Source organism: Lycium barbarum, chromosome 8 (genome assembly GCF_019175385.1).
Source record: "Lycium barbarum isolate Lr01 chromosome 8, ASM1917538v2, whole genome shotgun sequence".
NCBI classification, from domain to species: domain Eukaryota; kingdom Viridiplantae; phylum Streptophyta; class Magnoliopsida; order Solanales; family Solanaceae; genus Lycium; species Lycium barbarum.
This window is the reverse complement of record NC_083344.1, coordinates 117,749,622-117,821,710: the sequence shown is the minus strand read 5'-3', so window position 1 is coordinate 117,821,710 and position 72,089 is coordinate 117,749,622. Positions and strand designations below refer to the sequence as shown.

At 38.4% G+C, this 72,089-nt stretch overlaps 1 pseudogene; it reads right to left on the bottom strand.

Annotated features, from left to right (window-relative positions):
* Positions 1 to 43,771: 43,771 nt before the first annotated feature.
* LOC132608203 (transcription factor MYB75-like) lies at positions 43,772 to 63,719 on the bottom strand (annotated as a pseudogene).
* Between the last annotated feature and the right edge of the window lie 8,370 nt (positions 63,720 to 72,089).

Here is a 72,089-nt window from a genome sequence, read left to right as displayed (position 1 = left end):
TATATAGGGGAAATCTGTCTCAAATAGCGTGAATTCGAATCTGATAATTAAAAAAATACTAAAACTTGACTAGTAAACTCTTAAAATGAAACTTTAAACTAGAGAAGCATGTAAAATAATGTCAAACCTCTTCCCTAATAAAATAAGGAAAAAATATACCAAATAACAATACTGTGTTATAAAATAAAAACTATAAAGTAAATACACAGAAGAAATATGTAGAGAGATATCAGATTATATTCACATTCCTTCAATTCTACATGTGACCACTATTTATAGAGGAAAATATATGCTTAACGGCTAAGTAACTTAATGGCTAAGTAACTTAATGGCTAAATAGCTTAATGGACAAACATATTCATAACACTCCCCCTTGGATGTCCATTAATTAGATGATGTGCCTCGTTAAAACCTTATTAGGAAAAACCCTATGGAAAAAAGCCTCAATGAAGGAAAAATAGTACACATATCTAGTAATACGCTTTGAGAGCTGCCTCATTAAAAACCTTACCAAGAAAACCCAATGGGACAAAACTTGGTTAAGGAAAAAAGAGTACAACGCGTATTTCACTCCCCCTGACGAAGACCAAGATTCAGATGTCGGAGTCTTCGCATTCCAATCTTTGAATATCATCTTCTCAAGAGTTGAAGTTGGCAAAGATTTGGTGAACAAATCTGCAGGATTGTCACTTGAACGGATTTGTTGCACATCAATATCACCATTCTTCTGGAGATCATGTGTGAAAAATAACTTTGGTGAAATGTGCTTCGTTCTATCCCCTTTTATGAAACCTCCTTTTAATTGAGCTATGCATGCAGCATTATCTTCATATAATACTGTGGGTATTTTTGTATCACACTTCAAGCCACATCTTTCTTTGATGAAATGTATCATTGATCTCAACCACACACATTCTCTACTTGCTTCATGAATAGCGATTATCTCAGCATGATTTGAAGAAGTAGCAACAATGGACTGCTTTGTTGATCGCCATGATATTGCAGTACCTCCGCATGTAAACATATAGCCTATTTGAGATCGAGCTTTATGTGGATCAGATAAATAACCTGCATCTGCATAACCAACAAGATTCCGTTCCAATGTCTTCGTGTAGGAGAAGAGCTATATCTTGCTAGCGAATTAACATAGAACGCTAAGTCAGGTCTTGTAGCGTTAGCAAGATACATAAGTGCACCAATTGCACTAAGATATGGTACTTCAGGACCAAGAAGCTCTTCATTTTCTTTTTTAGGTCGGAACGGATCTTTACTCACTTCAAGTGAGCGAACAACCATTGGAGTACTTAAAGGATGCACATTGTTCATGTAAAATCATTTTAAAACTTTCTCAGTATAGGCAGATTGATGGATAAAGATCCCTTTTGCGAAATGTTCAATTTTCAGACCAAGATAGGGTTTTGTCTTTCCGAGATCTTTCATCTCAAATTCTTCCTTCAAATATTCAATCGCCTCTTGGAGCTCTTCTGGAGTTCCAATGAGATTTATGTCATCAACATAAACAACAAGTATAATGAACCCTGATTTTGTTTTCTTAATAAAAACACATGGAAAAATTGCATCATTTATATATCCTTCATTTATCAAGTACTCACTTAGGCGATTATACCACATGCGCCCTGATTGTTTTAAACCATATAATGATCTTTGTAATCTGATTGAATACATTTCCCGAGACTTTAAACCAAATGCTTCAGGCATTTTATATCCTTCAGGAATTTTCATATAAATTTCATCAAGTAAGCCACATAGGTTGTGACAGCATCCATCAGTATAAATAATGTGACATTTTCTGATGTTTGGACTGCTGGTCCAATAAACATTACGTTTACCAAGATGCATCATTTTACTTGGTAATTATTTCTACATCAACATGCTTTAAGAGACGTAGTACTCAGATCCTCACAATCTTATACAATATTGCGCGCCATATTGTATGAAAGATATTGTCGACAAGATATCATTTTGTATCGGTTCGCAATTCGACATAACTTACTGAGATCTCATCACTTCATCATTTTCAGGTACCTGAACCTTTCATAAGGTTTATGAAGTGTTATGTCGTCACAATCTTATACAATATTGCGCGCCATATTGTATCAAAGATATCGTCGACAAGATATCATTTTGTATCGGTTCGCAATTCGACATAACTTACTGAGATCTCATCACTTCATCATTTTCAGGTACCTGAACCTCTCATAAGGTTTATGAAGTGTTATGTCGTAGCTCTTCAAGAGCACATTGCCTCTTTATTATGATCATTTGCTCCTCTCTTTTTCAAATATTATTATATTTGGAACCGATTCGTCTACCGTGCTTCATGCATCTGTAGACTTGTCCTTCCGGGACATTAGGAACATTTTGCAGATGAAATATGAAATAGTTGGGTCAGCAAATGCTTCCAGTATTTGACTTGAATTATCTGAGGATCATACTAATGATAATTCACAACATATTTCTTAGCTGCTTATTCTCTCCCCCTTATTTTAGTGACATATGTCCCCATTTTCTTTGGGAAAATCCATCTGTGTGCATCATGGTATATCCATTGATCATGTACCGCACATCAAATGCTAAAAGATGGAAATATCTAGTTCCTGACCCTGAACCAAATATGAGGGGAGAATTTATCAAAATTTATTGATCTGAAGCATACAAGTGCTGTTGTATGCAATATATCATATCTCAGACCAACATCTGAAACTCTGTTCTCATAAGCAATGGTTTAGCTGTATTATGGAGGCATCTAATGCCAAACCAACTTAGATATAAACCAGCATTATCAAGATGATTGTCTTGATTACATATTCTGAAAATTGTGCTTCCAACTCAATCATTTTGAGCGAGCAACTTTGTAAATGTCAAACTGCCAGTTGACAATAAACATACATTTGACCGTCTCATAGATGCATCTATTTAAGACATCACATTACAGGTGAAGGGGCCCACATTCACCTTATATATTTTTCAGAATTTTGGGGATTCAGTCCCAACATTAGCTGGTTTAATCAACTTATTATGAGAACAAGCAACACAAATAAATTCTTGAAGAATCTTCTAGTTCTTCAATATGTTTTTAATACTCAATTAGCACATCAGATTTAAATCAGGACGATCAAAATGGTCTTGTCAACTGATAAAATTATCTGTACCCGTAAACTTCAAGTTTACTATCACGAGTGCTATTTCTTTTAATAAACTTCTGGTTTACTATTGCATGAAATTATATATCAATAAACTTCTGGTTTATCGTGGTATATGATTTCATCATGCTCGGGTAACATTTCACATGAGTATTTCTTACCCGTAGTAACTTGAAGATATTTAATATTCCGATCATTTGCAGTCTCAATATGATAACCATTTTTATTGTTAGTAAACTTCAGGTCTACTACAGTGTTCTGATCGTACCAATTACGATCTACGATGAATGGTATTATCATATATAACATCTTCAAGAGACTTCAATTTATTTATCATAATCAGATATTATTTGGACATTGCTAGTGTCATGATACTTGTAAATAAATAATTAGCTCTTCTGGAGCCTTTGATCATTAATTTATATTACCAAATATTTCTCAAATACTTCTGGTACCATGAAAGCAAATTTCGACACTACTGGTGTCACGAAATAAACATTGAATTCTAAACTTCAATATTTTAAACATCTCTTTCAGGGAGATTCATCATTAACATCTGAACATTTTGTATCAAAGAGGCAACCACATAGTTATTAATTCCTTCAGGGGAAAATACATTAATTGTTATTTCCTTCGAGGAAATACAATAACAATTAACCATAATGTATTAATGTGGTTATAGCAGAACCATTCTACTCTGCTCCCTTTTCCTTAGAATGATACTTTGATAAAATTATTTAATATGTTTCTGCGTACGACAGGTACGTGTTGCTATGTCTTAATTTCATACCACCAAAATAACATGTATGTTCCTTGTATTTTATCTCTCCAGGAGACAGGTTGTGGTATTTCTTCATTCACTTCGGGGAATGAAACCTGATTATTTAAATGTGCTTGAAATACGACGCTCATAAATAGCTCGTTATTTTGCTCAAACACAAGAAGACATTGCTTCAGAGAATTTCTCAGATATTTTGGTAATTCTTTCTGCTTCAGGAGTAAAGTTTCAGAGTTTTACTGCTTCGGGAGTAAAGTTTCAAGTTTTACCACTTCGGGAGTAAAGCATATAATATTCAGAATATTTCTTCTCAATTATTCTACCTCTTCTGGAGATGGATCATGATATTTTCACAATCAAATGCACGTTTATATTTATAGACTTTACTACATATTGTCACATTCACTTCAGGGAATGAATCTATATTTATAGCTTATATCAAAAGTTCTCATTCTTCAAAAATGGAACACAATCATCTTAACGTGCAGGCCTTAAGCATATCAAATTGTGATAGCTTAGAATTTCTTTTAAGATATTGCTACTTCAGGAGCAAATCGAGGCATACATACAATTTATAGAATCTTTCTCTAACATATCTTTATGTAAACATTGAAGTAGATATAGTTATGCAAATAAAGTATTACACACACTTTATTACATATATTACTATGAAAATATTATCATTTCTAGTGATTAATGAAGACATGATATTACCACTTCTGATGGTTGTACACATGATAACATCACTTCTGATTGTGATGTTAATAGCATAATATTTCTTGATGTCTTATCACGTATTGCTCTTCAGGAGCAATTAATGCTTTTGAAATTTTAATAGCGTGAAAGAGATTAAGACAACATACAAATCAAAATTCATAAATTGTTAAAGAATCATACCTGCAGGTAGCAGATTGCCAACGAATCTTATATGCATATGCATATGTTAATATCTTTTTCTTTAAATGGTAGGAGCATAGAAAATTATGACTTGTGATATCTTCTGGCATTACTTTTGTTCTCCGTAGCATTGTAACACTTTGATCTTTTCGAAATAAGTGCTCAAGATAGAATCTCGTGTTGATAACGTGTTATAAAATAAAAACTATAAAGTAAATACACAGAAGAAATATGTAGAGAGAATATGTAGAGAGATATCAGATTATATTCGCATTCCTTCAATTCTACATATGGCCACTATTTATAGAGGAAAATATATGCTTAACGGCTAAGTAACTTAATGGCTAAGTAGCTTAATAGCTAAGTAACTTAATGGACAAACATATTCATAACATACTGCTGATATTCAGCACTTTTTGAGGTGAGCTTCCAGCCCTTTTTGGGGCTAGCAGTCAACTCATTTGGGCTGAAATTCCAACCCTTTGTTGGGCTAGATTCTCAGGGGTAATGGAGCACTTCTTAGGCTCATCTTGGCCCCTCCATGTTGGCTTCATGTGGCTCCTCGGCTTTCATATGGCCCCAATCTTTCTTCTTTCAGATTTGAACAATAAAATATCGAATAGGAAAATGACCTAATAATACTAGTTAAGACTCTATATTACAAAATATAGAGATACTTTTCCTTATTTACAAGATATAACAATAAAATTACAAAATATATCATATTTGAAAAATTAAAAGGGCATCCCTTCCCTTCCCTTCCCCATTCTCCTTCACCCATATTTCTTCATCTCCCGACATCGACTCTTCTTCCCCACCCATTACCTCACTGCTAAAAGTGCAACTCCGACTGAGGCACCCACCACGGCCAGCGACACCACCACATTGAAGGCCTTCTTCTCTCTTTTTGGTCTTGCAATCGCTGCCACATTATTCTTCTAATTGATTGTTTAATTACTATTAGTTAACTCATATATGGTGGTTTAATGGACTAAAATAGGGACGAGATTCAGTTGTTTGGATCTCAGTTGTTGGCTATCCCATAGTGATTTTTGGTTGAAGAGTGGTGGAGGGCTGGTTTTCCAGAGAAATCAATGGTGGAACCTTAAGCTTCACCTTTCTCCACCAACCCTGCCGATGAAACAATTCCGTAGATCTGGATGTTGTATTAGGATATTGGGTAATGAATTGTATGAATAATAATAGAATACCTTCTAATACTGTTCCAAGTCCCACTTTTCAGGTTCCACTACCTTCTAATTTGCTTCTGCACGAAACAACTTTCCATGTTGAATCAATTGTCCATTCAAGCAAATGTTACGTTTTCAGATGTAATATGGAATCAGACGCCCTTTCCTCTTAGAATATATGGCGAATTTGGATTAATTTGATCAATGTTGATTCCGAATTGGTTGAATCATCGACACATTAATCACTTAGACTAGGATAAGTATTAATTGAAGCAAAAATTTATATTAATGATTGGAATTGTAAGTCCCAAGCGAGATTAGAAGCAGATTCAAAATTATTAATTTGTATGAATATTGTATGAAAGTTGTATACAATGTTGTTGTAGTTGTATTAAATTTCCGAAAACCTATCATACTATTTATACAATTTTTTTTACAGTTATATACATATTTCGTACCATTTTTATATAGTTTTCAAACACGAAAAATGTTAGAATTCTAAGCCTCAAGTGAGATATGCATATTTCAAACCCAAAATTTTGAGCAAAATATTTAAGCCTTGAGCGAGATTCATATAGTTTTCATACACAAAATATTGAGCAAACTTTTTCAGCCTGAGCGAAATATACACATTTCATATGGTTTTCATACACAAAATTTTGAGTGAAGTTTTTAAGCCTTGAGCTAAATATTTTGTATATGTTTTGTAAGAAATCTATTGCTATGTTTTGTAAACTGAAAAGTACTGTCATATTTTGTAAATATGCCCTATTCTTATGTATATATACGTCATTCTCCCTATAGGATAATTAACTTAATTAGCAGCTCACTATAGCATTAAATTCAAAATAGCCATACTTTGTTAAAGGAATCCGCGACTTTTGTAGCACAAAAAAAAAATTGAACCAAATTAGCACAAAAAAAAAAAACATTAGTAGGTTTAGGACCAAACTGAAAAAATGCAAGTTGGGCCTTTCACACACGAATTTCGTGCGTGAAGGAGGCAACAAAAAGTCGCCCCCTCCTTCCCCACCACAAACCCGACCATTTCACCCATCCACCAACCCGCCATTAACGCCGTTTTCAGTGGTTCCCAACCCCCCCCCCCCCCCCCCCCCAAAAAAAAAAAAAACACTATTTTCGTGTTGTTTTTCAATCCAAAACTCAATATTCTTGGTATATTGAAGTGTAGGAACAAGTTTCTAAGGTTAGATTTTGGAATACAGCGACGCAGAACTCATTTTGAAAACTCAAAAACACCTTCATTCTAGGTATTTTAGTATGAACTTTTTATTACATTGCTAAATATATTATTACCTTAGAGGAATTTGTGGTGGATTGTGCATTTGTTTGTGCGTTTTTGGGCAGTCCGCACCCACCACTGCGACTGCCCCCTTTAATTGTTTTTATTTGTTTATCTATTGTTAATTAGTTAATTATTTATTGTTTTTTTATTTAGTATTTGTTAATTGTTCGATTAGCGACTTAAGTATTTATTAATTGTTAGACTAGCTATTTCAATTGTTAGACTGGCTAATTATTTATTTAGTTTTTGTTAAGCCAATTGTTTATTTGTTAATAATTTCTTAATTGTTTCATTAGTTAATTAATTGTTTATTTGTTAAATATACGATAATAATTTATTAATTTTTTGATTAGTTACTTAATTGTTTATTTATTAAATATATGATAATTAATAACTTGTTAATTATTTGATTAGTTAGTTAATTGTTTATTTATTAATTATTTATACTAATTGTATGCTAACTAATTGTTAATTATTTGACTTATTAATTTTTAATCTTTATATTTTAGGATTTGAAAACCCTTAGTTTAGGATTCATAACCCGTAGCTTAGGATTGAAAACCCTTAATATAATTTTCGATAAAAGATTACATAACTAATATTACTTGTTAATGATTTATTTAAAATACGTAAAACATATGGGTCACCACAATCCTTAATAAAATTTTCGATAAAAGATTACATAACTAATATTACTTGTTAATGATTGATTTAAAATACGTAAAACAGATGGGTCACCACCATCCTTAATAAATTTTTTGATAAAAGATTACATAACTAATACTACTTGTTAATGATTGATTTAAAATGCGTAAAACAGATGGATCACCACCCTCTTGATCCGGGGCCCTTCGACCGAGAGTTACTGTATCTTCAGCCCGAGCATAGGTCGCAACATATATGGCCATCCGACCTGCAGCCTGAGTCTCAGGTCCGTACCCGGTTAGGGGACTCAGCATGGGAGATCTTAGCTGCTCACCCCCCCACATCCTCGTGTCCTGGATATACTACGTCGGGGCGGTATCTACCAGTGCGTCGAAGTTGGTCGGGTACAGCACGATAGGTCGCTAGTGACGGCATTGATTGAGAGGGTGGGTTAGGACGGGTTATTACAACGGTAAGGGTGGAAAATGTAAGCATCACCAAATGACCGAGTATGACCCAATTCAACATGTGTATGAAGTTAGGACGGGTTATTACAACAGTAAGGGTGGAAACGTGCATACCGTTTATGAGGCAACAAGAACATGCACTTGTGGTAAGTGGCAATGGTACCACATGCCGTGTTCTCATGTTGTCAAGTGCTTCGAGAGAATGAGAAAAACGGTAACAAGTTATGTGGCGGGGGAATACAAGGTCCACAGTTACCTTAGAGCATATTCCGGCCAATTCCAGCCACTTGGTAATGAAGCTTATTGGCCAAACGAGCCGTTTTCGATGGTTGCTAATAAGGATTACATCAGGAAATTGGGCATTAACTCACGGAGTCGTAGACCCAATCAAATAGATGTTAGTGAAAGAACTTACTCTCGCAAGTGCTCTATATGTAAGCAATATGGCCATGACAAGCCTTCGTGTGAGCAATAAGGCCGTGGTAGTACAAGCACATCTCGAAGTAATAGAGCCTCTACAACTTGAAGATTGTTGTTACACCTCGGAAATTTCTCCGTACTTGTATAAAGAGTGGAACGATGAAAAGTTGAGTAAATGATGTTTTATTAAGTCGGGAATGGCTAATTAAGAAAATTTTGGAAATAAGAAGGTCGCGGAAAATTTTCACCCAGTGGTCGTATATGGCACTATACGGCCCGTAAAGTGATTTACGGACCGTATAGTGCAATCGTCTTTCATTGCGTCAAAAATCTCAAGTTTCTGTTAAGTGTTGAAATGGTTAAAGATGACCCAGAATAGGGCCCGTAAACTGGTTTACGGACCGTAAACTAGGTCGTAAACCACCAGGTCCCTCAGCCAAGACTTTCTGTAAATGTTGAATATGGATAAATACGACCCAGTTTACGGCCCGTAAACCAGGTCGTAAACTTCCATGTCCACCAGCCAAACTCTCTGTTTTTGAAATGCTTAAATACGACCACAATGGACGACCCGTAAACCAAAATACGGTCTGTAAACTGCAGTTTACGACCACTGTTCACCCGACGAGAATTCATTAAAGATCAGATTTTGGGATTATTAAAAGAGACTTAGACATCATATTCTTCCATTATTCATCAACACTACTCAAGAGACCTCTAGAACTTTCCAAATATTTTCTCCACAAGAATTCAAGAGAATCACAAGGAACATCAAGATCAACACCACCAAACTTATGAAATCAAGTGTAAGAACACCATAAAAGATCATCCAGGTCAAGAAATCCCATAAGGGGTGGAACTAGGGTTTTGGCTAAGTGAAGAATCTCAACTTAAGGATTGTTCAACCTTCATCCAAGGTAAGTTTTATGATTATTCCATATTGTTTGAAGTATTGGAAAGCTTAGACACTTGAAATGTAGAAGGACATAGAAATGGGTCATTATTGAGTGAATAGTGTCATAAATGAATGATAGTGGAATTGAATTACGAATGTTGAAGTGTTGTGAGTACAAATACATTACGGATGATGTTTACATCATGAAACAAGCGTTAAACGCATGAAAACGCAAAGACGAGTCATAAGGCTAAAAATGGGGGAAATTGGAGGAAAATGGTGGATTTTGCTAAATGTACGTAAATGACGATGGTCGATTGTGATATTATGAGTAATGTTAGGAATGTTAAGAGTTGAGATAAAGCACGAGAAAAGTAGTATAAACGAAGGAAGCGTTGTTCGACTTCCCTACAATTAGCGATACGTTCTTGTAGTTAGTTACTAATGCTGATCCAAATTCTCTTATGAAGGTAACGACGTGATATTGAAGAAGAGCAAGTGAGTGATAGTATAGCTAAACGACCAGGTATGTGAGGCTAGTCCTTCTTTCTAATGGCATGAATCCCTTAACTTGAATCCCTATTGATAACGTCCAAATCCACCCTATTAATTAGAATGGGCACGATCATATGCAAATATAATTTACCCAACTATGAGTCGGGGTCGAATCCCACAGAGAACAATATGTAGGCGATTAGGAAAAGTAGGAATTTTCACCAATGATAGCTGAAGCCAAACGATGGATAATATTTTGGTTTTGTTTGAGAGAAAATTATAACTAATGCAAAAATGTAAACTAACCTAGAAAGCAAGTAAAATGATCAATGGCCACAAGCATGGATACAAGGGAAACTACGCTCAAGTAACGATCCAATGTACTTCATGATTTACAAATAATGGTGAGTTTATATTACTTAGCCTCGGATAATGACTCTAAATTAGCTTCTTCCGAAGACTAACTAGACTACCTAATTGAATATCCCTAAAGCAATTAGGAGCATTAAGAACACCCGAATATGGCTACAAGTGGTGTCGCCTATCCCTAGGTCGATTTCCATTAGATGAGGGTTAACGCCCCAAATTCTTGTTAATTAATCTTTCTCAATCCCGAGTTTGCCTCTTCCAAATTTAAATCGAAATAAATGGGCAAGTCTTAGGGTTAGCTACTCCCTTAAGAATCAATCAAAATGAGATTAATTAAAGAAACAATAACCCACTTCATTAGGAATAAAACCATTCAACACACAAGCAAAACAAGAGATTCAATCCAAACTTAAACAATGTATACTTCCATAAACAAGGTTCAAGTATTGAAATGAAATACTACACACATAAATATTCAATACAAAACAAGAGTAGAAGAAATGGGTAAAGAATTTCTCATTGGGTGCCTCCAAATCTTGTCTTCCAATGTGTTGATGATGAACCCTAGCCTCCAAGAACTTGTGTGTTGTGCCAAAGATATCTGATGTTTTGCCCTAATTTTCTATTTATATGAACTGGAATGGAAGAAATCGTCAAATCTCAAGTTCTGGTCGAAAATTGCCGAAAATCCTTCAACGCGATCGCGCAATGTGTCTGCGCGATCGCGTGGATGACGTCATCTCTACTCGCTTCCTTCAGCGCGATCGCGTGAACTTTCAGCGCGAACGCGTGGACTTAATATCGCGCGTGTGCGCGATCGCGTGGGATACCTGCGCGAACGCGTATAATTAATATCGCGCGTAGGCGCGATCGCGTGGGATACCTGCGCGAACGCGCAGAGTATTTTTCCACGAATTTTTCCAGAACCTCCAGTTATTTCCAGTGATCAACGTTTTGTGCTCTGTTTTGCTTGTTTTCCACACTTAGGCTCTAGGGACCTCGTATTACCTGAAACATGATAAAAACTACGTAAAATGACATAGACTTGCTTAAAAACAAGTAAAACTTATAGTTAAAAAGCATCGATTGTGGCATAAAATCACGCCACATCAACACCCCCAACTTAAAGTATTTGCTTGTCCTCAAGTAAGCCATACAAAACCATGACTCAATCTAACACCTAGATATTATAGAATAACAATGTCTACATTGGTTTTGACTCTGAACTACCGGCATGCATGTTTTTGCTTTAAACGACCACCCCAACTTTCTACTTTAAAGCAATATGAACACCTCAAGAACACTACGACTAACAATGAAGCTTCAATGAATGACATTACATTATCGAACATATTATGGTGCACACAAACGCTACTTTAGGCGGTCACTTTATTTTGTTCAATTCTCATCCTTATGCCCTCACATAGACCAAAGAATGTCCCAACACACATATATACGACAAGAATGGGACGAAGACGAAAGAGAAGAGAAAAACACTCACACTCACAAAGAAATTCATATCTACACATGCAAATACCATAGACTTGCCCTTATTTTCTATGTTTTCATCCTAGGCTCGTTCGGTTGTGATCACATTAGGACTTGTTTCGGCTTGTAATGTAGGTTTAGGGACAGGTCGGATACTTTTTGGATATTAGTGACTCACCCTCCTTGAACACTACAATCATCTTGTCACCTTAATTCGCCTTTTTCTTTTCACCCTTTTATTTTCTTTCAGTTTTCGACCTCGATGTGGTTTTACTCCTAACCAACTTACAAATCTTTTTGCGTTACAATTTTCTGATTATTCTTTTTTTTCCCCTTTTTTTATTATATATATATATATATATATATATACGCAACTACCACATCGAATCTCCACTAGCAAACTCCACCACCCCCAACTTATGTTTTTAACATGTACTCCACATTTAATTCACCCCCAACTTAGGCATTTTGCCTCATCTAACTAGTAGCATCAAGGAGGGAACGGGTGCGAAGATGGATTAATTTCACAAAGGGTAAGGTTTCATAATTGGCTAGCCAAGAAAAAGGTCAAAAAGGCTCAAAAGGGAAACTAAGGGTATTTAACACTTTTGGTAAGGCTTATTTAGGAAAAGTGACTATTTCAACAAAGAAAGCCTAAGATCATCTCACAACCAAACTAACTTTCGGATTTCATACAAGACCAACCGGGCAAGTTCTAGATTATACATGCATAAACAGAATCAAACTAACAACTCACACACACATCGGCATAAGGACAATAATTTTTACACTTGTGACCTCCTAAGTAGTAATTCATCACACACAACACCCCAATAATCATAATGTCATATAAAGAATCAATCATGTCAGACACTCACTGTTCTAAGTATGCATTTTTCAAATTTTCTGAGGGGTCCAAAATTTTCAACAACCCACAACACATGCCATAAGTTACAAAGTAACACCAAATAAGTCAAGATTATTCTACTCAACCTAAGCAACATCCTAAACATGCCAGTTTCAACAAAACTAAAACCCCCCTCAGGAAAAGAATTCTAGCAAAGAAAAGCCGAGGAGGTTCCTACCCCTAACTAAAAAAACTTGCAGTGTCCTCACTGCAGTACATCAACACAGAAAATCTTTTTTTTTTTTTTTAAACATACCTCCTAGCACTGCGTGCTATGGTCATCTCTGCTCACCCTCGGAACTGGAGCTGCTGGGCTCTGGCAGGACAAAATCGTCCTCATTTTCCTTCTCTTCATGTTGTGCTCCGCATACACTCCTCAGAATGCTCATCATTTTGTTCAGAAATTTGCTTTGCTTCTTGGCGTGCTCTCTTGCCTTTTTCTGCCTCCTCTCTATCTTTCCCTGCTTTTCTTTGATATGCTTCATGTCCTCCACCACACCAGCTAATGTCGGACCAATAGGAACAGAGGGAGCTGTAGATGTGCCTTCTCCATGTGGGCCCGCAGGGCGACTAGCCACTAGCTGCTGAATCCGATTGTCCACCCCATGGACCTGGGTGGAGATATATTGGAAAGGCCTGGCGGCTTCTTGCAGTGGTGGAAAGATTGGTATAGCCATGGGAGGATCAGATGCCCCACCAATAGAATCTGATGCAGTAGATGTGAACTGCTCAAATGATGAGGCTGCTATATCAATCTTCCTTTTCTTTTGTACATTACCGGGCCCTCTCTTTTTCAACGGATAAATCGGTCCACCAGGCCCTTTTTCTTTGTCGCCTGGTCTTGTGGGCACTCCATCAGTGGAGCACAAGTAAGTGATCAATGATGGGAAGAATAAGCTCTTAGTCCGTTCAAGCACCACCTCCCGGATTTCCTGCATAATAAGCCTCCCCACGTCAACAGGCAACCCTTCCATCACAGCACAAATTACTTTAGCCCTCTCAAGGGGCACCTCTGAATCGTGTTTTGAAGGCAGCACCCTGGATGTGACAATATCAAGCCAAGTTTTGGCTTCAGCAGTGAACTCTGCAGAGTCAATCCTTTTCTGCATTGTGTTTAGCCACTTTGGTTGCTCCCCACCGTGAAGGTGGGTCACAAACCATTGTTGCCGCAGTTGTTCGTACATCTGTGCCATCTCGCTGTTGTCACCATCCTGCAGATTGTAATAGGCATTGATTCTAGAGGCATTGCACAGGACATCCACACCTCTGACTTTGACAATTGCCCTATGTGTAATGTCTGCCTCTGCAGCATTTGCGTAGAATTCCCGCACAAGGGTATGATTTGCCCTGATTGGTTCAACTGCAAAGCGTATCCAGCCGCTTGTTACCAACCTTCCATAGAACTCGGGCATCTTTTCTTCCAAATTTTCTGTTACAAAGCCCCTCTCTTCAATGAAGCTCTTTCCCACCAGTCTATCATATAGCTTCGAACATTTTGCTGACTGGAAGGTGGTGGTGTCATAGTATTCAATCAAGGGCACTTGGGCAGCATTGGATGATGAAGCCATTTTTTAAGTTTAAGTACCTACAAAACAAAAGCAGCACATATGAATACCTAAAATGATGTATAATGAGGTAACTAGGCCAGATAAATTGGTTGCCAAAGTTTTGGGCAGCTATGTACTAGCTTTCTGTTTGTGAACTGTCGGATTTCCTTTAGCGCGATCGCGCATCAACCTGTCGCGTTCGCGCTATTTTACTGATTTCCTTAACCGCGATCGCGCTGAGTCATTTCAGATTCTCAGAAACATTTTCACAAATAGGTTATGGGCATCATTTTTGGGGCTTTAATTCAATGATTCTTAGCACGTATTTTTCCCCATTTTTTCTTTTCATATCAACACCCAACTCTCAACTCACATCACTCACAACAAACAACAATTTTCTTGACAAGAAATTCAACAATTTCATCACGTTTTCATGCTTAAACAAGTGGAAGAAAATTTTTCTTTCACAATTTCTAACATGGAAAAATGATAAAAACAACCCTAGGAACAAGACAATGAAAGAATCACATACCTTGTAGTTGCAAGTTGAAGAATGTTTCTTAAAATTTGAAGTTGAATTTGAGAGAAAAGTGAGAAAAGTTTTGAGAAAAAGTGAAGGAAATGGGAGTTTTGCAGTTTTGCCCTCTTTTACTCTGTTTTGATAACTGGAAACGCGCATCTGCGCGTTCGCGCAGTGTTATTTTTTTATTTTTTTTTTGAACGCGATCGCGTCGGTTCGTTGCGCGATCGCGCAGAGTTAAATCAGCCCCTATTTTTCCAGATTCAGAAAATAAGCACAGAAACCAGCAGCTACTGATTTGTGGCTGTTCTGCAAACCCAACCTGCTCAAAACAATTCCAAAAATTTTGAATTTTTGCAGATTAGTCACAAATCATAAACTAAACAATTCTAAAAAAAAAAAAAATCAAATTTCAAAAATGATTTAAAATTTTAAAAACGATGGGTTGCCTCCCACCAAGCGCTTAAGTTAACGTCGCGGCACGACGGTTACCAACTTTACCGCTTTTCTCTCCATTTGGAGCTTATGAATTGGGCACCTAACTTGGAATCAAGTTTGTGACCACGAGCAGCGGGGGGTGGTAAATATCTAATCATGCCAAGTAAAATATTGTTCATTGTACACTTCTTGGCTTTCAAGTGAGGAATGTCATTTTGCCTTGTTGAATTTTCAAATTGCAGACTATAAGGCTCTTGAACTTTTTGAACTATGACATCCTCTTTTACCCCCGGATTGGGGTCAACACCAACCATATTGTTCAGAACAATGGTTGACTCCCATTCATTTGTTTCTTTGGCATTCCCAATAAACTCATCTTCATGATTTACCCTTTTATCTTGAGCATTGGGTAGTTCATAATGATTTGCCCGTGGAGGATTTTCTTCTTCTTTCATCAAACCAAGTTGGAGACTAGTTTCCAAGTACTCTTCAAAGGCTTTTTGATTTTCATTACCCTCACCTAGTAGACACTCCATCATGAGTTTGAACTCACCAATTTGGCCATGCTCACAATAAAAGTCATTACTAAACAAGTTTTCATGGAAAAATGCCATTTTTTAAAAAATAAAAATAAAACACAGAAAACAACTACACAAATATTTACGGGTTCGGTTCAAAGCAAGTTAGCTTATTTCCTAGATTAGCCAAAATACACCAATTGTTCCCCGGCAACAGTGCCATTTTTGATAACGTCCAAATCCACCCTATTAATTAGAATGGGCACGATCGTATGCAAATATAATTTACCCAACTATGAGTCGGGGTCGAATCCCACAGAGAACAATATGTAGGCGATTAGGAAAAGTAGGAATTTTCACCAATGATAGCTAAAGCCAAACGATGGATAATATTTTGGTTTTGTTTGAGAGAAAATTATAACTAATGCAAAAATGTAAACTAACCTAGAAAGCAAGTAAAATGATCAATGGCCACAAACATGGATACAAGGGAAACTACGCTCAAGTAACGATCCAATGTACTTCATGATTTACAAATAATGGTGAGTTTATATTACTTAGCCGCGGATAATGACTCTAAATTAGCTTCTTCCGAAGACTAACTAGACTACCTAATTGAATATCCCTATAGCAATTAGGAGCATTAAGAACACCCGAATATGGCTACAAGTGGTGTCGCCTATCCCTAGGTCGATTTCCATTAGATGAGGGTTAACGCCCTAAATTCTTGTTAATTAATCTTTCCCAATCCCGAGTTTGCCTCTTCCAAGTTTAAATCGAAATAAATGGGCAATTCTTAGGGTTAGCTACTCCCTTAAGAATCAATCAAAATGAGATTAATTAAAGAAACAATAACCCACTTCATTAGAAATAAAACCATTCAACACACAAGCAAAACAAGAGATTCAATCAAAACTTAAACAATGTATACTTCCATAAACAAGGTTCAAGTATTGAAATTAAATACTACACACATAAATATTCAATACAAAACAAGAGTAGAAGAAATGGGTAAAGAATTTCTCATTGGGTGCCTCAAAATCTTCTCTTCCAATGTGTTGATGATGAACCCTAGCCTCCAAGAACTTGTGTGTTGTGCCAAAGATATCTGATGTTTTGCCCTAATTTTCTATTTATATGAACTGGAATGGAAGAAATCGTCAAATCTCAAGTTCTGGTCGAAAATTGCCGAAAATCCTTCAACGCGATCGCGCAATGTGTCTGCGCGATCGCGTGGATGACGTCATCTCTACTAGCTTCCTTCAGCGCGACCGCGTGAACTTTCAGCGCGAACGCGTGGACTTAATATCGCGCGTGTGCGCGATTGCGTGGGATACCTGCGCGAACGCGTATAATTAATATCGCGCGTAGGCGCGACCGCGTGGGATACCTGCGCGAACGCGCAGAGTGTTTTTCCACGAATTTTTCCAGAACCTCCAGTTATTTCCAGTGATCAACGTTTTGTGCTCTGTTTTGCTTGTTTTCCACACTTAGGCTCTAGGGACCTCGTATTACCTGAAACATGATAAAAACTACGTAAAATGACATAGACTTGCTTAAAAACAAGTAAAACCTATAGTTAAAAAGCATCGATTGTGGCGTAAAATCACGCCACATCACCTATTCCTTTCATGAGTTCTTGCATTCTAAGAAGTTAAAAGCTTGTACTTATGAATGGCTATATGAGAAGAGTTATACGATATGATGACACTAGAATGATGATGATGTTATTCCTTGCCTACACTCACCTTATGTACTAGTCCTTCCAAGGTGAGGCAGAATGTCCATGACGGTTCCATAATGTAATCGGGGGATCACGACCTTACGTCACTCCGATAGGGTAAAGTTGATCATGAGTCTTATATACGCATTATGATAAGATAAGTATTTTATGACAAGAATACTAATATGAGCATTTACACTGAGCATATCATGAGCATTGCATACCGTGCCTAGTTGGCTGAGCAGACACCGCTTCGGCGGGCGGCGATACGGATACACCACGACCTACGGGCGTGGGCAGACACCACTAGTGGGCGGCATGAGATGGTACCCCGGACGCGGGAGGCCTGGACGCGGGCTAATATTATTGATTATCACACCGTTCCGACACGGACGGGCAGCTTGCATCTGATGCATACATGTTATGATGATGAGTATGAGTAAGACAGCATGCATTACTTCATTTATGACTATCACCCAGATTCAGATGTCTCATGGATGTGTCCTCATATTATTGACGTTTCCTTTCATTATGTATGCCTCTCATACTCGGTACAATATTAGTACTGACGTCCTTTCTTCGGACGCTGTGTTCATGCCCACAGGTAGACAGGGAGGAGCGCTTGGTCCAGATCCTCAGTAGCTGTCAGCTGGTAGATAGCACTCCATTGTTCGAAGGTGCTTATGACTATTCTTTTGGTGTACATTCATATATGCATATTTTGGGCATGGCGGAGTCTTGTTCCGTCTATGTATTCATCATGTTAGTAGAGGCTCGTAGATACGCAGTGTGGGTTAGATGGTCTCACAAGACGTTTTTATATGCGTGTATATTATTTTGATGGCTGGAAGGCAATTGTATATAAAGTATTTATGTTTTGACTAAATATGATTTTTCTACAACTGGTATGTAAATTGATAAAAGAATATTAAATGAGCAAGATAAGTAGTAGAGTGAGCGGTGCTCGGTAACTAGCTCCGGGTATCCGTCGCGGCCCCTAGTTGGGTCGTGACAGAAGTGGTATCAGAGCAGTTCGCCCTAGGAAGTGTCTACGAGCCGTGTCTAGTAGAGTCTTGTTTATGGTGTGTTGCGCGCCACGCTAATAAACAAGAAGCTACAGGGCATTTAGGAAAATGATCATCCTTCTTCTCATGAATCGTGCGATAGAGCCATGTCTAGGATTATATCATTCCTAAAAGTGCGTTGTGGTTTCAGAAAATGCCGCCAAAAGGAAAAGCTACAGCTGCCCAGAAGGGCAAAGCTACGACAAAGAGGCAGGCGGAAAGAGAGCCTCCGGCAAATGTAGAGGAAGGTGAATCGCAAAGTGAGGTTGTGCCCAATATAGAAGAGCAAGGAGGAGCCTCAGCTCCGATTCCTCCACCGGGTGCTTCGGGTCAACAAGTGTCCGAGGCTATACATTTATTGACACAGTTGGTTGCCGCTCAGGCACAACGACAGAATGCGGGCCCAAGTGATCGTTCAGCTAGTACAAGAGCCCGTGACTTCCTTACCCTAAACCCTCCAGAAATTTTCGGGTCGAAGCCGGATGAGGACCCACAAGGCTTTATCGATGAAATGCTGAGGACGTTAACACTTATACATGCTTCTGAGACTAAATCTGTAGAGTTGGCCTCGTATAGACTTCGCGACGTGGCGGTACTATGGTATAAGAATTGGGTGATAGCAAGAGGGGAGAATGCACCACCTCCCGTGTGGCAAGAGTTTGTAGATTCCTTTATTCGTTACTACTTTCCACCTGAAGTCCGCCGAGCTAGAGCGGACAAGTTCCTGAACTTAAAGCAAAGGGGTATGAGCGCCCGAGAGTATAGTATGCAATTCAACTCATTGGCCCGATATGCTCCGACTATGGTGGCCGACATAGGAGACAGAATCTATAGATTTGTGAGTGGTCTGGGGCCACATTTGTACAGAGATTGTTTGACAGCCTCCTTGCAAGACAGGATGGATATTTCTCGGATACAGGCTCACGCCCAGAATCTTGAGGAGCGACAACAGCAGCAGAGAAGTGAGCGTGATGGTGACAGAAGTAGAAGACAGGGTAAGAGGGCTAGATCTATGGGAGAGAGCAGTGAGTATAGAGAGGGACCGAGACAGACACATCCCAGGCACTCAGGTCAGTCCGCGACTAGTGCGCCTACTAGATTCTCAGACAGGAGGTTCGATCGCTCTTTTCAGTCAGGGTAGGGTTAGAGTTCGAGGGCCTCAGATTCGCAGTCTAGGGGAGACTTTAGCCAGAGGAGACCTCCAGTACCGCGGTGCAGCCAGTGCGGTAAATTGCATTCCGGACAGTGTCGTCAGGGTTCGGATGCTTGTTATGCTTACGGGCAAGTCGGTCACATGATGAGAGATTGCCCCTCAGCAAGAGATAGAACTGGCACTCAGCCTATAGGTTCAGCAGCGGGTTCTTCTTCAGCACGCCCGACAGCACAGACCCCTCAGACTACGGCAGACAGAGGCAGAGGTAGAGGGGGAGCATCTACTTCAGGTGTTGTTCAGCCCCGTGTGTATGCTTTAGCAGGGCGACAGGATCTTGAGTCTGCCCCAGACGTTGTCACAGGTACCTTGACTCTATTTTTCCGTGATGTATATGCTCTGATTGATCCGGGTTCTACCTTCTCATATATTACTCCGTATATCGCTGATTGTGTTGGGGTGAGACTTGAGCAAATTAAACCCTTCGAGGTATTCACTCCGGTTGGTGATCCCGTAATAGCGAGACAAGTATATAAGGACTGTGTAGTGGTTATATGTGATCGTCTAACGAGAGCTAATTTGATTGAACTTGAGATGATAGATTTCGATATAATAATGGGTATGGATTGGTTGGCATCGTGCTATGCTAATGTTTGTTGCCAGACAAAAGTAGTTCGATTCCAATTTCTGGGAGAGCCCGTACTTGAGTGGAAGGGTAATACAGCTTCCCCAAAGGGTAGGTTTATTTCCTACCTTAAGGCAAGGAAGATGATAGCCAAAGGTTATATTTGTCATCTAGTTCGGGTTCATGATACGGAAGCGGAATTGCCAACTTTCCAGTCGGTTCCGATAGTGAATGAATTTCCAGATGTGTTTCCCGACGAGTTACCAGGTCTTCCTCCAGAAAGGGAAATTGATTTTGCCATCGATGTATTGCCAGACGCCAAGCCTATCTCTATTCCTCCCTATCGGATGGATCCAGCAGAGTTGAAGGAGCTAAACGCACAGTTGAAAGACTTGCTCGAAAAGGGTTTCATTAGGCCCAGCTCATCACCATGGGGAGCACCGGTCTTGTTCGTGCGAAAGAAGGATGGGTCGCTACGAATGTGTATCGATTATAGACAGTTGAACAAGGTGACTGTGAAGAACAAATATCCCCTCCCCAGAATTGACGACTTGTTTGATCAATTACAAGGTGCTAAGTGGTTTTCTAAGATAGACCTGAGATCGGGTTACCATCAAGTGAGGATCAGAGAAGAAGACATTCCCAAGACAGCTTTCAGAACGAGGTACGACCATTACGAGTTCCGAGTAATGTCGTTTGGGTTGACAAATTCCCCGGCGGTGTTCATGAATCTAATGAATAATGTGTTCAGGCCGTTCTTGGATCTTTTTGTGATAGTGTTTATCGATGACATCATGGTATATTCTCGCACAGAGTCAGAACATGCAGATCATCTAAGAATTTTTCTTGGTGTTCTTCAAGACCGAGAATTGTATGCAAAGTTTTCGAAGTGCGAGTTTTGGCTAAACTCAGTGGCATTTCTAGGTCACGTTATTTCAGATGATGGTATCCGAGTCGACACTCAGAAAATAGAAGCTGTGAAGACTTGGCCAAGGCCTACGACGCCCATAGAAGTTCGTAGTTTCCTTGGGTTAGCAGGATATTATAGAAGATTTGTAGAGGGCTTCTCACCTATTTCAGCCCCGTTGACAAGGTTAACCCAGAAATCGGCTAAATTCTAGTGGAGTGATGCCTGTGAGCGTAGCTTTCAAGAGTTGAAGAACAGGTTGACCTCAGCGCCAGTGCTAACACTTCCAGAAGGATCAGATGGCTATGTAGTATATTGTGATGCCTCCGGTGTGGGATTAGGATGTGTATTGATGCAGCATGGGAAAGTCATTGCATATGCCTCAAGACAGTTGCGAAAGCATGAACAGATTTATCCCACTCATGATCTTGAATTAGCCGCGGTCATTCATGCATTGAAAATATGGAGACACTACTTATATGGTGTGCACGTGGACATCTATACGGATCACAAAAGCCTTCAATATATTTTCAAACAGAAGGAGTTGAACCTGCGGCAAAGGCGATGGTTAGAATTACTGAAGGATTACGATGTGAACATTCTGTATCACCCAGGAAAGGCGAATGTAGTGGCAGATGCACTTAGCCGCCGATCGATGGGTAGTTTATGTGGAGTTCCTTCGGAAAAGCGAGAAATGGTTCGTGAGGTCCATCGGTTATCAAGTCTCGGCGTATGGCCAATTGATTCAGGAGATGCAGGTATTAGCGTTAATAACCCCACAGTTTCATCATTGAATCTAGAAGTGAAGGAACGACAATATGAAGATCCTCAGTTAAGCCATTATCGAGATCTAGCTCATGAAAAGGAAAAGTCTCCATTCGAAGTTTCCATAGAAGGGGTCATTAGATATCAGGACAGGTTATGTGTACCGGATGTGGCAAACTTGCGCCAACGTATTTTAGAGGAAGCACATTATTCCCGGTATTCTATTCATCCAGGTGCAACCAAGATGTACCATGATCTTAAATCGATATATTGGTGGGATGGCATGAAGCGAGATATAGCAGAATTTGTAGCCCAATGTCCGAATTGCCAGCAAGTAAAAGCCGAGCATCAAAAGCCAGGAGGTTTATTGCAAGCAATGGAAATTCCTACGTGGAAATGGGAAGAAATTAATATGGATTTTGTGGTAGGATTACCCCGTACGCGAGGGAAGTATGATTCTATATGGGCGATCGTGGACAGGCTCATAAAAGCAACTCATTTTCTCCCCGTTAGAACTACATATTCAGCGGAAGATTATGCTAAATTGTATCTCAAGGAGATAGTACGACTTCACGGTATTCCTTTGGCCATTATCACAGACAGAGGGGCACAGTTCACAGCCAAGTTCTGGAAGTCCTTTCAAGAAGGTCTAGGTACCCAAGTCAAGCTCAGCACGACGTTCCACCCACAGACTGACGGACAAGCCGAGCGCACTATTCAGACCTTAGAGGATATACTACGGGCATGTGTATTGGACTTTGGCGGTAGTTGGGATGAGCATTTGCCTCTTATTGAATTTGCCTATAATAACAGCTATCATTCCAGTATTCAAATGGCCCCGTATGAAGCCTTATATGGAAGAAAATGCAGATCTCCAATTGGATGGTTTGAAACTGGAGAAGTACAATTGATAGGCCCCGACTTGGTCCAACAAGCAGTTGAAAAGGTTAAAGTGATTCGAGACCGACTGTTAACAGCTCAAAGTCGCCAAAAGTCTTATGCGGACAACCGCCGACGGGATTTAGAATTTCAAGCTAATGATTGGGTATTCCTGAAAGTTTCACCAATGAAGGGAGTAATGAGGTTCGGCAAAAAGGGGAAATTGAGTCCAAGATACATTGGACCTTATCGAATCATCCACAAGGTGGGAAGAGTAGCCTATGAGTTGAACTTGCCTTCAGAGCTCGAATCTGTACACCCAGTATTCCATGTTTCGATGCTCCGCAAGTGTATTGGAGACCCCACGAGGATTGTTCCGATTGATGATGTACAAGTGACAGAGAAGTTGACATACGAGGAAAGGCCCATTGCCATTTTGGATAGACAAGTACGAAGGCTTCGGAACAAAGAGGTTGCTTCCGTCAAAGTTCTATGGCGGAATAACAATCGGGAAGAAATGACTTGGGAAGCGGAAGAGAAGATGAAAATCAAATATCCGCATTTATTCCACTCCCTGGAAGAAACTCAAGAAGAAACGTCGACGATATAAGGTATGTATACTTTAGTTTTAATGTTTTTGGTCGTGTGTGGCCGTGTATGTGTTGATATTGTGATATAGCCCTGTGAGGCGATGATATTATGGGTCGTTGTGGTAAATTGGTAGTGCCAAATTACAAAGGAAACTCTGGCAAAAATTTTTCTAGAATTCCCGAGTGTCGAACATTCGAGGACGAATGTTCCAAAAGGGGGGAAGAATGTTACACCTCGGAAATTTCTCCGTACTTGTATGAAGAGTGGAACGATGAAAAGTTGAGTAAATGATGTTTTATTAAGTCGGGAATGGCTAATTAAGAAAATTTTGGAAATAAGAAGGTCGTCGAAAATTTTCACCCAGTGGTCGTATATGGCACTATACGGCCCGTAAAGTGATTTACGGACCGTATAGTGCAATCGTCTTTCATTGCGTCAAAAATCTCAAGTTTCTGTTAAGTGTTGAAATGGTTAAATACGACCCCGAATACAGCCCGTAAACTGGTTTACGGACCGTAAACTAGGTCGTAAACCACCAGGTCCCTCAGCCAAGACTTTCTGTAAATGTTGAATATGGATAAATACGACCCAGTTTACGGCCCGTAAACTGGTTTACGGACCGTAAACCAGGTCGTAAACTTCCATGTCCACCAGCCAAGCTCTTTGTTTTTGAAATGCTTAAATACGACCACAATGGACGACCCGTAAACCAAAATACGGTCCGTAAACTGCAGTTTACGACCACTGTTCACCCGACGAGAATTCATTAAAGATCAGATTTTGGGATTATTAAAAGAGACTTAGACATCATATTCTTCCATTATTCATCAACACAACTCAAGAGACCTCTAGAACTTTCCAAATATTTTCTCCACAATAATTCAAGAGAATCACAAGGAACATCAAGATCAACACCACCAAACTTATGAAATCAAGTGTAAGAACACCATAAAAGATCATCCAGGTCAAGAAATCCCACAAGGGGTGGAACTAGGGTTTTGGCTAAGTGAAGAATCTCAACTTAAGGATTGTTCAACCTTCATCCAAGGTAAGTTTTATGATTATTCCATATTGTTTGAAGTATTGGAAAGCTTAGACACTTGAAATGAAGAAGGACATAGAAATGGGTCATTATTGAGTGAATAGTGTCATAAATGAATGATAGTGGAATTGAATTACGAATGTTGAAGTGTTGTGAGTACAAATACATTACGGATGATGTTTACATCATGAAACAAGCGTTAAACGCATGAAAACGCAAAGACGAGTCATAAGGATAAAAATGGGGGAAATTGGAGGAAAATGGTGGATTTTGCTAAATGTACGTAAATGACGATGGTCGATTGTGATATTATGAGTAATGTTAGGAATGTTAAGAGTTGAGATAAAGCACGAGAAAAGTAGTATAAACGAAGGAAGCGTTGTCCGACTTTCCTACAATTAGCGATACGTTCTTGTAGTTAGTTACTAATGCTGATCCAAATTCTCTTATGAAGGTAACGACGTGATATTGAAGAAGAGCAAGTGAGCGATAGTATAGCTAAACGACCAGGTATGTGAGGCTAGTCCTTCTTTCTAATGGCATGAATCCCTTAACTTGAATCCCTATTCCTTTAATGAGTTCTTGCATTCTAAGAAGTTAAAAGCTTGTACTTATGAATGGCTATATGAGAAGAGTTATACGATATGATGACACTAGAATGATGATGATGTTATTCCTTGCCCACACTCACCTTATGTACTAGTCCTTCCAAGGTGAGGCAGAATGTCCATGACGGTTCCATAATGTAATCGGGGGATCACGACCTTACGTCACTCCGATAGGGTAAAGTTGATCATGAGTCTTATATACACATTATGATAAGATAAGTATTTTATGACAAGCATACTACTATGAGCATTTACACTGAGCATATCAAGAGCATTGCATACCGTGCCTAGTTGGCCGGGCAGACACCGCTTCGGCGGGCGGCGATACGGATACACCACGACCTACGGGCGTGGGCAGACACCACTAGTGGGCGGCATGAGATGGTACCCCGGACGCGGGAGGCCTGGACGCGGGCTAATATTATTGATTATCACACTGTTCCGACACGGACGGGCAGCTTGCATCTGATGCATACATGTTATGATGATGAGTATGAGTAAGACAGCATGCATTACTTCATTTATGACTATCACCCAGATTCAGATGTCTCATGGATGTGTCGTCATATTATTGACGTTTCCTTTCATTATGTATGCCTCTCATACTCGGTACAATATTCGTACTGACGTCCTTTCTTCGGACGCTGTGTTCATGCCCACAAGTAGACAGGGAGGAGCGCTTGGTCCAGATCCCCAGTAGCTGTCAGCTGGTAGATAGCACTCCATTGTTCGGAGGTGCTTATGACTATTCTTTTGGTGTACATTCATATATGCATATTTTGGGCATGGCGGAGTCTTGTTCCGTCTATGTATTCATCATGTTAGTAGAGGCTCGTAGATACGCAGTGTGGGTTAGATGGTCTCACAAGACGTTTTCATATGCGTGTATATTATTTTGATGGCCGGAAGGCAATTGTATATAAAGTATTTATGTTTTGACTAAATATGATTTTTCTACAACTGGTATGTAAATTGATAAAAGAATATTAAATGAGCAAGATAAGTAGTAGAGTGAGCGGTGCTCGGTAACTAGCTCCGAGTATCCGTCGCGGCCCCTAGTTGGGTCGTGACAATTGTATTGTTATTGTAATTTATTCTTGTATTGCTTTGAATTAGTATTGTAATTAAATGGAATGAATTATTTTTTAATTAGTATAAACCTCTCGTATTGGATGAATTATTATTTAATCAAATATTTATATTTGTACATTCAAATATAATAAAACACTTAAATCAAAACCCTATAAATATGACAAGTTTCAAAACTTACTTTGGGGCACTTTTGAACCCTTAAAACGATGATCCAAACGTTTAGGTGGACTTGATGTAATGAGACATTATTGTACGCAAAAAAAGATATTAAGTTTTATATAAAATATTAATATTTTGGGGTTTTGAAACATGAATAATCTTGCCCAAAGTATGGAAAAAAAATGTGATTTGAAAGGTAACACAAAAAAAAAAAAAAAAAAAAAAACAAAAGGCCTCTTTCACTCACGAAATTCGTCCGTGAAAGGCCCAACTTGCATTTTTGCAGTTTGGTCCTTTCACGCACTAATTTACTGCGTGAAACCTACTAATGTTTTTTTTTTGTGCTAGTTTGGTTCAACTTTTTTTTTTTTTGTGCTACAAAAGTCGCGGATTCTTGTTAAAGCTTACCCAATTTAAACTTTCTAACCAAATAAACAAGAAATTTTAGCCAACCCTAAATGGCTTTCCCCACTGGACGCTTCCTTCATTCTCTCTTCTCTTCTACAACATTCTTTCTTCCTAACACCGCTATTTGCAAAAGAAACTAGGGGTGTCAAATGGGCGGGTTAGGCTAAAATTGATTAAAATGGGCTGAGGTGATAAATGAGTTGGGCTAATATTGACCCAAAAATTACTTGGGCTAAAATGGGTTGGGTTGAAATGGGTTAAAAATGGGTTGGGTCATGACCCGCCCAACTTGATCCAGTTTTTTTGATGGGTCTATTTCCTAGAAAACATTTTCGTGGAAAATATTTTCTTTTTCTAGAAATACATTTTTCGCGAAAAATATTATCGTCGATTTTTCGAAAATATTTTTGAGAAAAACTTTTTCCGTGGTAAATATGTTCGAGCAAAACTTTTTTCGTGAAAAATATTTCCCTTCATATCAAACACACTACAAACTTATAAGATACATGATACAAGAAAAGTGTATGCATAAAAAAAAAAACTAAAGTAAACTCAAGCAATAAACCAAATTTAAGTAAATCTTAAAAAGGGGCTAGAATTGGGCTAATATTGACTAAGTTGGAGATCACTTTAAAATGAGTTATGTTGGGTTGGGCTAAAATCAGCCCAATGTGAAACTATCTTGAACCCAACTCATAAAACTTTGTGCGAATTAGGCGGATAATCACTTTTTGGGTTAAATTTGACACCCCTAGCAGAAACCATGAACTGGACCATTATTCTATCTTCTTCCTTTAAGATTCGCCTTTCTTGACAAATCCGCCGTCAATGAGGTTCCAGATTAATGTAATGTATAATCACTTGATACTCAATGTATAATTAGTTTATCCGCTAATTATACACTAATTATATGTCGATTATACAAAGTATACATTAAATATTTTGTATAATCATTTTTTGTCGATGGGGTTCCGGATTAATGTAATGTATAATCATTGGATACTCAATGTATAATTAGTTTATACGCTAATTATATGCCAATTATACAAAGTATACATTAACTTTTTTATTTTTTTTTATTTTTTATTCTCTATGTATAATGTTTATGCATTGATTATATATTGTTTATACATCAATTACACCTGTTTTGATTTTCAAAAAAAAAAAAAATTAGTATAAAAGAAAAATAATTTTCCAGGCAGTTATTTTATTTTTCATTTGAATGTATCATAATCATGATTAAGTATTAATTTCATTTTGATAAATCAATCTGGATTACATTGAGAAATTGAAAGAACGATGCTTTTATGTGGCTAGAAAAGTTTATGGTTAGTGAAGAGTGTAGGGTTAGGCGTAGTCAGTGACGGATCCAGAAATTTAAAGTCGTCGGTGCTCATTTTTTTTTTTGGCATAGAGTTGCTATACCCACAAAATATAAATGTATAACTATTTGAAACTTGATTGTGAAGATTTTTGACAAGTACAATAAATATCATTGGAAAAAAAATTCATTATATTCATGTTTGTCCTCGGTGTCGTCATACTTTGTTAATGATGAACTACATAAGTTTATAATTCCAAGATCAAAATGTAGTGCAAGACTTGTCCTAGGTTGAAAATAAATTGACACTTTATTTTATTGCACAATAAAGAACATCAGATTTACAACAAAAGAATTTAAATTATGTTTATATTTTGGCATTCAATCTCAGAAGTCTTACATAAAAAATTAACAGGGCAAAGAGGAATTATGCCAGCAAAAAATGTCAAAACGACTGAAACCAACATGAGGGAGAAGAAGATGGTTTAAGATTGGAGAAATTATGACCAAATAAAAGGTATATGTTATGTTGCAGGAAAGGTAGAGTTTTGATTATTTTGGGAATATATGGAGTTTGGGGGAAAGAAACTATAAAGAAAAAGAGAAATCCAAAGAAGCAAATAGAGAAAAAATAAAGAAATATAAATAAACTTCTATGTTTATAGAAAGAGGGTCTAGAAAATGGAAAGAGAAAATGAAAAAGAAAAAGAATCAATTTAACGGTAAAAGAAAGAGAAGAAAAGCATAATTGAATTACAAAAGATGAAGAAAGTAAACAAAAAAAACACACACAAGTGGAGCAAAAATAGCTTTGTCGTTAGACCTGGGGATTCGATTACGCGCATTCATGGTCATCTTCACTGAGCTTCACCGCCCGACTTGTAGCCACAGAATCAACAAGTATTTTGTTCCTCTAGGTGCTCATTATTTTATTTTGACCAATACCAACTTTTTTTTTCTATCTAAATATATAGAGTCCGGATCGAAAGCAGTGGGTGCTGGAGCCCCCACATAGACATACGTGGGTCCGCCCTGTAGTAAAAAACAGTAATTGGTTGTGTTATATTCCCTAAAATATATGTAGAATTTAGTCCACTCGTTGTCATAATTCTTGAGTCGTTATTGAGAGTTTCTTCCACAATAAATATCTTCTTGATTTTCCATTAAAGTCCGTCAACCTTTAACTAAGGTATGCACCATGCTATCATAAACTTTATAGAAATGAAACTCGTTTTAAATAAAATGCTAGACACAAAATTTTGCATACTGTTAAAAAAGCTATTGAGAACGTTAAAACTCCAATAACATAATAAATTGCAAGCAAGCTATATAAAATGTCAAACACTCTGCATATTCGACTAGTTAAACAAAAATATGCATCAACACTGCAACTCTGCTTGACCATGCACATCTGTTTACGTAGCTAAGAACTATCTTCAGGATCTATATATCATGAATTATATACCGTCTAAGAGGAGAAAATATTTTGAACATCTTCTTGTTAATCGAAGAGGATGCATCAACCCAAAGTTCTCATTATGGGCACAGTAGAGGATATACTACAGCTCCAAAGAGCAAGCTGCTGAAACTATCAGAGTTCCTTCACAGGCATTCTGGATTATCAGAAAAATTCTGGAATCAAGACAGGTCTTAGCGCAGGTGCAATTGAATTCTTCAACTGGAAGCCTCACAAAGCAGATTTACTCCCAGCTCTTGTCTGAATATCCTAAGATAACGTGAAAATGTTTGATGTATAAAAATGCTGCCAGACCTAAAGCAAAATTTTCTACTATGTGGTTGCAACTTCAGGGAAAGCTACTCACCATTGATAGGCTAGCAAATGAGGAATTACTATGGATCCAACTTGTGTTTTATGTCAAATTCACTCAAAGTCTAGAAATCACCTATTTGTATGTTGTACTTTTTCCAGAAAATTATGGAACATGCTCTTATTATATACATGCTATATCTTAGGACCAACATTTGGAATGGGTGATACAAAATGCTAAAGGGACAACACAGAAAGCTCAGATCTTCAAAAGTGTTTATGCTGAATGTGTCTATGCCATCTGGTTCGAGAGGAATCAAAGAATCTTTGAGCAAAAATCAAGGGATTGGGAAGGTATTTCCAGGGAGGTAGGCAGGTAGCAATGGCGTGCAATATCACGGCAACCTATGGAATGCAAAATTTACTGCACAACTTATTGTTCTAGCTAGAAGTTTTGTTGTCTTAATTAAGAGTTGAATTTGTCCAGTTAGTTTGATGAAGTTTTTTGTTATGAGATAGCTAATGAGTTTTAACTAGCTATGGTTTTGTAAGGTTAGCTCTTGGTGATTAATACAATGTTAGTTGGGGGAGTTGGCCAAAAGACCCCTTTGAAAACTTATTTTGCCAAAAGGTCACAAGTCTCAAAAAAATTGGAGGAACAATCATCATTTATTATGTCATTATGTCAGACGCGTTTTGTGTCAAACTCTAGTCCCAAAATTTTAAAAACTACACTTTGGTCCCCACAACCACAACATTTTAATTACCAGAAATAGAAATAAAAAAAAAATACATATTTCCCTCCAAAAGTTCTAAAAGCTCTCGATTTCTCCACTTTTCAGATCCCGTTTCCAGCGAAAATTCCAGCTTTTCATAGAAAAATCAGGCCCCAGCTACTTAGTATGGCGTCGGTTGCAGTCATAAACCATAGCCATAGTCTATTATAGATTTATTCTGGCGTCAATTTCAGAATATATTATAGTAGGTGGTGACAGTGTCGTACGTAAGATTTTTTGTTAGCAGTGTCGATATTTAAAGAAGTGAAATTCAAATAACTTATTATAGTGACGTCATATTAAAAAAAAAAACAAATTCAAGTTGAATTATAAATTAAATTATAAAATCCACCAAAAGAAAACGATGAATGTTTTCAAGAAATTCCAACTTGAAAGACAAAAATGAAAAAATAAATAAATAAAAAGAGCTTACATTTGAAAGAGTAACACAAAACACCAACAATTACCTTTAGAGTTGTAGGCTCTAGCTCGGTTTAGATATTACTCTCTCCGGTTAAAACAGAGTATTCATTTACCAAATTAAGAAAGAATTAACCTTATTTTTTAAGATTTGTCCTTATTAAGTATTAATTGACCAAATCCTATACCTATTTAATTAGGAGTAATTAAGTCAAATCATTTCTTTTTACATTGAAATTAATATTTTCTTAAAGTGCAAATAGCTAAATGGACACTCTTTTTTAATAGGAGGGAGTACTGCTTAGGTAAAACATTGAAGTTAATAGATAAATGTCATATTGCCAATAAATGATATTTGCCTATACATATATAAATTAAAAAAAATTTCAATCAAGCCGTGTCGGGTGACACCCCTCGGATACACGTGGGTCCGCCCCTAGGTGGTGATTACATGGGTGAATGAGAGGAGGCCTCAAAATGTTGGAATTGAATTGCTATGAGCAAGGTGACAGGATGATCCTGATAGCGATGACGAAGAGTGTAGCAGACAAAAAGAAAAAAAAAAAAAGAAAAAAAACCACAAACCCCAAATTGCACAAATCTAAGGGATCATGGATAGGTATATCATAAACCGACCATCGCCAATAGCTAACAATTTTCATTTAAACTCGACTTCACGCATGGTCAGTAATTTTCCACATGTTATATATAGACCAAGGACAATATTTATCTAAAAAGTCATAAATAAAATAAAATAAATAAAAGGACATGCCACTATTTAAACGTTATAATAGTACTTTAATACAACATATGAGAGTCCCCATCCATTTAACACATGATCAAAAGAGTTTTAGGACAAGTAATGGTACTTAAAAGGCCAATATTTGTCTAAAAAATCACACACACACACACACACACACACACACACACACATATATATATATAAAAGGGCATACCCCTATTTAAACATTATAATAAAATTTTAATACATCATATGAGAGTCCTCATCCATTAAACACATGATCAAAAGAGTTTTAGGACAAGTAATGGTACTTAAAAAGCCAATGTTTGTCAAAAAAGAGCCATAAATAAATAAAATAAAATAAAAAGGACATACCACTATTTAAACATCATAATAACACTTTAATAAATTATATGAGAGTCCCCATATATTTAACACACGATCAAAAGAGTTTTAGGACAAGTAATGATACTTAAAAGACCAATATTTATCTAAAAAAAGCCATAAATAGATAAAATAAAATAAATAAAAGAACATGCCACTATTTAAACATTATGGTAACACTTTAATACATCATATGAGTGTCCTCATCCATTTAACACATGATCAAAATGCAGAATTTCGAATCTCAAAAAAATCAAGAGATTTTTTTTCCCCAAGGACAAAGGAACTTACGGGCGGGGCCTCTTATACATGCTGTTGTCACCTTTCAAACCAAGCTCTTGGTACCCGCTTTAGCTTGCCGGAGGCCGTAACCAAGTTAGGATTCCTTCCATAAATTGAGATTTGACTGTAGAAGGATCGTTTATGATGAAGAGGATGCGCTTCAAGAGAATGATTCGGGGTTCTTGCAGAGTGGACTTCTGAGTTCTTAGCCAAAATTGACAAAATAAAATGAAAAGGATTAAAAGAGTTTTAGGACAAATAATGGTACTTAAAAGGCCAATATTTGTCTAAAAAGTCATAAATAAATAAAAAGACTTGATACTATTTAAACATTATAATAACACTTTAATACATCATTTGAGAGTCCCCGTCCATAGAACATATGATCAAAAGAGTTTTAGGACAAGTAATGGTAATCGTAATACTACGATCCAATTACTCCGACAATAAGTTATTATTCTCAAAGCACAACCTTGTTCTAAGGATAACTATTACTTGTGCTTAAACTCTTTTGATCATGTGTCTAATGGATGAGGACTCTCATATGATTTATTAAAGTTTTATTATAATATTTAAATAGTATCAAGTCTTTTATTTATTTATTTATTTATTTATGACTTTTTAAACAAATATTGACATTTTAAGTACCATTACTTATCCTTAAAACTCTTTTGATCATGTGTTCAATGGATGGGAACTCTCATATGATGTATTAAAGGGTTATTATAATGTTTAATGTCCTTTATTTATTTTTATTTATTTATGACTTTTTTAGACAAATATTGGCCTTTAAGTACCATTACTTGTCCTAAAACTCTTCTGATCATGTGTTCAATGGATGGGGACTCTCATATGATGTATTAAAGTTTTATTATAATGTTTAAATAGTGGCATTTCCTTTTTTTATTATTTATTTATGGATTTTTAGACAAATATTGTCCTTGGTCTATATATAACATGTAGATAATTATTGACCATGCGTGAAGTCGAGCCTAAATGATAAATGTTAGCCACAGTCCCTTATATTTGTGCATTCCCATTAGACTAGTGCAAATTCAGCATGCTTTTCATTCCAACAATCGCCTTTATTTCTCTGGTTTATCTTTGACCAAAATGGTCTAAAATTGTCCTAAGCTATGAGTTATTATAAAGTAAGATGGTTTATTTCCAGTTTGGCTTATAATTGACCCAGCATACCTGGCTTTATTTCGACTGACGGATCATAGATTTTTTTATAGCAGTAATAAAATAAAAAATTCCTAAATTTACAACCGTAACAATACATCCTTCTCTATATAAAACCGACCCAAAGTTCAAACCCCTCCATTGTCTTTTTTCATGAACAATGTCCTCCATTGTTTCTTTTCTTGATCAAACTCCTCCATTATCTTTCTTGATCAAACTCCTTCATTCTCTTTTTGTAAATAGAAGTCTTACAAAAAAATTACATAAAAATAATAGTTTATTAGGGGGTAGGAAGATGGTGGTCAGATCATCAGGCTTTTCCCTGAGCCTTTCAAGGATTACAAGCAGAGAATGAGCATTTTCATCTGCTGTATGTCATCTACAAGTCCAATGAAGAGACACTTCATATCATTTCTCAAGAGGAGTACATCGCAAGAAAGGCATTGATGGTGGTGGAACTGATTGTGTCGTGGTCGAGCCTGAATCCCTCTCGTCACTTTTTTCTGTTGAGTGGCATGGTTGGTCATTATCGTTAAAGACTTTCCTCCTCTCCTTCTTACCATTTTTTATGATCTACATGCAAATAATAGAGTGGTGTTGATCAACCACTATATAAAAATAATAATAATCGACGATAAGCCTAGTAATTGACCCTGATAAATTTGAAGAAATATAAAAAGCAGTACAAAAACAAGCAAAATAAGTGGAAATAACATATATTTCAATCAACAAAAAGGCTAAAGTTTCAAGTCTAGTAATAGGCCAAGATGAATTTGCAAAAACCAAAACAGAAAAAAGCACGATCGAAACAAGCAAATTAAGTAGAAATAACACATATTTCAACAAAAAAAGGCTAAAGTTCCAAAAATTTGAAAAACCCCAGAACTTTATGAACACTAGGGTTTATCAAATTTGGAAAAAAAAAAAACAAGAACTTTTAAATAGGCAATATGGATCTTAAAATGCTTCGCCACTGATGCAAAATTAATTAACATACCTGAGGACAACGATTGGAGAGCTTCTGAACTCTAGAGAGAAGAAAAATCAATTGGAGAGATTGAGGTCTTTATAGAGAAGAGAGTGAGAATATGTGCAGTCACCCAAGAGAGAGAGGGGGACTTATGCATATTTTAGGAGAAAGAAAGAGGGTTTTTTGTATATTTTAATACAAGTGTAAGAGACTTAAGCGTATAAGTTGAAACACCCAAAATTTTAAAAATTATGAAATGTACCCCTGCACCCTCTTCTAAACCCTAATCCCGAAAAATAAATGAAAAAGAAAATTAGTGGTCTTATTTCCAATTAAGACTTGAAAGCGGCCTTCTTCACAAATCTTCTCATGTTAGTTATGAAAAAAATACAACTGCAAAGGCTTGACTTTGAAGTACACGACCAAATCGTTGAATAGCGGATCCACCAATCAAAGAAACAAACCTTCTATTCTATCTCGGGTAATTTGCAGGATTGCCCTTCGCTGGGGGTGGTCTTTAATTTTTACCCCTCAAAAAGGTGGTCTTTAAATTTTTCCCTTCAGGCAGAATTTTCATGGCACAGGTAGAATTTCTGCCCATGCAAATTCTGCCTTAAATTCTTTAAGGCAGAATTTGCATGGGCAGGAATTTTTTGCTGGGCAGATTTGCAAAATTCTGACTTGCAATTTTTTTTAAAACTGAGCTGGGGTTCGAACCCACAACCTCGGGGTGTTAAGCGAGAGGTAAAACTTAAAGACCACCAATTTGAAGGGCAAAATTAAAGACCACCCCAAATAAAGGGCAATCCGCACAAAATTATTGTTACACCCCGAAAATTTTCCGTTAACATACAGTAAATAGATTAACAAAGGGCATGATGTATACGATGTTTTAATAAGCAAGAAATAACATTTGATGATTCTAAATGAGATTTCAAAGACATTTGAGGTAGGAGACGAAAATTGTTAAGGAAAGCAAGGTATATGTTGTGTGTCGGGCAGAAATTATGAGTATCAAATTAATGATGGCTTAATGATATTTTGGAGAAGAGTTAGAACGTCCCTTAGATGGTTAACGAGGTGTTAAACAAGTATCAAGAAGATTCCATAAGGATTTGAGATCAAGCGAAGTGACAGGAACAAAATCGGAGAAGAGACAGATTATACAACCAATTATACGGTCCGTATAATATTATACAGTCCATATAATGGTCCGCAGAATTGTCACAGTGAAGGTCCCTCACTGATGGGATTATACGGTCATTTATACGGACCGTATAAAATTATACGGACCGTTTAATGTGCCGTATAATGGTCACAAAATGAGTTGTTACTGGGGATGATTTCATGGTCACTTATACGAACCGTATAAATTTGTACGGACCGTATAAGTGTTCATATAATAATGTCGGGACAGTTTTTTATTTTATAAAAAGAGCACCCCAAGTTCATTTATTTCATTCTCATTTCCTCTCCATGACCCAAGACTTCTCTAGAAACTTCCACACTCTTCATATACAAGAACCCAAGAGAGATTGGTGATCAACTTCATCAAACCAACAAAATTAAGTGTAAGAAACACATTAAAGTTCATCCAAGCCAAGGAATTCCAGTGGAAGTGAACTAGGATTTTGGTGCAAGAGAAATATTTCCACTCAAGGCTTATTCCAACACTATCTAAGGTAAGTTTTATGATCTTTTCATGTTGTCTAAGGCGTTGAAAATTTGAACCACTTGGGTTGTAGGAGGATATAGGAAATGGGTCATGAATGTGGAAATAGTGTCATTTTTTAGTAGTAGTTTGGAGTGAATCATGAATATTGATATGTTGTGATTGTAATTACGTTATGAATGATGTTAAGAGCATGATAGAAACATTAGATGAGAATGAATGTAATGTTGTATTATGATCATGATTATGGATGACCTTGAGAGGAAATTGTGGGGATCGGATAATGATGAATTTGACAAAAGTTATTGATGATGATATTATGAATGTTAATATTGACGTTTGGGAGTTGATATATGATATGGAGAAAGTAGTAGAAACAAAGGAGATGCTACTCAATTTTCTCTAGCTTTAGTTCAAACACGCTTATGTTATCGATTATCTAATATGAGTATGAACTCTCTTAAAGGTAGAAACGTAAGAGTTGAAGAAGAACAATCAAGCGATAGAATTGTTAAACGAAAGAGGTATGTAAGGCTAATCCTTTCCTTCTAAGGCATGAATCTTATGACATGATTTTCCTTCCTTCTCCATGAATTTCCTACATTCCGGAAAACTAAGAGTCTATGTTTATGAATAGCCGTATGAGTTAAGAATAAGAGATATTAAGAACATGATGATCATCAACTAAAGTCCAAAGATTCTAGAGTTCACAAATATGATGTTAACTACGATCCATTGATGTTGTTCATTGTATACACTCACCTTATATGCTAATTCCTTCAAGGTGAGGCAGAATGCTTATAAATGCTCCATAACGGAATCGAGAGTTCACGACCTTATGTCACCCCGATAAAGTATAGTTGTGTTTGAGTTCCCAGGCATGCATTATGATAATAGTATGATAAGTCTATGAGATGTACATGATGATATCACACCGCGCCAATATGGCCGGCCAGACACCGCTAAAGCGGGCAGCGTATAAACAATGTCTAGATGGCATGGGCAGACACCACTAGTGGGCGGCATGCGATGGTACCCCGGACGCGGGAGGCCTGGGCTCGGGCTAATGGTTATCACACCGTATCTATATGGTCGGGCAACTTATACATATATGCGTACATGATATGATGATGATTATGGAGTAAGCCAACATGCATTATTTATTTCATAATTAATAGTCAGTTACAAGTTGCTCCTCATTTGATGCTTCCTTATTTCATTGATGTATTATTATTGTTGATGCCTTACATACTCAGTACAGTGTTCGTACTGACGTCCGATTTCTTTGGACGCTATGTTCATGCCCACATGTAGACAGGGAGACGGTGCAGATCCACAGAAGCTATCAACAGATTTACAGGAGCACTCCATTATTCCGAAGGTGCTATATGATTTATTATTTTGTGTACATATTTGGGCACGGCGGGGTCCTGTCCCGTCCATATGTCTAGTACTCTAGTAGAGGCTCATAGATACGTATGTGTGGGTAATATGGTCTCATGTTTTCCTATTGTATATATATTATTTTGATAGCCGAAGGGCTTATGTATATAAAGGTAAGCATGTTTCAAATGAAAATGGTTTTCCTTACGACTAGAAATGTGGAGTTATAGGTAAATGCTGAATAAGTATGATAACTAGCAGTATGAGTGGTGCTTGGTAGTCAGCTCCGGCTACCCGTCATGGCCCCCTAGTCGGGTCGTGATAAAAGTGGTATCAGAGCAGTTCAGTCCTAGGAAGTGTCTACGAGCCGTGTCTAGTGGAGTCTTGTTTATGGTGTGTTGCGTGCCACACTAATAAAAATGAGGCTACATGACATTTAGGAAAAATGACCATCTTTCATCTTAAGAGATCGTGCGATAGAGCCGTGTTATAAGATTTTATCCTCCTTAATAGTGTGCTATGATTTCAGAAATGCCGCCAAAGGGAAAAGCTACAGCTGCCTAGAAGGGCAAGACTACGATGAAAAGACGGGTAGAAAGAGAGCCGCCAATGAATGTAGGAGAGGGAGAATCACATAATGAGGCTCCATCTAATACTTCTTCCACTCTGCCTATTATAAAAGAACAAGAAGGGGCATCAGCTCCAACTCCTATGCCTCCAGTTCCTCCACCGGCTGCTTCGGGTCAACAAGTGACCGAAGCTATTCATCTATTAACGCAGTTAGTTACTTCCCAGGCACAACGGCAGAATGCGGGTCCAAGTGATCGGGCAGCTAGTACCAGAGCCCGTGATTTCTGAGTTTGAATCCTCCGGAGTTTTTTCGGGTCAAAGCCGAATGAAGACCCGCAAAGTTTTATTGATGAAATGCTGAGAACATTAAAGATTATTCATGCCTCCGAAACTGAATCTGTGGAGTTGGCATCTTATAGACTCCGAGATGTGGAGGTATTATGGTACAATAATTGGCTATCGTCAAGAAAAGAGAATGCGCCTCCTCCCGTTTGGCAAGAATTTGTAGATGCCTTCATCTGCCACTATTTGCCACCCGAGGTCCGCCGAGCTAGAGCGGATAGGTTCTTAAATCTTAAACAAGGAAATATGAGTGCCCGGGAGTATAGCCTTCAGTTTAATTCTTTGGCTAGATATGCCCCGACTATGGTGGCCGATATGGGAGATAGAGTGCACCGATTTGTGAGTGGCTTAGGGCCACATTTGTTCAAGGACTGCTTGACGGCTTCGTTGCAAGATGGGATGGTTTTCTGCATTCAAGCCCATGCCTAGAATTTAGAAGGACAACAACATCCGCAAAGGGGTGATCGTGATATTGATAGAGGGTAAAGTAAGAGGGCCAGATCTATGGGGGCAGGTAGTGATCATAGAGGGGGATCAAGGCAGGTATATTCTAGACATTCGGGCCAGTCTGCGACTAGTGAAACTTCACGATTTGCAGGTAGGATATTTGATTGCTCATTTCGTTCAGGACAGGGTCAGAGTTCGAGGGCCTCAGATTCTCAGTTTGGGGGAGACTATAGCTAGAGGAGACCCCCAGTACCGCGATGCAGCCAATGCGGTAGATTGCATTCCGAACAGTGTCGCCAAGGTTCAGATGCTTGCTATGCCTGTGGCCAGATTGGGCACATGTGCGAGATTGCCCGTCGATGAGTGGTAGAGGTGGGGTCCATCCCACAGGATCAGCGACTGGTTCCTCTTCAGTGGGCCCGGTAGGGCAGACTCCCCAGATTTCAGCAGGTCGAGGTAGAGGCAGAGGGGGAACATCTATTTCAGGTACTACTCAGCCCCGTATGTATGCTTTAGCTAGACGACAGGATCTTGAGTCCTCCCCGGATGTTGTTACTGGTATATTATCTGTATTTTCCCATGATGTGTATGCATTGATAGATCCGGGTTTTAACCCTATCTTATATTACTTCGTATGTTGCTGGTCGTATTGGGGTGAATCCTGAGCTAATTAAACCTTTTGAGGTATCTACTCCGGTTGGTGATCCCGTGATAGCTAGACAAGTGTACAAAAATTGTGTAATTTTGATATGAAACCGCCAGACTAAAGTTGATTTAGTTGAGCTGGAGATGTTAGATTTTGATGTGATTATGGGTATGGATTGGTTGGCCTCATGTTATGCTAATGTTGACTGCCGAATGAAAGTAGTTCGATTTCAATTTCCGGGAGTGCCCGTGTTTGAATGGAAGGGCAATACAACATCTCCAAGAGGTAGGTTTATTTCCTACCTTAAGGCAAGAAAGATGATAGCTAAGGGCTATATTTATCGCCTAGTCCGAGTTCATGATACCGAAGCAAAGTAGCCAACTCTCCAATCCGTTCCGGTAGTGAATGAATTTACGGATGTATTTCGAGATGAACTTCCATGCCTTCCCCCAGAAAGAGAGATTGATTTTGTTATTGATGTGTTACCGGACACCAAGCCTATTTCTATTCCTCCTTACCGAATGGCTCTGGCAAAATTGAAAGAATTAAAGTTAGAGTTGAAAGATTTGCTTGAGAAAGGGTTTATTAGACTCAGTTGATCACCGTGGGAGCACCTGTCTTATTCGTGAGAAAGAAAGATGGTTCCCTACGAATGTGCATTGATTATAGGCGGTTGAATAAGGTGACGATAAAGAACAAATACCCTCTTCCAAGAATTGATGATTTATTTGATCAACTACAGGGTGCCAAGTGGTTTTCCAAAATAGACTTGAGGTCGGGTTATCATCAAGTGAGAGTTAGAGAAGAAGATATTCCCAAAACAGCTTTCAGAACGAGATATGTTCATTATGAATTCCAGGTGCTGTAGTTTGGGTTAACCAATGCTCCGGCAGTGTTCATGAATTTGATGAATAATGTATTCGGGACTCTCTTGGATTTATTCGTAATAGTATTCATTGACGATATTCTGGTATACCCTCGCACAGAATTAAAACATGCAGATCATTTATGTATTGTTCTTGGAATTCTTCGAACCCGAGATTGTATACAAAATTTTCAAAGTGCGAGTTTTGGCTGAATTGACATTTCGGGGTCATGTTATTTCAGATGATGGCATTCGAGTTGATACTCAAAAAATTGAAGCTGTGAAAACTTGGCCAAGGCCTACGATGCCTACAGAAGTCCGTTGTTTTCTGGGATTGGCAGGGTACTATAGAAGGTTCGTAGAAGGATTTTCCTCTATTTCAGTCCCATTGACGAAGCTAACCCAAAAGTCAGCTAAATTTCAGTGAAATGATGCTTGTGAACGCAGCTTCCAAGAGCTGGAGGATAGATTAACCTCTGCCCCAGTCTTGACACTCCCAGAAGGGCCAGATAGTTATGTTGTATATTGTGATGCTTTCGGTGTTGGGTTAGGATGTGCGTTAATGCAGCACGGTAAGGTCATTGCTTATGCCTCGAGACAGCTGCGGAAACATGAAAAGAACTACCCACCTCATGATCTTGAATTGGCTGCAGTTATTCATGCATTAAAGATGTGGAGACATTACTTTTATGGTGTGCATGTTGATATCTATACAGATCACAAGAGTCTTCAATATATTTTAAAACAGAAGGAGTTGAATCTGCGGCAGAGGCGGTGGTTAGAATTATTGAAAGATTATGATGTGAGTATTTTATACCACCCCGGAAAGGCAAATGTAGTAGCTGATGCGCTTAGCCACCGATCGATGGGCAGCCTATGTGAAGCTCCTCCGAAAAAGAAAGAATTAATTCATGAGCTCCACCAACTAGCTAATCTTGGAGTACGTTTAATTGATTCAGGTAGTGCAGGGATTGGTATTAATGATCCCACAGTTTCGTCCCTGAATATGGAAGTAAAATAACGTCAATATGAAGATCCTCAGTTGAGCCACTATAGAGACACGTTTCATGAAAAAGAGAAGTCCCCATTTGAAACTTTTATGGATAGAATTCTTAGATACCGAGGCAGGCTATGTGTTCCGAATGTTGCAGAATTACGTCGCCGAATTCTAGAAGAAGCTCACTATTCTCGGTATTCTATTCACCCAGGTGCAATGAAAATGTATCATGATCTCAAGTTGATATATTGGTGGGATGGCATGAAGAGAGACATAGCAGAATTTGTAGCTCAATGTCCAAATTGCCTGCAAGTGAAAATCGAACATCAAAAGCCAGGAGGATTATTGCAGGCAATAGAAATCCCTACTTGGAAATGGGAAGTGATCAATATGGATTTTATTGTAGGATTACCTCATTCCCGAAGCAAGTATGATTCTATATGGGTGATTGTGGATAGATTGACGAAAGCAGCTCATTTTCTTCCAGTCAGAACCACATACTCAGCAGAAGATTATGCAAGGTTGTATCTCAAGGAGATTGTGCGACTCCATGGTATCCCGATATCCATTATCACAAATAGAGTAGCGCAATTTACAGCCAAGTTCTGGAAGTATTTCCAAGAAGGTCTAGGCACTCAAGTAAAGCTCAGCACGGCATTCCATCCGCAAACTGATGGGCAAGCCGAACGTACCATTCAGACCTTGGAGGATATGCTAAGAGAATGTGTACTAGATTTTGGTGGTGGTTGGGATGACCACTTACCCCTAATCGAGTTTGCATACAACAATAACTACCATTCCAATATCCAAATGGCTCCGTATGAAGCTTTATATGGAAGGAAGTGTAGATCCCTAATTAGATGGTTTAAAATAGGAGAAGCACAGCTAATAGGCCCTGAGTTGATTCAACAAGCAGTAGAAAAAGTCAAGGTGATCCGAGATCGATTATTGACAGCCCAAAGTCGCCAAAAATCTTATGTGGACAATCGCCGGCGAGACTTAGAATTTCAAGTTAATGATTGGGTATTCTTAAAGGTGTCACCAATGAAAGGTGTGATGATATTTGGCAAGAAAGGAAAGTTAAGTCCTCGATATATTGGACCCTATAAGATTATCCGTAAGGTGGGTCAAGTAGCTTATGTATTGGACTTGCCTCCAGAACTTGAATCAGTCCATCCAGTTTTCCATGTCTCAATGCTCCGCAAGTGTGTTGGAGATCCTACAAGGATTGTTCCAATAGATGATGCCCAAGTGACAGAAAAGCTAGTCTATGAAGAAGTGCCAATTTCCATATTAGACACGCAAGTACGGAGACTTCGGAATAAGGAAATGGCCCCAGTTAAAGTCTTATGGCGAAATAACAACCGAGAAGAAATGACTTGAGAAGCAGAAGAGAGTATGAAATCTAAATACCCGCACTTATTTCAGCCCCCAAAAGAGATCCTCGATGAAATACCAAGATTATGAGGTATGTATGTTTTCTTTTTATGCATATGGGTCGCGTGTGGCCAACTTATATTGCTATTGTATTGTGGTCCTGTGAGGCAATGTTATTATGGGCTGTTGTGATAGGATGGTAGTGCCATATTATAGGGGAAACTCTGGCGAAATTTTCGTAGAATTCCCGAGTGCTTAACATTCGAGGACGAATGTTCCAAAAAGAGGGGAAGAATGTTACACCCCGAAAATTTTTCGTTAACGTACAGTAAATAGATTAACAAAGGGCACGATGTATACAATGTTTTAATAAGCAAGAAATAACATTTGATGATTCTAAATGAGATTTCAAAGACATTTGAGGTAGGAGACGAAAGTTGTTAAGGAAAGCAAGGTATATGTTGTGTGTCGCGCAGACATTATAGGTATCGAATTAATGATGGCTTAATGATATTTTAGAGAAGAGTTATAATGTCCCTTAGATGGTTAACGAGGTGTTAAACAAGTATCAAGAAGGTTCCATAAGTATTTGAGATCAAGCGAAGTGACGAGAACAAAATCGGAGAAGAGACAGATTATACGACCAATTATATGGTCCGTATAATATTATACAATTAGTATAATGGTCCGCAGAATTGTCACAGTGAAGGTCCCTCACTGATGGGATTATACGGTCACTTATACGGACCGTATGATGTGCTGTATAATGGTCACAGAATGAGTTGTTGCTGGGGATGATTTCACGGTCACTTATACGGACCGTATAAATTTGTACGGACCGTATAAGTGTCCGTAAAATAATGTCGGGACAGATTTTTATTTTATAAAAAGAGCACCCCAAGTTCATTTATTTCATTCTCATTTCTTCTCCACGACCCAAGACTTCTCTAGAAACTTCCACACTCTTCATACACAAGAACCCAAGAGAGATTAGTGATCAACTTCATCAAACCAACAAAATTAAGTGTAAGAAACACATTAAAGTTAATCCAAGCCAAGGAATTTCAATGGAAGTGAACTAGGATTTTGGTGCAAGAGAAATATTTCCACTCAAGGCTTATTCCAATACTATCTAAGGTAAGTTTTATGATCTTTTCATGTTGTCTAAGGTGTTGAAAAGTTGAAACACTTGGGTTGTAGGAGGATATAGGAAATGGGTCATGAATGTGGAAATAGTGTCATTTTTGAGTAGTAGTTTGGAGTGAATCATGAATATTGATATGTTGTGATTGTAATTACGTTATGAATGATGTTAAGAGCATGATAGAAACATTAGATGAGAATGAATGTAATGTTGTATTATGATCATGATTATGGATGACCTTGAGAGGAAATTGTGGGGATCGGATAATGATGAATTTGACATAAGTTATTGATGATGATATTATGAATGTTAATATTGACGTTTGGGAGTTGATATATGATATAGAGAAAGTAGTAGAAACAAAGGAGATGTTGCTCAATTTTCTCTAGCTTTAGTTCAAACACGCTTATGTTATCGATTATCTAATATGAGTATGAACTCTCTAGAAGGTAGAAACGTGAGCATTGAAGAAGAACAATCAAGCGATAGAATTTTTAAATGAAAGAGGTATCTAAGGCTAATCCTTTCCTTATAAGGCATGAATCTTATGACATGATTTTCCCTCCTTCTCCATGAATTTCCTACATTCCGGAAAACTAAGAGTCTATGTTCATGAATAGCCGAATGAGTTAAGAATAAGAGATATTAAGAATATAATGATGATCAGCTAAAGTCCAAAGATTCTAGAGTTCACAAATATGATGTTAACTACGATCCATTGATGTTGTTCATTGTATACACTCACCTTATATGCTACTTCCTTCAAGGTGAGGCAGAATGCTAATGAATGCTCCATAACGGAATCGGGAGTTCACGACTTTATGTCACCCCGATAAAGTATAGTTGTGTTTGAGTTCCCAGGCATGCATTATGATAATAGTATGATAAGTCTATGAGATGTACATGATGATATCACACTGCGCCTATATGGCCGGGCAGGCACAGCTAAAGCGAGCAGCGTATACACGATGTCTAGTTGGCCTGGGCAGACACCACTAGTGGGCGGCATGAGATGGTACCCCGGACGCGGGAGGCCTGGGCGCGGGCTAATGATTATCACACCGTACCTATATGGTCGGGAAGCTTATACATATATGCGTACATGATGTGATGATGATTATGGAGTAAGCCAGAATGCATTATTTCTTTCATAATTAATAGTCAGTTACAGGTTGCTCCTCATTTGATGCTTCCTTATTTCATTGATGTATTGTTATTGTTGATGCCTTACATACTCAGTACAATGTTCGTACTGACGTCCATTTTCTTTGGACGCTGTGTTCATGCCAACAGGGAGACGGTGCAGATCCATAGAAGCTATCAGCAGATTTACAGGAGCACTCCATTATTCTGGAGGTGCTATCTGATTTATTATTTTGTGTACATATTTGGGCACGGCGGGGTCCTGTCCCGTCCATTTGTCTAGTACTCTAGTAGAGGCTAGTAGATACGTATGTGTGGGTAATATGGTCTCATGTTTTCCTTATTGTATATATATTATTTTGATAGCCGAAGGGCTTATGTATATAAAGGTAAGCATGTTTCAAATGAAAATGGTTTTCCTTACGACTAGAAGTGTGGAGCTATAGGTAAATGCTGAATAAGTATGATAACTAGTAGTATGAGTGGTGCTCGGTAGTCAGCTCCGGGTACTCGTCGTGACAATTATCTTCTATCTCATCATGATATATAACACCCCAGGTAACAAGAAAAAGTTTACTAAAAGCAAAAAGTTAGACTCAATATTCATATTATCAGCATTAGCAATGATAAACTTAAACTATTTTAAAAAATATCCATTTAAAGTAACTAATTCATATATAATAATCTCATCATTAATTAATAATCATTACATAAGAAGTCTTTCATTATTTATCCACACACAAATAGTTTGTATTATAATTCTCGTATAACTAGTATATATGTGAACCAAACAATTCCTTGATGTAACAAATAAGTAAAAAGATGGAGTGAGTCGAAAAGTAAAATAAAATAAGACTTATTAAAACTGATGAAAGTAGTTGTACATCGGATTTGATACGATGTAATGTGCAATTTTAGCCAATTCGATCAGTAATTTAAGTTTTTTTTTTTTTTCTCTTTTAAATTGACTTAAACCACGTCTACTAGATGACAACAGCTTCACCAACAGCAAGTGGTATGGCTCTATAAATTGTTTCCAATTTCGTCAACCCCACAAATTATAGTAACATCACATTCACAAAAGCACCAAAAGAGAACACAAAATAACTTTTCTTTTAATCCGGTGTTTAGTGCTTATATTTATTGGCAAAGCTAGCTAGCATTAAAATTATGATTTCGATAAAATTCAATAGTTTTTATTCAAATTCTATATTTATATTTAAAAATTTATTTAATATGTATAATTAATCGATCTCTATTCAGGATTGTAATGCAGGACTCATAAATTAAAAATACAGGTTCCGACTTTGCTCATATAAGGTCTGAATTCATACCGGCCGGAAAGTTTTACATTTGGGGGATAAAGCTAGCACTCTCTAACAAGTGTAATTCCATATCCAGAACTCGAATCAAAACCCTTACATTAAACATGAATAAAATATTAATTAACACCACTACAACTCTTGTTGGTCTCGAACGAAATCTGTTCATTTTGTCAGGTACAATCTTTTGAATTTGGTACTTATCTTTTTAATAATCTAATGAAAAGTATGTTGGACTAACAACAATGAGTTTAATCATTCTTTGTTACTCTCACTCTTCTCGCGTCTAATACAAAGGATATTTTTTCTTTTCCCAATATCTTTGGAAAAAAATGACGAAAGTAACAAGTGAAAAGAATCTTCTCATCACCAATTTGATCTGTTGGATTATTAAGACTACAAAAGGAAATGAAGAAATGATGCGCTCAAGGAGAATTAAGCATTTTCACTGGAACCTTGAAATTAAAATAAAAAATATTAATAATAAAAAATCTTTCTTTCAAGCCTGGTAATGAAAAGAAAATTGATAAGTTTGAAATATCAAATAATTATACATCACATAAAGAGCTATCTGTGATGAAATAATATTAAAAGTACACGATACAAGAGATATAGCCAAAGAAGTTGGGGAGAGAGAGATATTTTTATTGTATCCATAATTTCTACAAGTAAACTCCTATTTATAGGAGGAAATAAGGAAACAACTTGATGACCACACATACTTGGTGGGCAACTATCCTTGTGTAACGACCCGTTTGGTCGTTATAGTTCTTTTGACACTTTCGCTCGCTCCCGATCATTTATTAGCTCCCTTTTGACCCGAGGGGACTGCTGACACGCTTCCCGAGGTGTCTAGACTGGATTTGGGTAACTTTGGTGAAAATATAGGCTTAAAAGTGAAAGCGGTTGACCCGAAATTGACTTTTGGGCAAACGAATCTTTTTTGGAATTTCGTCAATTCCGAGAGGACCGGATAGTCGTTTAGAACTTGTGTGTACGTTTGATTCGGTTCCCAATGCATTCGGGATACATTTCGAGACATTGGATGGGAAATGGGAATTAAGGCATCGGTAGTTGGCTCGGTCAACGAGACCTCTGTTGGGAATTCCGAGGCCACAAGCGCGTTCGTACGCGTTTTTATGTGGGTCTAGGTATCTTGTATGTGAGCAGATGGCCTCGGGAGTTAGTCAAAAAATCGGATCGAAAAAAAATATTGGGCTAAGGTTCTGGTGTCTAGTGCCCACTTTGGCAGCACCAGCACCGCTGGGGCGGTAGCCTTGTCGTTAAAGTGGTCCCAGCTATTTTGGCTTGATCGCTGAAGTAGTCAGGTGGCCGCTAGGGCGGTCCAGTTACCGCTACGGCAGTGACGGGCAGTGACTGTGCATTTAATGAGTCTTAAATGACTCTTAGACCTTCATTATTTCATATCTCGCTATTGGGGCTTGGGAAGGCTGTTCTTGGAGACAAATTAAAGGAAATCTCGGAGGTAAAACCTTGTCTAATCCTTTACTTCTCTTTAATCACAATCATCTTAGACTTTCCCCTTCCCTTTTCAATCCCTTGGAATTGGAATTTGAAGGAGGGTTTTGTGAGATTTTTCTCTAAGAGTATACTTGATAAATTGATGATGTTAATGTTAGAATGTGATGAATCTAAGCTTAGTAATTGATACGCCTAAATTACACCTTAAAAATGTAGGAGTAAACGGTCGTTGTCAAATATAGAACCCAACGAGGTTGGGGTCGAATCCCACAGAGAATACAGTGAAGAAATATACTTATCAAGTGTACCGCTCGATTGTTAGTCTAAATTTCAAGGGCGAGGGGGATATAATAATATTGGATTTGATGTTTGGTTACTAACAATTAAATGGTGTTGTTGTGAGATGTAAACTATTAGAGAGAGGGACTAAGGTTGCAGCTCCAATGGAAAGTAATTAGGCACAAATGATGTTTGCAACCATCAAGAGATGTTAAGGAACGAAGAGTAGATATAATGCATCATTAACATATAAATGAGGTGTGAATATGAAACCCAATCACATAACTAACACATTTTGTCCCACAACCTTAGCTACTGGGATTAGCTAGACATTTGCATTAAGTAAGAAACAAAGATAAATAATGTAGCCATAATGCTTACAAAGCTTTTTGGGGAACAACCACAAAATAAAGTGCAAGATTCTTCTTTAAAGCTTCAACAACCAATCATAAATGTTTCCTCCACAAAAAGACAATGATAAGTGTAGTGAATGTCTCTTTCAGAACCCTAGGTGGGTATTTATATCTCCCAAAAATGTGCACAAAGTTAGACAAAAATAACCCTGCAGATGCAACATGCGTCTCGCATAGTGTGTCGCAAGACAAACATGCGAGACGCAAATCGTGCTCAGCAGCCGCACATTGTGCTCTTCCTTTCAGGCTTCTCAGATTTCTGGCATAGTTTGCGTGATCATTGTTGTTCCGCAAGTTGAACATGCGAGTTGCAAGTGGGCCTCGCAGATTGCGCAACCTTTCATCTCTCTTCTTCAGTGGCCTGTCACACCTTGCGGTGTAATTATGGAACCGTAGGCATGACATACGGTTCGCATGTTATGCAGTATGCCCTTGTCCTGTTTTGCCTCATTTTGTTCCGTTCTGCTTTCCCAATATTTTTCCCTACAAAGTGACAAAAACATGCTAAAAGTAAAACCAAGAATGCCTGAAGAGCCACAAAAGCTTAAGGAACAAGCATCGAATGTGCCGTAATTCCGCGGCTCATCAGTAATCATATATCTTTTACTTTTAAGGTTGAATTTCGGATTTGGAGAATTAGGGTTCATACCCAATTTGGGGGTTTTTACTAAAAATCAGATTAGGGGATAATTCTTGAGCTAAATCAACAATTAATGATCGGGTTGTGATTACCTAGGTTTCAATTTGCTATTTTATCTATGGAAATCCCATTTCGCCCTTGTGGGTCGTTTCCCTAATTTCTAGGGTTAAAATGGACGTAATTGATATCATAACAATATTAGCATCATTATTCATGATTTCTAATTTAGAATTCGATTGTTCTTAGCCTAGTTTGGTTCTGAGCTTCAGAGAAAGGGCAAGGCGATAGAGTGACTTGTTGGTGTTGCAGTTCGACAGTCCAGATAGGTTATGGTTTACCTTTGGTGAGACTTAGTATAGTGATTCACATATTTATATTATGATGTCGGAGACAGCATGTGAACCTTCGGGTGTGAAGTTGGGATGGATATTGCCTTAGGTTGGGCCCTGATGTGTGTTGGGACTAGCCACCCCGTTATATGTGTTCAATTGTTTAATTGTGTTGGCTTGATGCCATGTGTAGTTGGTACATAGCGAATGTCGCTTGTTGTCCTGATTTGGGATAGGATTGGCATACCCGTTGTTGGCATTTGTACTATGATACATTATTGGTGTACGCACTGTTGGTACTTGAGTTATTGATATATATTGGCATACCCACTGTTGGTACTTGAGTTATTGATATATTGTTAGCGTACCCCGTTGAGGTACTTGTGATATTGAGCTTACTTGTTAATAATTGACATATGCATTGCACGCATCCTCTCATATTATCATGCATGGCTGATATCCTGTGATGATCCGATACAGTTGATTGAGCAAAACTGATAGTTCATAAACTCTTTTACTTGAGTGATTGTGAAAAAGGCCGATGTTCGAAGATCCATTCCGGAATCGTTGTTTATATGGAAATGATACTTGATAAACTCTTTTACTTGAGTGATTGTGAGGAGGCCGATGTCCGAGGTTTAATTCCGGAATCGTTGATTTATGAAACTACTATTTGACAACTCTTTTAAGTGATTGTGAGGAGGTCGATGTCTGATGGTTATATTCGGGCATCGTTGTGCATGGCCGATTCCGATGTTATCCCGGATTCGATTATAATGCATGGGCACCGCGGGTCCCCCAGAGTGGTGCCGGTGAGACTCCCCCTGTGAGCAATTAGCCAGGATCCCGTCTGTCTGTTTGGTAAAGATCCGGGATAAATGGCACTCAGACTTCGCGAGTCACACTAGGTTGTGCTGCTGAAGCGTCGATATTTCCATCCGGATTACATGCGTATATCTCATTTGTATAGCATGGCATGGCATCACATTCATACTATTATTGCATTGCACTGCATTATGACTTGAGTGAGATGTCGTGATGATTGTATTGTAATAGATTGTGTTGTTGATTCTATTGTGTTGAGTGTTCCAGGATTAGATATACTCAGACTTATTATATTGGGGTTAATTACTTACATAGGTGTTGATGGATACTCGGTTACGATTATATTGTTCCATGCGTGATTGGTTTACTTGTTTATCTGCGTTATTTTCTGAATTGTGTTAACTATGCTTAGTCAGCCTATGATGCTTGCTAGTACTGTTGTTTGTACTGGTCTGCACATGCTGCATTCTTTTATGAATGCAGAGTTTCAGGCTAGATCTACTTCTCGGACTCGTGGCTGATCGACTCCTCAGCTTCTACTTGAGTTTTCAGGGCGAGCATAGCGTCCGTTGACCTGGAAGACTCTTCTAGTGTTTATGTCTTACTTTTCCTTCAAGACATGATTTGAGACATTTTATATATTATTATTCAGACCAGAGTCATTCGTATTTAGATGCTCTTGTATGACCAGACCAGATACTGGGTGGATTCATTTATTTTCGCATTTATCTATATTATATTACATTGTGAGACTTACGCCATTTACTTCTTCCGCTATTTTATTATATTTATTGATTGTGAACGTTGAGTTAACGGTTCGACTACCGAGGTGGGAATGGTAGGTGCCCACATGACCTAGGCTAAAATGGGTCGTGACACCTTGGTGCCCAAGTTCATGTGATGGGCATCCACTTTACAATACTCCCCCTTGGATGTCCACTAATTAAATTATGTGCCTCATTAAAACCTTATTTAGGAAAAATAAACATGTGGGAAAAAGTCCTAAATAAAGGAAAAAGATTACATATATCTAATAATATGCTTTGAGAGCTGCCTCATTAAAAACCTTACCAAGAAAACCTAAATGGGACAAAACCTTGGTTAAGGAGAAAAGATTACAATGCGTATTTAACTCCCCCTGATCAACTTATCATGAGAACAAGCAACACAAAAAAGTTCTTAAAGAATCTTCTAGTTCTTCAATATGTTTAATACTCAATTAGCATGTCAGATTTAAATCAGGACGATCAAAATTGTCTTGTTAACTGATAAAATTATCTGTACCCGTAAACTTCAAGTTTACCATGACAAGTGCTATTTATTTTAATAAACTTCTGGTGCAACAATTGGGACAAGTTCATGGGCGGAGCCACCTTAGGTGAAGGGTGGTCAGGTGCACACCCTTTGTCGGAAAATTATGCGGTGTACATAGGTAAAATGTCAGCGATTATGAGTATATATTTAATTTTGCACACCCTTAGCACAAGTGAGAACAAAATTTGCACATCCTTCCCCAAATTCCTGGCTCCGCCACTGGACAAGTTTAAGGGGCTGTGTATGTATTCAGCCTATTAGATAAGATCAAGACGATGCACCTAATCACATAGATAACCTAAAAATCACATGAATAATATCAGGGTGCATGCGCACTTAGTAATTATAGTATTCGAAATTACTTTCCTAACAACCTGTAGTAGGGATACAAAGTATAAACGGCGAATGTATCCCCATTACAAGTTTACAATAATGGCATATCATCTCTTTAATTAAGTGGATCCCAATATGTCAATATCAACAGAAAAGTCATCCCATCCATCACTTTGTCCTTTTAGCATGCAGTTGGCTCCACCATTTCATGGTGGTGATTTTTCTCGTGCAACAATATTGTTGGTGTTTTATCATCAGCTATAACTGCTTCCTCAATTTCACTGCAATTTTCCAATAAACTCGCCTACCATTGAACTCCGTTGTCTATCGGTCGATGCTTTTGTAGCTAGTTTGCTTCTGATCACTAGTAATAGTCCTTAAATCTTTGTTGTGTTCATCTTTGTCTACTGTGTTTGTGATGCTTTTGTTGGTGCACCAATAAGAAACATTCTTCTTAGTGCTTGAGTAAGTTCCGAGGTTGAGGTCTTATTATTTCATTTTTAGTAATGACTCTGCATTTATTGTTAATCTTTTGATGAGGAAGAGGAGCAATAGTATTTAACTTCTTTTGAAAGTGAGTGTTGCAGTAGTTCCTCACGTGGTCTGCTGTTCTTCAATCCATGCACCCTTCCTCACTCCCAACGGTGTACATAATAATGGGTCACACAAATATTAAATTCTGGCAATGACCTAGTTTAAGCAAAGCACGTGACGAATTAGACAACTATATATCAAATAAAACTAGTATAATGCTCTTTCCACAAATTTGATGTTAGTTTACTACCTTATCAATCTCTCTATATATAATACATGATTGCATTCTAGCAGACGACTTTTGAAATCCTCTGACGTAAGTGCGTGGTTGAGTCCGAAATTTTACAAAAAGATGTCAAAACATAAAGAAATAGACTCTGGTAGAAAATAAATAGAGTCAACATATAAAATAATGTCAGTGTTTGACCTAGTTAAATAATGTCATTTTTTCCGGCTAAGAAGGTGTCAATTGACACCCCTTAGCGTAAGGTGGCTCAGCCATTGCGTACGTGGAAGGACTCTAACCATGAAGGAGCCTTCCACAGAGACACCTGCTATAAATTGCACACTCATTTTCAACGAAAACATCCAAATTCGCCACGTCCCCTCTTAGCTATTCTGCCGGCTGGTATCGCTTTTGCTTTTTCCTCTTAAATTTTCTTTTCCCATCATCCTCCACTTGACATGAAGATATTTGACTGAACGCACACAAAATTTTAAAAATTAGCGTCGGACATCAAGTTGATGAGCAAAACGTTAAAAGCTGCTTAGTATTTTTTTTTTAAATGCAAAAATGTTTTTAGTAGGGTTTGATTCCACAACCGTAAGGGATTAAACCCAACACTTAATCAGTGCTCCACTCAGTCTAGTTTGATCATGTGTTCGTTCAATTAATATTAGATATATTTTAAGGATTATATACATAATATACCGAGTTTAGTCGAGTAATTATTGACGCGACCCATTTTTTATACATAGATTCGCCGCTGCTTTTAAAGAACTAAAATTATCATTTCATCACATAAATAATGATGAAAAGCCCAACATGCATGACTTCACTTAAATGAATGTGATAAGAGTTCCAATAAGTCATGTGACACAAGGCGTAGGATGAGCCTAAACTAGTGGAATTATCCGCGCTTCGCGCAGTTAGAGACGAAAATCAAAATACTGCTAAATAGTTATTAATTTCTATAAGAAAAAATAATCTTTACTAATTAATATATCTTCATGATTCTACTCTATATGAAAATAGCTCTCATCTACGATGTAAAAATAGCTAATGTATGTCTTATTTATAGAAAAAATACAAAAATATATATGCCGAAAAGGTGGAATTAAAATGACCAATTTTTGAAATGGAAACGATTCAAAAAACGCGCGATTCGAATTTCAGCACAATTAAGATAATTAAAGCATAGCACATTCAATATAATTAAGAGAATTAAAAGAGATTTTTTAAGCTTTTTTAACATTACATATATATTTTTTTTTTTATAAAAAGGAGCCGCGCTTCATGCGGTCATCAAAAAAACTTGGTTAAATTTAAGTAACTTTTTTTACATACTCAAATATTAATAAATAACTAGTTTGATTTTTGAAAAAACTAAAAGTATCTTTTAAATTATCACTCAAAATCAAAACACACATTGATACAAGTTTGCTATTCCAACCCATAGGTAGTCTCTGCAAAACTTAAATTTTCAGAAACTATCCAAAAGTAAAATTAAGCATTACTTATATCTTATTTTGACCAAAGAGCACATGAATGGATTCTGAAATATCTACCAATCAACTACATTTGTTCTAAATAGAAGACATTTTAACCATTCTCATTCCAAAAATCAAAAGTTACCATAAAGATATAATCTGGTACAAAAAAACAAAAAATTAAAAAAACTGAACTAAGTCGCTGACAAAATCAAATTGCAATATTGGACCTGAAAATTCATGAAGAGGTTTAATTAATATGCATTGCTTTTCACTATATAGCAGACCTCATTTTACAAAGAACGCAGGACATCTCTTCAAGCTTCAGCTTCTTCTTTTGCCATCTTATGATGCCAACTTCCTTTGCCACCTTAAGTGAACGTTTGTATGTTTCAACCTTAGAAATTCAGTAATCCTCCCGATAAAGCTTCTACTAAATTTGACTGCTTTATAGTTGTTACTCTTTAATTCTTTCAGTTGTAATTCCACATGGCGTTCTTGAATTTTCTTGAAAAAAGACTAACTTGAATTAAGATAACAAATTCAAAACAGTATATGAAAAATAAAGTATATCATTTGGAAATAAGACATGTAAATACATATGAAAATAAGGTACTACGTCTATGCATGTATAGCTGCAAAATCTAAGCAAGAAACCTTGCCATGCCAAAACAAATGCTCCAAAGACAACTAAGCAACCACAGGGCCAAAATATCCTGCTCTGAAAAAACTGAACGTAACCTCCATTAGCTAAACATTTCAAATATAACATTTGTGTTAATACTGCATAATTTATTGGAGGGGAAGATGGAGAAGCATACACATTTATATGCATTAATTACTCCGTTTAATTAGAGAGCAGTAGTTTTTTAGTCCCCCCATATTCCACTGCTTTTGTACTCAAATTCCACCAGAAATTTCATTTCAATTAAGCCTTAGCTGAAACGGTTGATTTTGTGAGAATTGTGAAACGGTGCTGTCTAACATAATTAAGGGAGTTAAATGAGTGTTTTTTATTTTATCTTACATAGCAGATAAATGAGAAAAAATAAGGGAAAAGCCAACAAAAGGAGGAAAAAGATAAGGCCTTTAGTCTTCCCACAGGTGCGGAAGAAGTTCTTCACCCGACTCCTCTAAGGTCGATTGATTTCGTCGACATTTCAGGTGAGGCTTCCTCCGAAGAGACCCCCCTGCAACGGGCAAGTAGATCTGGGGGGCAGCTGTTGCCGAAGCTGCTCAAAGAACAGAGCCGGCCCCCGAGAGCGAAACTCCACCGGTCATTGGCCCACTTGCCCGATTATGAGACCGCTGCAACTACGGAGCCCCCTTTCATTGTTGAAGCTGCTGAGTTTGATCCAAGTTCTTCAACCCCGGCTCCGAGGCCTTACGAATTTGAGGATATGTTCTCGGGCACCCCTCCCGCTACCGGCGAAGCTGCAGGATTCGGGCATCTCCCGATCACTCGGGCCACGACGTCGGCCAGCCGGACCTCCGAATCTGGGGCCAGGAACAACTTGGTGCGTATCTTTCCGAGGAGAACAAAATCGGTTATGGTCACTGTCTCTGAGGACTGCAGCTTTCTTTCTCGCCCGGTGGGTGTGGCGAGCTATCTGAGGCCTCTTGTCTCGGATTCGGACAAGCGGAAGATGACCGGGGTCTCTTGGCAGTGTCTCATTAACGAGGGTATGCATGCGGGCAACCGGGTAACATTTTTAGCCGTCCTTGCATAACTTTACCGAGAATTTTAGCATCGTTTTGTTCAAGTTTTTAACTTGATTTACTTGCAGAGTGGTGCTCGTCAACGAAGCCTTCATCCGTGCCCAGCAAGAGATGGACGATCTTAAGGGCCAACTGGATGCCCAGGGACGGGAAGCGGAGAAATATCTGCAACTTCTTCTAGAGAAGGAGGAGGAGTTGAACTGAGCAGTCGCTCTTTCCAATCTCTGACCCAAGCTTGAAGCAGCGAAGGCCGAAAACCATCAGTTAAAGAGTGAGCTGGCCGCGATGGCCGAATACAATCGGAGTCTCAAAGCTTACAAGATCGGCCTTAGCCGAGACAACGCTCAAATTTCCTCGAGGTTTGGTGAGCTCGAAACTACCTTCTCCCAACTCCGGAGGGAGCTGGATTTGGTGAAGTCGGATGCTGCGAGCTTGGCCGAGAGGAATCGGCTGCTCGAATCTGAGAGTGCCCGATATCAAGAGCGTGCGAGGGTGTTCGAGGAGAAGGCGGAGAGGAGTGCCCAGATGTGTGATGATCTGAAAAACGAGCTTAAGGAGACGGCCGATGCAAATAACACTCTCCAGGCCGAGCTTCAATCCGGCCATCCAAATGTAGAATGTTCTTGGAGAGGCTCGGGATGCTCTAGCGGCGAAGTTAGCCCAGGCCGAGGCTGATTTGGATGATTCTTTGAAGAGCGTCGAGGCCGCCGAGGCTAATGCTACCATTTCCGCTGAATACGAAAAATGGAAATCTCGGAGGATCACCCTTGAACAAGCCGAGCATGGTTTTACGGATCTGCCGGCCCTTATTCTCGAGGCTAAAAGAATCGAGGAAGAGGCAAAGGGTGCCCTCGGGACCGACTCTGATGACTCCGAGCGGACAATGTCCGAGCACTCCGGCTCCAGCCATTCCGGATAGATTAGGGCCTGTACTTAGCCTTTTGTTATTTTTTGCCTTTGTAGGAGTTTTCAATGTAAAAATCCTTCGTTATAAATGGAACATGTATTTTCCTTGACTCTTCACTTTGCTTGAATGTTTTGTTATGGTTTCCGCCCGAATTGTCGGTTTCGTTTTTAAGGAGTCATTATTTCTACCTGTGTCTATATATCGGCATTTTGCCTCATTCGGTACATTTTGTCCGAGAATTTTATTGAGTTTTTGCCCGTGGTACTTATCTTATGCTTTGTGAATAAGGACGTCTCCGAATCACAACGGGCATTTTTAGGGCCGGAATTTTTCAGCGATTTTTACCTTTTAGGGTCGGTATTTTTCGGACATCTAAATCTCAGCCTTAGCTGAATTTTGATGTAGAAGTCCCCGTCTGTGGGGTTACCAATTTTGGTTCGATTCACTATGACCTTGTTGCCTTTGCCGAATTTCGACCGTAGCGCCCGGTATCGGGTATATACGAATGAAGTAGTGCCGAAATACGGCAGTAATCCTCGGGGTAAGGTGTTTTACCAGAAAGACATTTCGAGAATATTATCCAAACTTTCGATAATTTTTACATTGCAAGTGTTTATATACATGAGAACGAACTTTTTCCTCCTGCCTTTGTCGTAGCAAGTACTAAATGGACACGATTCATTCTGATCGTTTGGTCCTTGCATCGGAACCTAAAGCAGAAGGTCCGATTCTTTGTTTTGCCGTAGCAAATATTGCGTGGACACGATTCATTTGGATCGTTTGGTCCTTATATCGGGACCTAACATTTTTGGTCTGATTTTGCTTGTTGAGGGCAGCCTCCGGCTTCGGCTAACCAGGGAAAACTCCGGAATGGGTGTGATAGTCCCCTAGCTCTTAGCCGAGCCGCAAGATCGGGTGAGTGCTATTAAGTCCCCATTCATTAGGTGTGACCCCGAGAATCCGGACGTTTGTCTTTTATCTTTGTCAAGTAACACGTTGTACTTGTTACCTCATTAAAAACCTTGTCGGCAAACCCATTTGGGACAAAACCGCACTAAGGAAAAGAGTGCAACACGTGTTTTCAGAATTAGGTTCTTTTCTTTGCCCGATACCCGGTTTCCTGCAAAAAGAAAGGGTCAAAACAGAAAAACATGGGGAGTTCATACCTCAGCAGTAGTATCTTTTCAGATGAGCCACGTTCCAATTATTGCGCAACCGTTGCTCGTCCATGGTCTCCAGCTGGTACGATCTTTTACCCGTTACCTCGGTTATCTTGTAAGGTCCTTCCCAGTTCGGACCCAGTTTTCCTTCGTTGGGATTCTTGGTGTTCAAGGTAACTTTTCGGAGCACCAAGTCTCCAACTTGGAAATGACGAAAATTGGCTCTCCGATTGTAGCACCTTTCCACCCTCTGTTTCTGGGCTGCAATACGGACTGACGCGTTTTCATGGAGTTCGTCCGTGAGGTCGAGTCTTACGACCATGGCCTCCTCGTTTGACTCCTCGGTCGTATATCGGAATCGGAGGGTCGGTTCACCAACTTCCACGGGAATAAGGGCTTCAGCCCCGTAGACCAATGAGAAAGGAGTTTCCCCCGTGCTTGATTTCGATGTGGTTCTGTAAGCCCATAACACCTCCGGTAATATTTCTCTCCAATGATGCTTTGATGTTTCAAGTCTTTTCCTCAGATTTTGGATTATTGTCTTGTTCGTGGATTCCGCCTATCCGTTCGCACAAGGGTGATACGGAGTTGATACAATTTTTTTGATTTTCAACCCTTCGAGGAATTTGTTGACTTTGCCACCCATGAACTGGGGCCCGTTATCACAAGTATCTCAGCGGAGATGCCGAAACGACAGATGATGTGATCCCATATGAAGTCAATGACTTCTTTTTCTCTAAATTTTTCAAAGGTCTGCGCTTCAACCCATTTGGAGAAATAATCAGTCATAAACAAATTAAAACGGGCTTTACCTGGTGCCCATGGTAATGGACCGACGATGTCCCATTCCCCACTTCATGAAAGGCCAGGGTTACACCACCGAATGCAACAACTCCCCGGGCCAATGAATCATCGGAGCATGTCTCTGACACCCGTCGCATTTACGGACAATATTCTTTGAGTCTTTCTCCATCCGGTTCCAATAATAACCGGCCTTGATAATCTTTCGGACCAAAGCATCGGCACCAGAGTGATTGTCGCAGGTTCCTTCGTGCACCTATCTCATCACATACTCCGTCTCTCTGGGACCCAAACATTTGGCCAGGGGTCCGAAGAAAGACCGTCGATACAATTGATCGTCTACTAAGCAAAAACGCGCAGCTTTGGTCCTTAATGACTGTGATTCTTTTGGGTCATTCGGGAGCTTCCCATCACGCAAGTAGTCGACGCACTTGTTGCGCCAATCCCAAGTTAAACCCATTGTGTTTATTTCGGCGTGTCCGTTTTCTATCGCCGTGTTTAACAAGTGCACCGTGTTCCCGGGGTTGATTTCCTCCCCTTCGACCGAGGATCCCAAATTTGCTAATGCATCGGCTTCGCTGTTCTCCTCCCTTGGTATGTGTTGTATGGTCCATTCTTTAAATCGATGTTGTATCAGTTGGATTTTTTTAAGATACCTCTGCATCCATTCGTCCTTGACCTCGAAGACGCCGTTCACCTGGTTTACGACCATAAGCGAATCACACTTTTCCTCGATTATTTCGGCCCGCATACTTCGGGCCAATTCCAAACCTGCAATCACAGCCTCATACTCGGCTTCATTGTTAGTCAATTTAGCAGTTCTAATAGACTGTCGAACGGCATCCCCTGTCGGGGTTCTAAGGATGATTCCTAGCCCGGAACCTTTGAGGTTTGAGGCCCCGTCCGTATGTAGCGACCAAATACCCTGAGGCTTTCCCCGAGGTCAGCAGAAGTTCTTTCTCGACCTCGGGGACCATAGCCGGGGTGAAGTCTGCCAAGATCTGGGACTTAATGGCCATTCGAGGTTTGTACTCGATATCATACCCGCTAATTTCTACAGCCCATTTAGTTAGTCTACCTGATAATTCCGGTTTATGTATGATTGTTTTAGGGGGTAAGTAGTTACTACACATATCGGATGGCATTGAAAGTAGGGCATTGATCTTTCTAGAAGCGCTTACCAATGCCAATGCCAATTTTTCCAAGTGGGGATAACGGGTCTCCACATCCCCCAAAGTTCTACTCACGTAATAGATAGGGAATTGTGTACCTGATTCTTCTCAAACCAAAACGCCACTTACCGCTACCTCGAACACAGCAAGGTAGAGAAAAAATGGCTCATCCGCCTTCGGTGTGTGCAGCAGCGGGGGGCTAGATAAGTATCTCTTCAATTCTTGTAAAGCTCTTTGGCACTCCGGTGTCCAAGCGAAGTCAGTCTTCTTCCTTAGTAAGGAGAAGAAATGATGACTCTTGTCCGAGGACCTCGATATGAAGTAACTCAACGCCACTATCCTTCCGGTGAGCCTCTGTACTCCTTTGACGTTATTCACCACCTCGATAACCTCAATGGCCTTGATCTTGTCCGGGTTGATTTCAATCCCTCGGTTTGACACCATGAAACCCAAAAATCTGCCGGACCTTGCCCTGAAGGCACATTTTTCCGGGTTGAGCTTCATGTTATACTTGCGGAGCACGTCGAAGGTTTCCTGCAAATGTTTTAAATGGTCCTCTGTTTCCAGGGACTTGACTACCAAGTCGTCAATATAAACATCTATTGTTTTCCCAATTTGTTCTTCGAACATCTCATTAACTAGGCGTTGATAAGTTGCACCGACATTTTTTAATCCAAAAGGCATTACATTATAACAGTAAGTCAAATACCGGGTAATGAAGTACGTTTTCTCTTGATCCTCCGGGTGTATCCGAATTTAGTTATACTCGGAGTAAGCATCGAGAAAACTTAACATCTCATGCCCGGCCGTCGCATCGATCATTCTATCGATGTGAGGTAATGGAAATGAATCCTTCGGGCATGCCTTGTTTAAATCCTTATATTCCACACACATTCGGAATTTATTACCTTTCTTGGGCACCACTACCACGTTAGCTAGCCAGTCCGGGTACTTTACCTTCCAGATAAAACCTATTTTTAAAAGCTTTGTTACCTCGTCTTTTACGAAGGTGTGCATTGCTTCCGCCATGGGCCTTCTCTTCTGCTTTACCGGGGGAAACTTCCCGTCCAAGCTAAGCTTGTGAGTTTCCACTTCTGGTGATATACGTGTTATATCTATATGGGACCATGCGAAACAATCTGCGTTAGCTCGAAAAATTCAATTAACTTGTTCCTGAGCCACCGGGGTTAGCCCCGTGCCCAGGTATACCTTTCCTGTCTGGTAGGTACTCGAAACAAGATGATCTGCTCCAGCTCCTCTACGGTCGACTTGGTTGCATCCTAGTCATCCGGTACGACGAATGACCTGGGTACATCGAAATCATCCTCTACATACCCCGGATCCGACCGGGCTGTGCTTTTGATTGCTATTTGGTGTCCTCTCCTCCTGTTAGATCTTTTTCCTTCTGAACCGAATCTTTAGGTCGGGGTATTACTTCCCCAACTGCGAACATCTCCCTTGCAGCGGGTTGCTCACCTCGGATGGTTTTTATCCCTTCCGGGGTGGGGAATTTCAGCAGCTGATGTAGTGTTGAGGGCACGACCCTCATGCTATGCATCCAGGGTTTGCCCAATAATACGTTATACTTCATGTCCCCTTCGATCACATGGAACACCGTTTGCTGGATAGTGCCATCGACGTTTACAAGCAATGAGATCTCCCCCTTTGTGGTTTCGCTCGCCATGTTGAACCCGCTGAGTACCCAGGCTACCGGTACGATCTGATCGAGGAGCCCTAGCTGTTCGACCACTCTCTACCGGATGATATTGGCCGAGCTACCTAGGTCAATCAAAATACGTTTAACCTTAGTTTTAAAGATAAGTACAGAAATTACCAATGCATCATTGTGCGGTTGAATGATGCCCTCCGCGTCCTCATTGCAGAAAGAGATAGAACCCTCGAATAAATAATCCCGGCTGCGCTTGTCGCGAACAATAGAGACCTTGGCCCGTTTTATCACCGGCCCTCGAGGGGCATCGGTGCCCCCAACTATCATGTTTATTGTATGCTAGGGTTCTACTGGCTCGACCCTTCGTTGTGGCTCCCTTTCCTTATAATGACTTTTGGCTCGTTCACTCAGCAGCTTTCGAAGATAACCATTCTTCAGTAACCGGGCTACCTCCTCTCTCAGCTGGCGACAATCCTCGGTTCTGTGACCATGGGTTCCATGGTATTCACACACCATGATCGAGTCTCGTTGGCATGGCTCCGACCTTAGAGGCATCTTACATCCGGGACACGACCAATGGCCGAAATGAGTCCCGAGGTACTGACGTTGAAGTTGTACTCCGATATCTTTGGTAAGTCCTTGTTGCCGGCAGAGCTTCCGGCATCGCTCCTGAATGAGAGACCCCGGCTGTTCGATGGGCGCTCGACCCGTTTACTACCCCGACTGGAGAAGCGGCTTGGGCTCACCCTTGATTTCTCCGACCTAAAGCTTTGCTTCTCCGAATAGGAGTATGGCCGATACTTTTCCCTCGACAATTCGGCCTTCGCTTCGTAACCCTTCCTTGGTCTCTCAAACTTTTATTCACATTTATTGGCCCCGAGGGAAGCTCGAATTGATCATCCTTCACCCGAATCTTCGACTCGTATTGGTTATGGACATCAGCCCATGTCACAGCCTCGTACTCCAGCAGGCTTTCCTTTAATTTGAACGAAGCTGTTGAACTCTGAACATTGAGCCCCTTTGTGAAAGCTTGTGCAGCCCATTCTTCTGGAACCGAGGGGAGTTCCATCCGTTCCCTTTGGAATCGGTTGACGAATTCACGCAGTAACTCGTGGTCTCTTTGGGTTATACGGAAAATATCAGCCTTACGGGCCTGCACCTTTTGGCACCGGCGTGAACTTTGATGAAGGCATCGGCTAGCATTTCGAAAGAGGTGATCGAATGTTCGGGTAGATTGTCGTACCATGTCAATGATCCTTTTGACAAAGTTTCCCCGAATGTTTTCAGCAACACCGATTCAATTTCGTCCTCCTCCATATCATTGCCTTTTATGGCGCATGTGTATGAGGTCACGTGTTCGTGTGGGTCCGTCGTGCCATCATATTTCTAGATATCTGGCATTTTAAACCTCTTCGGGATTAATTTCGGGGCTGCACTCGGAGAAAAAGGCCTTTGGATGTACCTTTTCGAATCCGGCCCCTTCAGTAAAGGCAGAGCCCCCGGTATTTGATCCACCCGAGAGTTATATGTTTCGGCCCTCTTTTCGGTCGAGTCTACCCGCTTTGCCAAAGTTTCGAGCATTTTTAGAACCTCGGTGGAGGAGCCAGCTCCAGATCCATTGCTCTCGATAACGCGTGCCTCGTCCCTTCTGGGTTCAGCAACACCGCTCGTCTTCTCCGGGGTCGTTGTATCCCCTCGGGTTTGCAACTGGGCAATTGCGATCCCTTGCTCGGCAATCGCTGCTCTCTGTTCCTGCAACATTTCAAAGATTAAACGTAAGTCAATATTGTCATTAGGTGTACCCGGTTCTTTCCGGTCCTGTGCCCGGGACAAAGTAACATAATTGTGGGTATTTAGAGGATCAGTGGCCGGTAAGGTGGCATTCTCCTGGTCCACGATGTTTTGACGGTTGAGGCCCTCCCTCGAATTAACGGGGTTAGGATCAACGGGGTTTGGTGGTCCTCGTGGATCGCTTCCTTCGTTTTCGGCCACGATTTCGTTGTTGTTGACGTGACCAGATTGCCCACTGTCAGCCATTTAGTCCTGTTTTTTCAAACACGAACAGAAGGTGTTTTTTATTTAGATGGGTAAGGTAGAGATCAAGATAAAAGACCACTATTATCCTAGCCCCACGGTGGGCAGCCAAACTGTTTGCCCCGAATTTGGGTAATCAATTAAAATTGTAGATCAGGTATAGGATATGCGGCTATAACTTGAACTTATTTGATAGAGAAAAGAAATATATGGACGTGCTATAAAGGAGCAATTGATGATCAAAAGTTTGTTGTAGACTCGTGTATCTATTAATACATAAGCGTATTTGATTTAAGTAACGTAAGAAACAATCACAACCAATATGGAACGGATCTGATGTATGAGAGAGAGATTTTGTATATATTTTGCAATTACAAGAATTCTTGACAAGAAGGAGCCAACCCCTTAAGAGGAGGACAATGCCTCTTATTTATAGTAGTGCCCCATGGGCTTCACACAACATGAATAATAAAATAATAATGAAAAAACTTTGAGTTGGGTTAGGTTGGATTAGGTAGACCGTACGACCTGACACCCGTACGATTGATAGTTGAACGTAACAGGACGTCATCGACGCGTGGCAACCGCGCAACGGATCTCCCGGACCACCGGCCACGATCAAACGGACGTACGGCCTCGAACAACCCGGTCATGAAAGAACCAGATCCAAATGATGCCCTTCCTTTGCTTCGGTCCAAGCGTTCCCCCAGGTTCAGAACGGGAGCCTTCATGCACGTTCTCGTCCCTTTCTTCCCTCGGCCTTTGGTCTCACCGGTTTAACATATACCCGGTTTTTACCGTATACAAAGATATACCTCACGGACCAATAACTCAAATTAGAGGATGTATCGTTAAGATCATCCTCACCCTCTATACTGTCTTTACTTTAAGTTATTTTTTAAAATCCTTCATTTTAGCAACAAAAAAAAAAATATATGTTAGGCAAAGTCACTATGACCATGAGTCCCAAATCCTCAATAAAAGCTCGTCTACATGTGGAATTGAGAACTAATGGTTCATATAGATTTCTTGTCCACGTGGGATTGGCCGTGTGTTTTTTAACTTCAAGAATAGGTAGGACTAAAATTTGAATAGTTGGGAATTGATTGGGATTAGAATTCTTTTGCCAAAATAAGGTAGTTCTTATATTTTTCTTTTACAAAAAAATAAGGCAGTTCTTATTTTATCAAAAATAACGACTGATTTTTATTGCAGTTTTTATTTTGAAAGGAAATATATATTATTAGAATTTGTGTATATTACAACTTTTATTGCAGTTTTAAAAATTTGAGGAAAAAATACTAAATGACAATTTTGTCTATTGCAGAGTCTTTTAGTGAAGGGTAAAAAATTCAATCAATATTTCTAAAATCTTTCGTGCTTTTAATATAGCATAGACTAGTCTCTATGAACATACTTTGCATGTTATCCCAATTCAATCATAACAAAAGATATAAGGTAATTTAGTTCAGTTTTGACATATCTTAATTTTCTTATAGAAACAAAATTAATCATAAAAATTAAAAAAAAAAATTGAAAAAATTATTTCCTTCAATGTTAGTCAGCTTTTCTCACTTCACACAGGTGTCTTAACATTTAGTGTTTGACGTTCGACTTTTTAATAGTAGATCCTCCTATATGGTGGATTATAATGATGCAAAGAAATGATTGGCATGTTCTTTTACTCACACTTCAATAAGATGGCAATAATTTCACCGACAGCGACTCAGCGAGTGATTGACTTTTGACAATACATCAATTTCGTTACCCCACAAATTATAGACAGTGACTTCACATTCAAAAAAACACCAAAATAGTTCAAAACAAATGGAAGGTCCGTAGCTATTCCATGTTCTAATGTCCATTTTTGGATCGGTCCCCTATCGTACATAATCTCTATCATTTTCTAATAAAGGTGATTTTATATATATAATTTAACGAAAACTTTTACTAAAAAAAAAAAAAAAATTATCATTCCATCTCAATCCTTATTGGTATCGTGCAAAATCTCTTTATTTCCACACGTACAATTTTACAATCTTAGCTCATATTTTATTAATAATCTAATGAAAAATGTGTTGGATTAACAAAAAAGCGTTTAACCATGCTTTGCCGCTCTCACTCTTCTAGTGTCTAAAAAGGATATTTTTTCTTTTCCCGATATCTTTCAAGATTTGAAACCCAAAAGAAGAAGAAACAACTGAGAAAATTGTCTCATCAATCTGATCCGTCAAATTATTAAGAAGATATATTAAATAATTGTAAGACCCTTCGAGAGGAAATAATGGAGACACGATGCTTGGGAGGAGAGTTATATAAAACTAGTGTAATTTTCCACGCTTCGCGCGGTTATTGAAATCATTAATAAGTTTACAAAATAATAATTATCAGTTTATTATTATTTGAGAAGCTAATCAGACTCTTTTACAATCATACACTTGTTTAGGTATTCTTTACAATTTTAAATATTAATAATGTGCTTTATTTTTTTATTTTGATGCACAAAATAATAGTTGTCGGTTTATTATTATTTGAGAAGCTAATCAGACTCTTTTACAACCATACATTTTTTTAGGTATTCTTTAAAATTTTAACTATTACTAATGTGCTTTATTTTTTTATTTTGATGCACAAAATAATAGTTGTCAGTTTATTATTATTTGAGAAGCTAATCAGACTCTTTTACAATCATACATTTTTTTAGGTATTCTTTAAAATTTTAACTATTAATAATGTGCTTTATTTTTTTTATTTTGATGCATATTCTAAATATCCGAGATAGGAGTAATATCCGAGGTAGGGGTAAGGTCTGCGTACACTTTACCCTCTCCAAACCCCCACATTGTGCGATTTCACTGGATATGTTGTTGTTGTTATTGTTGTCGTTGTTTTTTGTTGTATGCATATTCTAAATATGTAAGTGTAATTCACATAAATTAATTAACAACCATGTATGTGCATGAAAGTATAATTTGTTCACTACATGTACTCTTAATCCCACTTCTTTATGGATGTAGGGAGCAATAGAAAAGAATTCTCAAAAAATGTGGTTATAAATATGGGATTTTATTTTAAATAAAAATATGGTACATGTACGCATATGTTCATATTCAAAGAATAACGTAATTTTAATTCTATTTAAATGTTCATATGCTTGCCTTCAGACACTATACTTTTCATGTAAATAATCCTTTGAAACACAAAAGAATAAAAATAATTTATAAACATATTACTGATACAAGAATTAGAGCTTATAAGCAAACCATTTATTAATCTTGAATAGAGCTTTCAAATTTAGTATTATCAATAGAAATTTTATCGCTTGGTTGTTCCACATAATTGAAAGTATTATCCTAACTCATGTGCTCATTTCTTTTCCACTTTGTCAGGATCATCTCTGCCAATATTCAAAAAGAAAAGTTAGATAATATTCATAATGAGAAATTTTGACTGTGTTGTATGCATAAATATGCAAGAAAATTAATGGACAAATAACACCACCTAAGAATCATCATGTTGAATATCAAAATAAAAAAGCACCTCTAAATACTATAAATTTGAAAAAGATTGAAAACCAAAATCATAACTAACCAAGTTTGTTTTAAAATAAAAACATTCAAAATCGATTTTTAATTAACATATATTAAAACAACATCTTCAATAAAAAAAGAAAAATTCGTTGTGCAAGAAAAGAGAAGAGAGTAAAAAATCTGTGAGAAAAAATCACTTTCTAACCTTTTTGTATATGTCTTTGGAGTTTGGGCAGGGAAGGATTGAAGTCATACTTCGTCTAAATGATTAGAGATCCAAAGGAATATTGGAGACGTCTATGTTTCTCTTTTCTTTATTTGTATATTCAAGTACTTTAATTTGCAATTATTGTTATGTTTAAGCTCAAAATTAAATGTGCACTAAATGATGAAGTAAAGAGTGGAAATGAAAAGTTTAACTCTCCTCACGTGCCTATACGTAAATGAAATAAATAAGAGAAAAGTGTGTTGTTGAATACATACAAAGTAGGGGTGTACAAAGTAAACTGACAAACCGCACTAAATCTATAATCCAAATCAAACAGAGAAAAAAAACCGACTAGTGGTTTGGTTTTAAAAAGAAAAACCCGAACACTATTGGTTTGATTTGGTTTTAACTAAAAAAAGTCAAACCGAATCAAACCAACCCGACATTACATTTATAAAATTTCAAACACATTTTATACATAGAAATATTTATTTATAATGTAATTTATAAATGTTTCTTTAACTTTTTCATAATTCTTTGTCTTTTAACATATTATTTCAAGCTTGGAATTAGACTTTTGAATGGTTTAATAAGTTTTATAGCCCAATGATATTAATTAATACTTAGTAGCCGTACTTATTTTAGCATGACTTAGTACTTTTAGATTATGATCATTTTTTACATGCCTTATAAATTAGTTGTATTTATTGTAACATGACTTAGTACTTTTAGATTATGATAATTTTATTTTATGCAATTTCATTAATTTTTTTCGTTGAATATTTTAGTACGATCTCATCTCTCATCACGTTTTGTGTTATTTTCTTAATAAATATCTTAATTAGATCATTGTATCTTACTAGGACTAAAGAAATATTTGAAGTATAAGTTATATGTTTTGTATGAAGACTTTACCGGAAAAAACCCGAGCAACCCGAAAAAACCGAGAAAACCCGAGGTTGAAAAACCCGACTTTTGTTGGTTTGGTTTGGTTTGGTTTATAGATTTAAAAACCCGATGCAATTGGTTTGGTTTGGTCTTTAAAAAACCCAAACCAACCCGGTTCATGTACACCCCTAATACAAAGTGTATATATATATATATATATATACATAAAATATGAGTAGTGCATCAAAACCACTGCTTAATGCATGAATAGAAATTTACTTAATGCACGAATAGAAATTTAATTATCATTAAGGTTGTTGCTACGTGGGTCGATGACTTTATTGCAAAGGTTAAAGTGTTAAAGATCAGCCTTTAGTTACTGGTATTACGTGGCTTTGATTTTTGCATTTGTTTTATAGACACAAGCATTTGTTAAATAGAAAATTAGAAGAAAAGTTCAAAAAAGGAGAAAAAAGATAAATACATTTCTTAGCAATACAGAGGTGTCACATCACCTTGTCTATACCTAGCTTTATATTATATATAGATTGTCTTTTCATTAGAACCTTAAAAAATCAATCAATCAAAATATAATATAAAACTCGGAATAGACAATCCCATGTGGCACCTCTCTATGACCTCTATTAGCATTTATCTTTTTTTTTTTTTTTTTGGCTTTTTTTTTTTTTTCCATTTATGTGCTATATTAAAAAGTTCAAAATCATTTATGTGTTATGTAAATGGGTGCTCCAAATCAAATTAGTATTTATTGTTATATATACATATTTTCCCTTCTTTTTTCCCCAGTTATTGCATCGATCCCATTATATCCGTTTCATGTTGGGAACTTTCTACTACATTAATTATATTTTAATAGCTCTTAAATAACCTTTAAGTGGATGGTTCATTTTCTTTCTCCTTGTAAGGTCTTTAGATGTCCCAAATTTCGATCCATTTTGTGTCAATAACCGATCTTCATAGAAAATAGAAGATGTAACATTTTCACTTTCTCCTTTACTTTATGTTCATCTGAAAATTGAACAAGTCATAAATTTTTAAATCAATTGTGCAGGTGCTGGAAATTTCTTTGTGGATTCTTAATCTAATGCATGACCACAACGTATCACATTTATCTCATCAATGTAGTAAATTTCTGGTAAGAGTTCCATATTCATTTCCCGATTTATTTTTATTTATTCTTTCTCTTCTGTGTTAATCCATGTCCATTTCTACATTTTTGTAATTCTTCATTTGCCAATTTACTTTTTTTCTTTATTTTTCTTTGTGTTAACCAATATATGCATTTGTCGTCTTTATATTAAGTTTGTCAACATGTAACTTACTATTAAGTTTTCAGATTGAAAAATGTGACTCCATAATTGTGGCATATAAAGATATCAAGCGGCAAGAGTTTAATTTGTTATAGAGTACATTGGAGAAGGTGGAATTCTTCATCCACTTTTTAGTTATATTGAAGCATTATTCATGTATTTGGGAATTGTGAACTTCATTCACTAAGGAAATATGCTCACACTGCAGTTATTGATGATAAAAACATTTGAAGTACTCCGAAAAATAAAGTCACAACGGAGAAAACAATCAGGATATATATGGTGATTGATGCCACTTACAAAGGCAACAAATTCAAATACATTAGTCATAGTTGTTCTCTGAATACTACGATGCACAAATGTTATACAAATAGCTATATTTGATCGTGCAAGACCTGTGAAGAAGTAGCTGAAAACGAGAACAACAGCAGGTTAAAAACCTACCTGCAGATCCAGTCGACTCAAACTCTGTCGACTCGATAGAAGGCCTCAACCGGCAGAATATCGCGAATCAGGAGAATGTCGCCTTTCCGGCCACCGATCCCTTGAATACTCATAACTCAATTACTTTATCCCGAGCTCAAGGCCGAAAAACACCGGATACTCTAGAAGAGATTAATTTACGTTTAATATTTGAAATGTTGGAGGAGCAAGGGACCGCCATAACCAAACAGGGGATTGCTATAGCTCAGCTTTAGAGTAACAACAACAAGGCAGCTCCGATAAGGTCAAAGGGGGTCGCCGAGCCAAAGAGGGACGAAACACGGATAGTCGAGAGCAATGGATCCGGAGCCGGTTCATCTACCGAAGTTCTGAAGATGGTCGAAACCTTGGCAAAACGGGTCAATTCAATGGAGAAGATGGTGGAAACGTATAACTCTCGGGTGGATCAGATCCCGGGAGGTCTATCGATTCTGAAAGGGCCGAATTCAAAGAGATACATTCAAAGGCCTTTCCCTCCGAGTGCAGCTCCGAAGCTAATCCCGAAGAGATTCAAGATGCCGGATATTTTGAAATACAATGGCAAAACAGACCCACAGGAACATGTCACTTCGTACACCTGTGCCATAAAAGGCAATGATGTTGAAGAGGATGAAATTGAGTCCCTGTTGTTGAAACAATTAGGGGAAACACTCTCGAAAAGAGCATTGACCTGGTATGACCATCTACCCGAGCACTTCATCACTTCTTTGGAGATGCTCGCAGATGCGTTCATCAAGGCCCATGCTGAGGCCAAAAAGGTGCAGGCCCGGAAGGTGGACATCTTCAAGATAGCCCAAAGGGACAATGATTTGTTACAAGAATTTGTGAACCGCTTCCAAAGGGAACGGATGGAGCTCCCTCCGGTTCTAGAAGAATGGGAAACACAAGATTTCACCAAAGGGCTTAATCCTCGGAGCTCGACTGCTTCGATCAAACTGAAGGAGAACTTGTTGGAGTACGAGGCTGTAACCTAGGCAGATGTCCATAACAGATAGAAAAATAAGATTCGAGTAGAGGATGACTAGCTCGAACTTCCTCCCGAACCTATAAATATGAGCAAAAGCTCTGAGAGGTCGAGAAAAAATTACGAACCGGAGACAAGGCCATCGAGGGAAAGATACCGACCATACTCTCAATCGGAAAAATCGAGCTTCAGGTCAGAAAAATCGAGGATCGACCCCAATCACTTCTCTAGTAGGGGGGATAAACGAGCTGAGCGCCCGTCAAACAGTCAAGATCTGTCATTTAGAAGTGACGCCGGGAGTTCGGCTAGCAATAAAGACATACCGAGGATATCGGAATACAACTTCAACATCAATATCTCGGACCTCGTCTTGACTCTCGGCCATATCACGGAAGCTAGATGGCCAAGGCCATTAAGATCCGACCTGGGTCAATGGGACCCAAACGTGATGTGTGAGTATCATGAGACCCATGAGCACGGAACTAAAGATTGTCGCCAATTAAAGGAGGAGGTGGTTCGTTTATTGAAAAATGGCTACCTTCGAGAATTTC